This window comes from Ipomoea nil, unplaced genomic scaffold (genome assembly GCF_001879475.1).
Source record: "Ipomoea nil cultivar Tokyo-kokei standard unplaced genomic scaffold, Asagao_1.1 scaffold3056, whole genome shotgun sequence".
Classification (NCBI taxonomy): Eukaryota; Viridiplantae; Streptophyta; class Magnoliopsida; order Solanales; family Convolvulaceae; genus Ipomoea; species Ipomoea nil.
In genome coordinates, this window is record NW_017619484.1 from 2755462 (window position 1) to 2814902 (window position 59441).

Sequence of the window (59441 nt, forward strand, 5' to 3'; positions counted from 1 at the left end):
AAGCCACCAATATGAATAAAAAAATAAAATAAAAATTCTAAAAGTACTAATCCAAACTTAACAATCTCACCACTCATGGGATTGAACGAAATTCTTATTTTATTAGCATAGTAATTTTCTAGAAACTTGTCAACCAAACAATAACAATGACTTTGATTCCATTCCTAATAGCTAAACCATGAACCAACACACCCTAAATGTTAATCACCATAATTTTATTAGCATAGTAATTTTCTAGAAACTTGTCAACCAAACAATAACAATGACTTTGATTCCATTCCTAATAGCTAAACCATGAACCAACACACCCTAAATGTTAATCACCATAATATCTATTGAATGCATCCAATGTGTAAACAATCATTATATTTAAATTAACTAGAGAATAATATTCTTCAAAGTTGAAACAGATAGGTGAGGCTTACCCTTACTACATGTTGGATCATGATCTTCCCAAGCATCTTAGAGCATCCACATCAGTGGTTATTGTGGAGTTATTGTCAGATGAATTATCTTGGGTGGGGTTAATAACAAATGTGGGGTGGGATTATTTTAGAAGATATTTGCTCTGCAAATATGGAGATAATGTCAGTAAAAATAAAAAAGTAAAAAGAAGAAGTTAACATTGGCTGTGCGCGAAACGCGCACAGCCCATGCTACACGGGCGCGTGCAGTGCACGCGCCCGTGTGGCGCGTCAGGCGCGCTGACCAGCGTCCCTGACGCAACTGCTTTTTATTTATTTTTTTTTTTTTTAATTTTTTTTTTTTTTTCTTTTTTGTTTTTCTCCCTTTCCTTCTCTCTCCTAATCACTCTTACATTATCCCACAATTCTCCCCAACCATTGTGGATGCTCTTAGCTGTGCTTTCATCTCATTGTTTCAGACAAGACATCAAATACTTTAGATATTAGCAGAACTGCAAACTGTCAAGTCCTCTTCTGTCCAATATCAGAAGGGAAACAAAACACTATTGTTTAAGCTTTTCAAGAACAAACATTTTTCATTGAGAAAATTCCAAACCAAAAATGGAAGGACTTCCACAATAAGCTTATCCTCTTAGACACAACTATAATAAGAACAATGGTTAGCCTCCAAGTAACTGGAAATAAAAGATCAATCAGTAACTGCCAAATAGGTGTAGGGTAAGCCTCAGTGTATAAGCCGACTTTTGGCCATGAGGAAAATAGTTAATACGCCAACAGACATCAGGTGTTTAGCATATATACAATATATATAATTTGTGACAAAACATGATACAACACCAAGCTCACCACCACTCATAGGAAATAAGTAGCATTGAACGTGCAGTTAATCTGGCTTCAAAAATGGAAAAGACCGACCCTTATGGCATACGGTTAAAAAGCTAGATACTGCATGAAATATTAATACCATTCACTGGCATTTAGGCATAGTTCACCTAAGCATGCCTCAAAAAGAAATAGCGATATTGGGGGAGTTAGCAGTCCACTTTGGAGCAAAATCTGTCAAATGATGATGTTAATCTCCTTGCTCTTCAGAACCAATCTTGTGCCCACCGAAAGCAACGAAACTGTCCTGTGATGGAAAGTCCTGCAGAAATTTGAATTTCAAACATGAACAATCAAAAGTCAGAAAAAACAAAAACAAAAAACAAAAAAAAAAAAAAACAAAATAAATTTTAAAAAAATAGAATTACAAGTTGGCTAAGCCGAAAGTCAGGTGGAGTGTCTAGTATAATGTTGGCTTGATCAAGCTCATAATCTTGGCACTCTTCTAAATCTTTTTTCAAAACCTCCGCTCCCAGGCATGCATAATGATCAGAAAGACGGGCCTTGCACTTCTTTTCTTTATGGTTTTGCTGATCCTCCCTATTTGGAGATTGGCTCAAGATAAATTCATCACACAATGATATATATTCCGCAAGCTGCTGCGAATCCATTATGTTCTGCGATCCAATTTCATACCATTTCGGGTCATCACCAGCTTCATTTTCATTTTCATTTTTCACCTCCATTTCATCAATTTGATTCTCAGTGATTAGGTCATGATTACCAGACTTCTGAAATGGAGTTTCCATGTGGTCTTCAATGTAGTTCACCTCCTGATGCTGAAGTGTAAAGCAAATAAGTTGAATATATATTCTTGCATGAGAACAAACATTAAAGCAAAATATTTACAAAGCAGAAGAGTTTCAAGGAACTCATATTCAGGCCTGTTATAAATAATATTGGGCTAGGGTCACTCAATTGGGCTATAATGCACATGGATCAAACCACACTAAAAGAGTAAAAGATTGAATCCAACGAATTAGCTAGTCTAACCCATGGACTTATAAACCTATATATTCTCACTTATGTTATCAATGCGGACTCTTAACACTCCACTCAAGTGGACAACTGGGCCATTTTGAAGTGTGATTTTACATTCCTATTTCACGAATTATCATCCCTTGTAAATACCATTTGAATTAGTATACTACCTTGGTTCTTGAACCTACCTGAATATTGGAGCTACTGTAAGCTGCCGGGGTCGAGGATACTGCATCTGAGCTTGAAAATCTTCTTTCTGTAAGTGGGGGTTCTGGAGTCACGGATTTGGGAGTTACGGGATCTACCTTGACAGTCAAACATTCATGGCCCTTCGGGGATTGACATTCACTTTTCTCATTATGCTTAACCTGCTGCTGCTGCTGATAATACACCTTGGAGATGACATATTCTCCATCTCTTTCATCTTCGCTTGTTCCAAGGTGATACTGATGCATAACCCAATTCGTTTTCTCCGGTTTATCACCCTTGGCTGGGGTGACATATAGAACCATTATCTTCTTACAACCTTTTTGTACACCATCCAAGAGAACGGGTTTTGTGCGACCAGTCTTGTGCCAACGAACATCTCCAAAATTATCACCATGTATCTTTCGGCGCTTTCGGGTTCCTGTATTGTAGGCTTTTATTGCTCGGTGAAAGAAGTGTGAACAACTTCCATCCATCTTAATACCTAAAAGCACAGAGATTATGATAAGTAATGCTAATTACAGATAAGTAATGCTAATTATAGTTCATACCAGGTAAATTTTGAGGATGTGTATAGCAGATTCCTTCATCTTCGTCAACTGTTGGAATGAACTCATCAATAAAAGGATGAGGTTGCAAATCTTCGGCTCCAATTTTCGCAATTAAGTGCCAGACAATCTCTTGATCAGATGGATCAAACTTCACCCCTCTTGGTAATCCTGGCCATTCATGAGTTACCTGAAATTAACAGATTTTAATTTTATTTTTTAGCTCTAAAATGGAGAACAATAATGAAGTGATTCAGTGAAGTTGACTGTAATTAGTCTCCGACTTTATAAAAATGAACATAGTTACTGTACAAAGTTCCTTTCTCAATTGAATATTTCTTCAAAATCACAAAATCAACTTTTTACACGTGAAAGGAAATATTAAGAAAATTATAACTTATCAACAGAAATAAAGTTCCGGGATTTAGAATCTTACATCACTGTTGTCAATTCTATACTGGCAATTAGGACAAGCTTTTGTGGGATTACTCTTCCAGTTGGTTCTTTTTGGATCGCTTGATGCACTAAGAATCTTTGTTGCAAGCCTATTAGGATCAACCAACCACGCTTGTCTGCACAGGTCAATCAAACCATATATATATACTCGACTACAATACATAATACCAAATTTATAGAATCAGAACTCCAACTAGTCTATCATGGTGGTGCTATTATCAACTTGTAGAGCTCTACATTAACCTAAAATCTGCTACAAATTATTCTCAATGCTTAACATGCGGAAACATACCTCGAGAAACAAAAAGACGCAATACTAGAAATTGCAATTGCATAAACATATCAGAATTCAAACAATAGTGTAACAAACAAAAGAATGCTTATAATCTTAGATTGGGCTAGGATTACTCAATTAGGCTATAATACACATGGACCAAACCACACTAAAAGATTGAATCCAACCAATTAGCTAGTCTGACTCATGGTCTTATAAACACATATGTTCTGTCTTAGTTATCACTGTGGAACTCTTAACAATCCCATTATTTAATATGCATAGAATTTGGCACAATTACATGTGAAAGTTAAAACTAAACACATAGTCATGGAGCTCAATCAAACATATAGAACTCCTTTAAGGCTTAGACACCAGCTAATTGCAATGCTAATGCTAAATGAAACTAGAAACACCAAAACTAACAGTACAGAAACTGAATTTTAACAGTTTGAATGATAATTACAAGCATTAATATCTACTACTTCTATACACCCAAAAATGCAGCATAGGCAAAACATCAAAAACCATTCCAAAGAAAACAGCAGATGGGTCAAAATTTATACAAAGAAACTAAAACCCAACTCTTGATTAAACTCAACCTCTACTCTTACAAACTCAGCGGACAAACACAACTCCACGTTTTGATCAAAATCCGAACTTTAAGCCATTCTAATGACTAGCAGAGTCGCACAGACTCATAAAGTTGGGATATTTCCCCACTTTAATTAGATAAAATTTACATAAATCCTTTCTGATGGTAAGAATCATCATGCATTGGTAAATTTGGAATCGTTTTCACAATATAATCATCCGAAAACAAAAAAATAACAGCTTTATTCAGTGTGCGTGCGAACAAAACCGAAAGGTACAAAGGGGTTTTGGCGGAAGAAGATTTTTGGTACCTGGCCATTGGAAAGATTTATGATCAAAAGAAGCAAGAACCCTGATTCTTGTGTTTTGGGTATTTTAGAATGTGCCGAAACAGTGTGCCAGTGTGGGCGTAAAATAGTGTCGCCGTGTCGGTCTCTGTCCCGAGGATGGATTTCCCACTAAATTTAATACGGAGTATTATAATGGTTTTGAAATTCAAAGGCGTGGGTGGTCGTACTCTTACCGTGTTTGATGTGATGTGGTGATTAATGTGCTCTGGAGGCTCGGAACCCAATTGTAATATGAACGTTAATTCTAGGGAAATTACTTGCAAATTATTATGTAGATTTTTTTTGGTGGAAACCACACATTGTGATCCGGGTCTTTCTCTGTCCGTTTAACGGTCCAGGTCCACCCAGTTCGCTCCGAGAGGCACAGAAGCTGGCCCAAAGGGAATCGTCACTTGTGGGAATCAAACCCAGGTTATCCCGGAATTCTCCCCCACAAAGAGAGCTCATTTGCCACTTGAGCTACCCTGTTGGGTTAAATTATTATGTAGATTATAGTTCAAAATAATGTCATTTTGATATTAAAAAAAAGAAATTTTGTGTTTTATACATGGGTTAAAATAATAAATATTTTGAAATAAAATAATATATTTAATATATTAGAATAATGTAATTTATGTGTTAGAATAATAAAATTTTTTAATTAAGATAATGTATTTTATAAGTTAGAATCATATATAATATATTTTATGTGTTAAAATAATGAAATTTGTGGAATAAGATAATAGATTTTATGAGTTAGAATTATATACTTTATACTAGTTTTTTACGCGCATTGCGCGATTTGATAATGCCCAATGTTTTTTTTAAATAAGTACTTTAAAGTATATTAATGCAGGATTATATTGAAATTGTTCATGCATAGATAATTGAAGGTTGAATTTGCGTATTTAAATAGGTAATTCTTCTCCAAAAGGTTGAATCCCCAACCCCAAGGGCTCCCCACACTCCGACCCGACAGAGCATTGTGAGAAGTTGTAAATCACGGTGACTCAATGGTTCAGTAGACAGGGCCAAATGCTGATACGCACAAGGAATCTGCCCACTTTGGACATAATTCCCGCACTGCCGCCGCCGAAGTTTAAACCTTGGTCTCTTCTCCCAAATACTACCCACTAAACCATTGAGCTAAGCCCGTGCGGGTTAAATAGGTAATTCTAAGTTTACAAATGCAAGATAATATAGTCAAGATTGATTATAATTGTCAATAAAATAATTGTATAGGTATGGTTGAAACCAAATATGGGACATAAGAGAAAACAAATAAAAATTATGGCATAAAATATTTAATATATACTAATATTGTTTGAGGAGATTCCGACATTAGGATTTGTGGTTAAGTTCTATTAAGACTTTAATATTAGAATTAGATTAATGGTGTAGTTATAATTCTATATTAGACTTTAATATTAGAATTAGACTAACGGTGAATTAACGGAAAAGTTAAATGGATAATCATATAATTAAGGATAAATTAGAAAATCTTAAAAGAAAAAAATTAAAACCTGAACAATATGAACCATTCATTGATTTAATAATTTGGCGGTCATTTTTTCTACCCAATGTTAATAATTAAATAAATTCGCTGGTCAAATTCGTTAGTATAATCCGCTAACGCTAACCGCTAACTGCTGGTTGTCAAACAAGGACATTGCGAGATAGTTCTCACTTCAATTTGTTGTGTGATTTGAATACTCTCTTTGTCACAAAATCTCTCAAGTAGTTAATATGGTTGGCTTTATTAATTATATTTTTTTAATTTTTTCATGGTATTAATAAAATACTTGGTAAATAAATATATAACATTATTTTGTATTATAACTTTGATATTTAATTAGAAAAATAGTGCACAAAAAAGATAATAGATAATGTAGTGAATATAATCAATTGATAAAATTGAATGTAAAAATTTTTACATTTGAGAAAAATAAAGACAATATAACTAATGAAAATATTTCTTTTAATTAATTTATTGATATTCTTCCATCTATCTAGGGTTTTTCATCTTTCTCCCTGGTATCTAGGGTTTTTCATCTTTCTCCCTGGTATCTAGGGTTTTTCATCTTTCTCCCTGGTATCTAGGGTTTTTCGCGTTTTTTTGCATGTTGTTACCATACACGATCGGAAACTCTTCTAGGTTTCTCGTCTGAATTGCGGATTACTGTTCTTCGATTGGTTTGGCGGTCGTTTTTTTGTGTTGGTTATCGTGGTAAGTTGCGGAAGGTTCCACGGAGTGCGTACAGGTTTCTGGTTCGGCGATTATTCTAATCGAGTGTTCCTGGCCGAGAGCTGAGATCCAAGCAATTTGTCTAACACTGTCCGAAGGCGAAGCATGGATGTCCAGGACCTTGTACAAGGCTGTTCGGAAATCAGGCTGGAGGAGGAGGAAGTGGGAGTCCGTTTCGGGGAGGATGATGGATTGGCGATTGCAGAAGGGATGGCGGTTCAGTACTGGCAGATGGTCGGACGGTTCCTAACTGATAGAACTATTAAGTTCGATGTGATGAGGCAGGTGATGGCGTCCGTCTGGAGGCCATTAATGGGGATACAGGTTGCAGAGATTCAACCGAATCTTTATTTGTTCACTTTTTATCACAATACGGATCTTGCATATGTGTTGGACAATGGTCCATGGGCGTTCAAGAATGCTACGTTGATCTGTCAACCACTACGTCCAGGTGAACATCCCACCCAAGTGTTGTTGAATACTATTAATTTTTGGGTACAGGTGCACGACTTGCCGGTCGGGTATCGTACGGACAAAGTTCTGGAGAAAGTCGGGGACTTTCTTGGTTTGTTTGTGGAGCTGGATGAGAGGAATTTTGTGAGGCCCTGGACAACGTTTTATAGGGTCAAGGTAACGGTGGAGGTTACGGCGCCACTGAAGAGACGTATGAAGATGATTTTGCAGGACAATTCTTGGACATGGGTAAATTTCCGATATGAACGCTTACATATGTTCTGTTTCTTCTGTGGGAAGTTAGGGCATACAGATAAGTTTTGTTTAGATGCCCGTGTGTCCGGTTTGAAGCCAGCTCAATACCCGTTTGGATTAAGCATGAAGGCTGGGGGTAATTCTCCAGCTAAGGCGGTTGGAGAAAATTGGTTACAGAAAGGGGAGATGATGCATCGTGGCTTGGGCTTGGGAGGGGCAGGTGGCCGGGGGGCGGGTTTTCAACAGGTGCAGGTGGCCGGGGGGTTACCGCACCCGGGAGGTGTGCGGCTGAGTGGGTCGGGTGTGGCGGGTGTGGGGGTTGTTCGGTCAGGGGAGGATGAGGGTGTGTGGGTTGACCCAAAGCGGAGAAGGGGGGAGAATGGTGAGGTGGCAGGTGGTGAGAGGGTGAGCGAGGGAGTGATGATGGTTGATTCTTCTTGTTTGGCGGGACATGTGGATCAGGCCCGCCCTCCTCAATGAGTGTCCTGAGCTGGAACTGTCGTGGCTTGGGCAATCCACAGACAGTTCGAGAGATTGTGGACCTGGTGTCCAAGAAGAAGCCTGAATTTGTGTATCTCATGGAAACAATGGTGGATAGGAGTCATGTGGAGAGACTCCGTGTAAAACTTGGGTTTGAGGGTGGGTTTGGCGTGGATAGTGTGCGGCAGAAGGGTGGTATGGGTTTTCTCTGGGCAAAGAATAATAGAGTCCGTTTAACGAAGTACTCTCATAATCATATTGATCTTGTGGTGTCCCTCCCAAACCGGCATCATTGGAGATTGACTTGTTTCTATGGTTATGCTCAGAGTTCAAGAAGGAGGGAGGCATGGGATTTCCTGAGATCACTTAAGGACGCGTCTGGCCTTCCTTGGGTGGTTTTGGGGGATTTCAACGATCTGCTATCACAATCAGAGAAGAGGGGGAGACGCCCGCATCCTGTACGGTGGTTGGAGGGTTTTGGGGAAGCATTGGAGGACTGTGGTTTATCTACTTTACCTATGTTGGGATACCCTTACACTTGGGAGCAGGGTAAGGGGACTCCGGATTGGGTAGAGGAACGTCTGGATAGGGTGGTGGCGGATGCGGCCTGGAGGGGTTTACATGGAAACGCCCGACTATATAACATTCAAACAGTGAGGTCGGATCATACGGCTCTATTCCTGGATGTGTATAGTACGGATTCACCACGGCGGGCGCGTGGCTTCCGTTTTGAGAACGCTCGGCTAAGAGATGAGGGGTGTAGGGAAGTGGTGGTGGAGGAGTGGACGAATACGCAGGGGCTTGGTTTTCAGGAGAGGTTGTTGTTGTGTGGTCGGGGTCTCAAGAGGTGGGGGGGAGAACACTTCCACAAGTATGGTTCCAGGATTGAGGCAATAAAAAGAGAGATGAATAGTTTGAGAGGACAGATGGACCCACCTTCTTTAGGGCGCTTCAGGCAGCTAGATGGGCAGTTGAATGCCGTCTTGTTGCAGGAGGAGTCTTTTTGGAGGCAACGGGCCAAGCAGCACTGGCTGCAAGGGGCGGATCGAAACACGAAGTTCTTTCATCAGTATGCCACGAACCGGAAACGAAAGAACTCCATTCTGAGGCTTAATGATGGGAATGGGGTATGGAAAGAGGGTGATGGGCTCGTCTCTTTGGTGACGGAGTATTATAAGCAAATTTTCCAGACTAATGGAGATACGGGAACTTTCCAGGTGGATACCTTGTCCCCCTGTGTCACTCGTGCTCAGAATGATGACTTGCTGCGTCCTTTCGAACCTGTGGAAGTCAAGGATGCTCTGTTTGCAATGGGTAAAGACAAATCGCCAGGACCGGATGGAATGAATCCGGGGTTCTATCAGGCGTTCTGGGATCTTATTGGTAAGGATTTTACTGATTTTGTCCTTTCATGCTTATCTCAATCTTCTTTTCCCCCTGAATTGAATGATGCCAATATTGTCCTGATCCCGAAGAAGGCTTCCCCTGAGCTGGTTACTGATCTGAGGCCTATTGCTTTATGCAATGTTGTGTATAAGGTAATGGCTAAGATGATAGCTAACCGTATGAAACCGCTATTGGATCGTATTATCTCGGAATCACAAAGTGCGTTTCTCCCAGGTAGGCTTATTTCGGATAACATTCTTATTGCTTCTGAGGTAGGTCACTATCTGAGAAGGAAACAGTTGGGCCAAGTGGGATGGGCAGCCCTAAAATTAGATATGGCAAAAGCTTACGACCGAATGGAATGGAGGTTTGTGGAACGTATGTTGTTGGGGTTTGGTTTTGATGCTAGATGGGTTAATTTGATCATGTTATGTGTGCGGACAGTCAGGTACAGGGTTCTGGTCAATGAGAAGCCGAGTGAGGAGATCTTGCCCACGAGGGGTCTAAGGCAGGGTGATCCCCTGTCACCCTACCTTTTTATCATCTGTGCGGAGGGCTTGTCTTTATTATTGCAGGATGCCCAGGCTAAAGGACGAATACATGGCTGCAGAGTGGCTCGTGGGGCCCCTCCCATCTCCCATCTCTTCTTTGCGGATGACAGCCTACTGTTCTTCAAGGCAAATATGCAGGAAACTATGGTGGTGAAGCAGTGTTTGGAAACATACGAGCAGTTCTCGGGTCAATCGGTAAACTTCCATAAGTCTAATATCTCTTTCAGTCGTAATACCCTATTGTTGGACAGGGATGCTATTGCTATGAGTTTAGGGGTGGAGCAGGCGGAGGATTTTGGTAAATATTTGGGACTCCCCTCAGTTGTTGGTAGGAACAGGAAATTTGTTTTCTCCTATGTGGAGCAGAAATTGAGGCAAAGGTTCGGTTCGTGGAATAAGAGGTTGTTTTCTTTGGCAGGTAAAGAGATACTACTCAAGAGCGTGGCACAAGCTATGCCTACGTACACTATGAGTATTTTTCTGTTGCCTGTATCTTTGTGTGCTTCTTTGGAAAGATTGATGAATAGGTACTGGTGGGGAAAAAGTACTACAACGGATGGTATACATTGGATGAACTGGGATAGAATGTGTGTGCCCAAGAAGTATGGTGGTATGGGTTTTAAGAAGCTACATGAGTTTAACTTGGCACTTTTAGGGAAGCAGGGTTGGCGACTATTAACCAAGCCGGATTCCTTAATGGCCAGAATTTTTAAGGCAAGATACTATCGTGATACTACCTTTTATGAAGCTACCCTAGGTGGAAACCCGAGTTATGTATGGAGGAGCATTATGGCGAGTCAGAACCTGATTCGTAGTGGCTGCAGGCGCAGAATTGGGGACGGTAGAACTTCTAAGGTATGGTTTCACCCGTGGTTGCCTGACTCCCAGAATCCGTTTATACTAACGGTTCAGGTGGCCCAGCATTAAGATCTTATGGTCGCTGATCTGTTGGATCTTGAGCAGGGGAAATGGAACCAGGATTTAATTGCTCAGTTGTTTGTTCCCAGGGACGTGGAATTAATTTCACAAATCCCGGTGAGCACTAATTTCAAGGATGACTGGTTTTGGAAAGGGGACATTAGGGGACAATATTCAGTAAAAGATGGTTATAGGTGCCAAGGGGAGTTGACCAATCTCCCACAAGCAGTTTGGAACAACATTTGGAAGCTCAGGGTCCCCCCCAAGTGGAGGGTTTTTCTATGGAAAGCTCTGTCTAATATCTTGCCAACTACTACCAACTTGGTTAGAAGGAGGGTAGAAATTCCTAATATTTGCCCAGCTTGTGGAGACTATGAGGAGGATGTTATGCATATTTTATGCACTTGTATTTATGCTAGACGTGTGTGGAATGTTTCACGTCTTCTAATCCCTAATGTTGATAGTTGTGATTTTATGCAGTGGGTGGAGGCTTGGTTGGGATGCTCAGCAACGTCTGCTGGGTTTCTAAAAGAACAAATTTGTGGAATACTCTACGAAATTTGGAGAGCCTGGAATATGGCTGTTTGGGACTCTTTTCTACCGACCCCCTCGCATCTATGTCACGCTTTTCATGGTTATTGGTCTGCCTACTCCACGTTTCACCCGCCGGCTGCGCCTTCCAGATCACCTGCGCCCGTACCCCCGGCTGTCCCCCAAGAACCGGCTGTCCACCCACTGCCGGCTGCTCATCTGCCTGCTACTGTACTGCCGGCAGTCTCGGAGTCCACGCTGCTGCCGCCTGGAGGAGTATTCTGCTTCACGGACGCTGGTTTCCACGGAGCATCCCCGACTTATGGTTTTTATATATGCAACGCACACGGAGGGTTGGAGGCGGCTGCTAACGGACCACTAATATGTCCAAATGATCCCCTCCTAGCTGAAGCAATGGCAGTACGTGAGGCCCTTTCATGGCTACGGGACCACGATTTCCAGGATGTGGTGATTTTTACAGACTGCGCGGTCCTGGTTTCTTCCTTCCACGATGTGACTACCTATCGCTCGTATCTAGGAATTATTTTGGACTCATGTTTACAGTTGTTTCGTTCTTTTCATTCATGCTCCATTAAATTTGTACGCAGAGATGCCAATACGGTAGCTCATGCTTTAGCAAAGCATATTAGTGCGCCTGACTCTCATTCTGTCTGGAGGGACTTTCTTCCTTCCTTTGTTCTGGTTACAGTTTAATGCAATCTGATTTCCTTGTCTTTCAAAAAAAAAAAAAATTAATTTATTGATAATTAATAATTTTTTTTTTCACTGAATAAAGACATTGTAAGGATAATGTAGCGAATATAATCAATTAATAAATTTGAATATAAAGAATTTTTATATTGAAGAAAAATAAATACAATATAACTAATAAAATTATTTCTCTTATTTAATTTATTGATAATGAATAATTTTTTGTTTTGAATAAAGGCATTGTGGACACATAATTCTAAATTAAAGAAATGCATATGTATTATTTTTTGTTGTAACTACTAAATTATTATTTATATAATTTAATAAGAGTAAAATAGAGTACTAATTATGCCAACTTTGATTAGGATGAGGTTCGAACCTAAGACCTTTTTTTATTGAAATCAATGAGTAAGTTAACGGTGAACTAACGGCAATTCTTAAAATTTTAACGGAATTAGTAACGGTGTGTGGGTATTTTAGGAAATTTTAGTGTAAAATTTAAATCTGATCAATCTTTTAATCAATCTGAGCCATTCATTTAATTAAAATCTGTGACCGCCATTTTTTCTACCCATTATAGGCCTAACTCTCTTGGGCTCTTATTAGTATAGTAGATTTTAGTGTAAAATTTAAATCTGATCAATCTTTTAATCAATCTGAGCCATTCATTTGATTAAAATCTGTGACCGCCATTTTTTCTACCCATTATAGGCCTAACTCTCTTGGGCTCTTATTAGTATAGTGGATATTAGAATAATGTATTTTATAAGTTAAAATAACGTACTTTATGTATTTTTGGACCATAGTCTACACAGCTGTTCGAATCGTATGATTGAAAATTACCACAACAGGTAGGGGTGAGAAAAAAGGGACTGGACTAGAAATTCATAAAGTTCATTTATCTATTAGTTATCAAGTTTTTAGTTCAAACTAGTATTTGCGCCCGTGCAATGCACAAAATGAATTTGTTGTAATATATTAAGAATATTTGGATCGATATATAATTATTTAAATTAGAACATCAAATATTATATAGTGTAATTGAATGTATGATTTGGATTGTTTATGTGTATTTATGTTATTAATTGCTCAAATTAATAGCTAATATGTAGATGTACGCACGCGGTGCTGTAACTTTGGAGATTTTATTTATCATTGTTCAGTATTTTTATAAATTAGGCAAATGTGCTCGTTCTCTAGCAACTCAGTTATAAAAAATAAATTGATATCCTAATTTATTTGTATGAAAAATATATTTTTTGTCTAGATATATAGCAATTTTTCCATTTAAAAAAAAACATAATATCACAGATTGTATTGACACACTATTCAAACCTCTTTGTAGACAACATTGGTAGTAACAAAACAATTTTGTCCATCTTCGTCTAGAGCTAACACCTTTAGTCGAAAAGGATGGTGACTCGGGTGAAAATATATAATAGTAGAATTTCAGTCAATTAGTGATCCTTTTTATTTTTAGTCGATTAGTAATATCAGATTCATTTTCAGCCAATTATTCTTTTTTATTTTCAGTCAATTAGAATGTTAGATGCATTGATATTTTTACCTAATTTTCGTTTCATTTCCAATTGATGATGTAGAATATGTTTATTGAAATATTTTCGTTCTATTTTTAATTTACCTGTACTATAGTTTAAAATATGCATTTACTATTGATGATGTAGAATATTATTATTTGAAATATTTTCGTCCAATTTTTAATTTTCGTTCTATTTTTTTTTAATTAAAATGCAATGATCTGTCAATTTATTTTTTCATTTTAGTCAATTATGAATCATTTTTTATTTGCAGTCAATTATTATATTCATTTCCTTTTATAATTTCAGTCAATTAGTAATATCAGATTCATTTTTAGACAATTATTTTTTTTTTATTTCCAGTCAATTAGAATATCAGATGCAGTGATATTTTTACCTATCCGAACCATTTTTAATTTATGATGTAGAATATTATTATTGAAATATTGCCGTTCCATTTTTAATTTCTGTTCCATTGTTTAAAATTGTGAAAGATTTATGATATAATTGTGATTTGATTTATTCTACTGTGTAATATTATTGTGAAAAATTAATATGCAATAATCTGACAATTTTTTTTTTCCATTTTAGTCAATTATTAATCATTTTTTATTTTCAGTCAATTATTAATACTCATTTCCTTTTCCAATTAACCTAATTTCTGCTTCTTCTTTTTTATTTTTTAATTTTTAGTCAATTATTAATATTCATTTGTTTTTCAATTTACCTAATTTTTGTTCCATTTTTAATTGATGATGATGTAGAGAATTTTTGTGAAATATTTCTGTTCATTTTTTAATTTACCTTTACTATTTACTATTGTTTTGGCAGAAAATCAAGTAAATAGATTTTTTTTTTAATTATTGTATAAATTTTCCAGCAATCCAAACACTCCTTTAGTATCTCATCAAAAAATGGATAAAGAAAAGTCACTTCATTAAGGAAATTAAAACTATTTAAAGTAAATCTAATAATGCTATATTTATTTGTAACTGTATATTAATTTCATTTTGAAATAATTGGTTTACATATTTGAATTATTTATTTTTTCTTTAATTATTATAAACAGAAATGATATTGTACTAATTAATTTATGATATTTATCAAATTATATTTTTAAAAAATATAAGATTTACACATGTTATGAGGGGTTAAAAAAATTATTTTAAAATTATTTTAAATTTGTAAGTATTTTTATTTTAACAATATTTTCCAGCGGCACACACACTCCCTTAGTCTCTCATCAAAAACTGATAAAGCAAAGTCATTTCATTAAGAAAATTAAAATTAATTAAAGTAAATATGATCATGCTATATTTATTTGTAACTGTATATTAATTTCATTTTGAAATCATTGGTTTACATATTTGAATTATTTATTTTTTCTTTAATTATAATAAACAGAAATGATATTGTACTAATTAATTTATGATATTTATCAAATTTTATTTTTAAAAATATAGTGTTTTACCCGTGCGTTGCACGGAAATTTTTTTATATTATGAATTTAAAATTAAAAATAGAAAACAATGAAAAGATGTTATAATGTACAATATAATAATATAATTTGACTTTTATATATTTTGTCAAGTATCTATTTTCATAACATACAAAATTAAAATTAAAATTTTGTATGGTTAATATAATCTCTAATCATGTATATATTTAGATAAATTTATTTAAAAATTCACATAATTAAGTTAATTTATTCCTAATTGTATTTCATATATATTATAATTCTAAAAATATGAATACTAACTAAGAGAATTGTACTTAGAAATCAATAAAAAAATATGTAAATTCTAAATTTTGTATGAATAAATTTAAACTTTAATCGGACGCATTTTCCTTATATGATTGTATAATACATTGTATATACACATAATATTTATTAATATGTATATAGAAAAATTTTATAATATAATTTCATTAATTATAATTTATATTGATAGAATTATAACTAAAAAAATTACATTTAGAAATTTAAAAAATAGCATTTAAATATTGTATGATTATTATAGTGCATAAGTATATGTATATTTTTAAAAACAATTATAAATATTCATGTTTCTTTAATTTTATACTTTCATTTCTTTAATTATATTTCATATTTTATTAATTATAATTTAATGAAATTACCACAAATATTTCTAGGGAAGAAATCTTATATTTCTTAGTTTCAATAATTATATTAATTATAATTACCAAATATTGTGTCAATTACCATAATAATTTTATTAATTATATTAATTATAATATTTGTTCTCTTTTAATATTTAAATACATTACCATAATAATTACACGAAAGAAGAAAAGAAAAATTATTAGAATAATTACCACTAATAAAAATTTAAAAATTATATTAAAATTAATTAATCCGTATATCTTAAGGTAAGTATAATTTATTTTATGCTAATAATATTATACATTAAGTATAAAAATATATATGTATATAAATTACCATAATAATTACACCGAAAAGGTGACAATACATAATTTTTAGGCAATAATATTTATAATCAATTATTAAGGCAAGTATAATTTATTTTGTACTAATAATATTATACATTAAGTGTGTGTGTGTGTGTGTGTGTGTGTGTGTGTGTGTGTATATATATATATATATATATATATATATATATATATATATATATATATATATATATATACTTTTAATTCTATATTGATAAGCATAGTATGTGTATATACTTTAAGAAAATATTCATTATTGAAAAGAGGATATAATTTTACTGATTATTATTAGTATTAATTAATTAGTAGATTTCGTTTCCTTTTCTATTTTTCGTAAATTAAAGATTTTTTTATTTTTCAATTTGACTGATTATTATTAGTATTAATCAGTGAATTTCGTTTCTTTTTACATTTTTAGTGAATTAATGATCTTTTTTTTTTCATATTTTACTGCTAACCTTTTTACTGATTATTATTAGTATTAATTAATCAGTGAATTTCGTTTCTTTTTCTATTTCTCGTGAATTAAAAAAAAATTATTTTTCTAATTTTTGGTAGAAATTTTTTTTACTGTTATTCTTATTATGACCCCCTTTTTTCACAATCTTCCGTTTTTTTTTTTTCATTATCATTGAATTATGACTCCTTTTTTTATTTTCCTATTTTACAGATTATTATTAGTAATAATTAGTAAATTCCGTTTATATTTCCATTTTTAGTGAATTAAGGATCATTTTTTATTTTCCTATTTTACTACAATTTTTTTACTGATTATTGTTAGTATTAATTAATCATTGAATTTTGTTTCCTTTTCAATTTTTTGTGAATTAAGGATTTTTTTTCTATTTTACTACGGACTTTTTTACTAATTATTATTAATATTATTAATTGGTAATTTTTTCCCCTTTTTTATTGTTTGGGCGGGAAAATAAGAAATGGTGATTTTGTTTTTAGTAATAGTATAGACTATAAATTTTTAGTAAATTAATGATCTTTTTTATTTTCCTATTTTACTGCTAATCTTTTTACTGATTATTATTACTATTAATTAATTAGTGAATTCCGTTTCCTTTTCTATTTTTCATGAATTAAGAATCTTTTTTATTTTTCTAATTTTTGGTAGGATTTTTTTAAAAAAATTTTTACTGTTATCTTTATTATAACTTTTTTTTTTCACAATCTTTCATTTTTTTTTCATTTTTATTGAATTAAGACTCCTTTTTTATTTTCCTATTTTACTGATTATTATTATTAGTAATAATCGGTAAATTTTGTTTATATTTTCAATTATTAGTGAATTAAGGGTATTTTTTTTATTTTCATATTTACTACAAACCTTTTTTTACTGATTATTGTTAGTATTAATTAATCAGTGAATTCCATTTCCTTTTCTACTTTTCGTGAATTAATGATTTTTTTTCTATTTTACTTCTAATGTTTTTACTAATTATTATTAGTATTATTAATTGGTAATATAATTTTTTTCACTTTTTTTTATTGTTTGGGCGGGAAAGTAAGAAACGAGGATTTTGTTTTTAGTAATAGTATAGATTTATATTAATAGATTTATAATTTAAAAATTACATTTAGAAATTTAAAAAGTAGCATTTAAATTTTGTATGATTAGTATAGTGCATAAGTGTGTGTATGTATGTTTGTATGTATGTATGTATTTAAAATTTTTTTATAAATGTTTATATTTTGTTAATTTTATAATTTAATTTCCTTAATTATATTTCATATTTTATTAATTATAATTTAATGAAATTGTCACAAATATTTTCACGGAAGAAATCTTATATTTCTCAATTTCATTAATTATATTAATTATAATTACCAAATATTGTGGCAATTACAATAATAATTTTATTAATTATATTAATTATAATACTTATTCTCTTTCAATATTTAAATACATTACCATAGTAATTACACCAAAGAAGAAAGGAAAAATTATTAGAATAATTACCATTAATAAAAAATTATGAAATTATATTAAAAATTAGTTATATATTAAGGTAATAATAATTTATTTTATGCCAATAATATTAGCATAATTATAGATTACTATAATAATTACACCGAAAAAGGTAACAATACATAATTATTAGGCAATAATATTAATAATTAATTATTAAGGTAAGTATAATTTATTTTGTACTAATAATATTATACATTAAGTGTATATATATATATATATATATATATATATATATATATATATATATATATATATATATATATATATATATATATTCATTTTATGGCTGAAGGGTAGCCGGTTGGTGGGCCAACACTAATGTAAAATACTAAGGGCTCGTTTGGTTTGTAGAAAATATTTTAAGGGAAGTGGAATTGAAATTTATGAAAAAACAATTACTAGGAAGATGAATTTCATTGTTTGGTTGGAGGAAAAAGAATAACTGGGAATACTAATTCTATTGTTTGGTTAGATTTGAAATTGTAATAAATAACGAGTATAAAGACCTATATGCCCCTACAAATTAATGAGAGTAATATAATTAAGAAAGAAAACAAGGGTAAAATAGTCAAATCATATCACTTTTTCTTCCCATCTTCCATGGAAAACAAAATCCTTGGTCCAACCAAGGATGTTGTTTTCCTCACATTTGAGGAATTAATTTTCCAATGGAAAATGAATTCCATAAACCAAACATCAAAAAACAACATTTTCCTCCACTTTAAGGAAAATATTTTCCTTTGGAAAACATTTTCCATGAACCAAACATCCCCTAAGTAAAAGAAAGAAAATATGCGAGAGAATAATGAAGCAGAGTAACGTTAAGTGTATTAAAAATCAGAATCACTACAATGTGACACCGGGGGGGGGGGGGGGGGGGGGTATTTATACAAGGAATATGGCCTTGAAGAAGGCAATAAAGAAGAAATTAACTAAAATAGACATAGGAAAACTTCCTAAATTGCCGGAGTATGTTCCTAATTTGAGAAAACGAAGTTACGTGACGCATAAGGAAAGAATTCCGTTAAATCTGCCCTTAACCGCCTCTGGAGTGCGCACTCAGTCAAGGACGTGTCGACTGCCTAGCTTGGTTACCCACCCGAGCCAACTAGCTGACCCGGTCGGGGACACACTGACTACTTAGCCTAGTCGCCCAGCTGAGCCGACAAAAGGACCGCCTGGGTGCCATGCGATCATCAGGACAACAGAGTCCTTTTTCCTTCAAACTGCTAAGTGTCCTAGGCACCCATGCCCGATTGCTTGCTTCGTATCTGGCTGAGTGCCCGGTTAGTGGGTATCTATCACCAGTCTCTCACTTTTCTAAGGTCTAGCTGAGTGACGACTCAGAAAAGTAGAATAAAATCACCAACTGTAGAACTCGGGTCCTGACCAGTTTCTTGCCAATCCCTTCGTGAGGAGTTAAGTTGGGGTACGCATTCAGTCGGGCGTACGACGAAATCCCGATTAGTTCCGGAAATGGTACGATTACTGAGGCATATCCTCGAATTCTACCGGTTATAGTCTCGATGGCGTCCTTTCGTCGCCGTCCTTTCAGACATTACGTCTCTCCCCCCAGCCGTTCGATGGAGGACACATGTCACGATCTAGGCGGCCGTCCATACTTATAAATAACCTAGCCGTTCCATCCTTTTCCCTTTCACTCTTCTTCCTTCTCCTCTTTAATCCCCGGTGAATCTCATCCCCTCCTTCACTCTTTCCAGCGTCGCAGGAACTTTCTTTGGCCCCCCAACTTCCGTCGGAGACAATTCTGTTCACCTACGTCCGCCCTTTCTTTACTTCTTTCAAGGTTAGCCTTTCTACTTCTTGCTTTTTTTCTTGTTACTATGTCGTCTTCTCAAACACCTATCGCTTATTCCTCCATCGTTCGCCAAGGTGTAACTTCCAACCCTCCGGCCACTACATCCCGTTTGTCGACTGCCCCGGAAACCACCTCCATTGCCCCGGTCAATCCTCCAATCGATAGGGATCCGGGTTTCTTCAAAGACCTAGAGTGGTTGGTCGACCGTCGTTCCACCCTTACTACCGTTGACTATAACCACGCCTGTCGTCTACTGGGCACGGCGGTGATTACTCGTCATCCTGGTGATCGATTGGTCACCGACACGCCCGGTGGCGGTTTTGTGCGGATCCACTATCAGTCCATTCGTTGTGGATTCCGAGTGCCTGTCTTTCCTTTTCTTTCCCTTCTCCTTCAGTACTATGGCCTTATGCCCGGTCATCTAGTGCACAACTCCTACTGTCTTCTAGTCTCCTTTTTTACTTACTGTCACCGCCTTGAGGTGCAAGCTTCTTTGCCCCTCTTCCATCAACTGTTCCGGCTGACTGTCGTTGGCTCCGCCGCCCCGGGCTATGTGCAAATTCGTGCCCAGGACGGTCGTAAGTTCTTGGACAAGCTGGAATCCTCCCACAAGGGCTGGAAAGAGAAGTTCCTGTTTGTCCGGCCAACTGTTCCTATTCACATTGTCTTTAATTTCCCGACTACCTGGTAGTCATCATACTACCTCCTTAAGAAGAGGCCACCCTGCCCAGACAGCCTAGCTGGTCTTATCAAGTGGATCACCAAGGGTGAGCTTATCTCTGCCAGGCACTGGTCGCGATTGCGGGCCATGTAAAGGGCTAACATTCTTCCCGACGGCGTAGCCAACACAAGTTTGCTCTCGGACATTGCCTAACTTCTTGCTTGTTCTGATCTGACAATGTACTGACCTTCTTTGTCATTATAGGGTACAATGACACTGAATCGTCATCGGAGAAGTCGGGCGAAGACGATTAGGACAACGAAGGAACGTTGGTTGCCGACCACACCGTTCCCAAGCGGGAAGTTGAACTTAGCTCTAACGACAAACAACATGCCGATGAGTCCCCCGATGGGATCGATGGCAGACCGCTGTGCACTCCTCCGCGCTTCCGGTCGCGCCCACCTGACTGCTGCCGATAAAGGCAAGGGCGTGGACACTTCGTCCGACTCCCTCCAACCGCCAATTGTGCGCAGATCGGCCCCACTAGCCATCGGTGGGTCATCAACTGCCTTAGCCTGGTCTGTCGCAGATACTAGGTGGAAAGGGTCGGCTACCCCAATTGCGGCCGCTCCGTCGCCACGTCGGTCGGGGATAAAACATCCCGGAGAAACTCACGTAGAAGCCCCCCGGCTACCAAGCAGATACTGGTCGACCCAGAGGCCATTCGCAAGGGGAAGTACCCCATGAGTGAGTGGCTAGAGAAGGTGGTCTTCCCCAAGGTCCTGATGGATGTAGTTTAGTAGGATGGGAAAGTGTAAACTGAGATGGAATCTCCGAGTGTCGATCTCACAAGGATGACAAATTGGAGTAAGAGGAGTGCAAGACAATCATAGCTAATGTATTCACAAGAGTTTACTAGGTGAATGCAAGGTGTAAGAAAGCATGGATGCAAAGGTAGAGAGCAAGAATGTAAAGACAACAAGCAAATATGTAAAACGGGGAATTGGATGGAAAGCACTCGATCTAATGCATTTAATGGCCTAAGGTAGACAAGAGGTAGTGCAATGCATGACTAACTTTAGGGAGAAAAAAACACAATCACTAAGTCACGTAGGACTTAGACTCTTAGGTCCTATGTCGACTAAGGCATTTCGTCGAACACGTGGTCTACCTCTCCTCCCGGGCCTTGCCCTCTCAGATCGAAGGACGGGGAAAACAAATGAGTAAGACTACATGGAAGCACAATTTCTTGCTACTTCCACTCTCATAATCCTCCCTTATTGTGACCATCAATGAAGAGAGAAGCCACACGTACACAACTCATTCACAAAAAAAAGTATTCTAGGTCAAGAATTACACAACATCTCATCAATTCATCAATACAAATCAAGAATGCATAATCAAGGCAATCCAATCCAACTCCTAAGAGATCTAGCCACATATCATCATCAATTGAAGCAAGTTTGCAATGTAGAATATGGAAATTGAAAGTAAAAGATGAAAGATTACCAACTTGAATCAATAGAGTGAAATCAATCTACAAATTGGAGAGAAGATCACCACAATCTAAGAGAGTTGTCAATTCTTCATGCTTCTAGATCTCTTCTTCCTTCAAGAATTGAAGATCAAAGATGTAGCTAGTTGAATCTAACCTAATCTAGAGAGAGAAATACTAATCTAAGCTAAGTCCTCTTGGAAAATACAAAGTGGAAAGATGGAATAAAAAGATGATAGTCAATCCCACCACAAGCCTCTATTTAAAATGCTGATTTTCCGCCCAGATCTCAATCCACGAGTGGCCCATTTTCGTGGTACTTTCTGTTCCAGATCCACACGCGTTCCAAGATCGTGGACGCGGCACAGTCCAAATTAGCCTTTATGGTCTTCATGCGGTGGGCTGCAGTACTTTTGGAGTGTGGTACTGCAGTACCTTTGTCATGCGGTGGGTTGTAGTACTTTTGGAGTGTGGTGCTACAGTACCTTTGATATATTATAGGCTGCAGTACTTTTGGAGTGTAGTGCTGCAGTACCTTTGGAGTGTTATTGTGCCTTGGATTGGCGGAACAGATTGGCGGATGGAGTTTGAGTCTTGTTGTTGTCTTGTCTTGTGGTCTTAGGTTACATGATAGTATCTTTATGTGTTTTATAGTGTCGAGTCTGTTGGTATGTCTCGAGTATTGATCTTAGTTTTAAAGTTAGAGTTGTTTAGGACTATATATGTATTTCCGAGTCTCAAAATGGTTTTCTTATATCTACCTATACTGTACTCAACGCGTGAGAGTGGGTTACTTAGCATTATTCTCTAACAGTTGCTACACTGCATGTTTTTAAGGTGCAGATTAGTTGGCGCGTGAGCGCGCTAGTCAGAGTTGCGGTTCCTAGTTTAGATAGTAGTTAGCTTTAGTTGATGGCATGTGAGCCGCTTTTGTATTCGGATATTGTTTATGGATTATGATTAGTTAGTTAGTGGCAATTTATATCGTGCACCAGGGCGCGCATTGCATTGTGCGCCTTGATGCAAAACGACGTCGTTTTACATAATTGTATAAAGAAATACACATAATTGTATAAACAAATACACATAATTGTATAAACAAACACACATAACTGTATAAAAAAAATACACATAATTGTATAAACAAATACACATAATGATATAAACAAATACACATAATCACGTCAACTCCCTTCCGTACCTCCCAAAATGACATCGTTTTGGGAGGCGTGGGGCGCACAGTGTTGTGCGCGCCGTGGTGCAGGGTATAACGATTGTTAGTTAGTAGCCTGTGCATCTAGGTTCTCAAGCTTAGATGTGGCATAGCACCCCTACACCATTATGTTTGGCTTCCGCTTATTTGGGTATTAATGATAGACTTGTTCTTATTTCGTAAGCTTTAATGGTTTTAAAATATGTCGAAAATCGGGGGGTGTTACAGTATGACTCTTCGTTGTTGTCATAGTCTCTTGAACATGATATATCTTTGTAGCTTTTAGCTCTTTCTTCACTGGCTTCTAGCTTTTCACTTGTATGCGTTTGCACTTTGTATAACTTGTTCTAAAAAATTGTCAACCCTCATTTAGATTTGAATGTTGGTATTTGTAGACAGGTTTTAAAACTTGTCCATTGAAGAAAACAAATTTCAAACGTGTATTAACCACTGTGCAATGACTAGTGGGTAGAACGATAGGTTGCCTTTGTTAGATTGCTAGCCGTTGAACTATAGTTTTGCATTTGCTTTTAGGTTTATGAACTGCACAAAATGTCTTGGCCTTTTTTGAAACTCTTTCTTGGGATATGTATCTAGGACACCTTTTGCCTGGGTAACATTCTCCTTGCAACACCACATTAAAATTTGCATCCAAAATTGTTTACAAAAAAAATTTGCATTCGAATTCAAAATTTTAAATACTAAATATACCAACAATTAATATAATTACAAATTTTAAAAATAAAATTAAAAATAGAATAACAAAGATTTTTTTTAAAAAAAAATTAATGGCTTGTTTCTTTAGTGTTTTTTTTTTTTTTTTTCTGTCCCCACCCTCTACACGTGTTCTAGGTGCGTGGCCTTCACGTATACACGCGCCTCGCGCAACATGCTTCGGAGAGAATAGTATATCCGGAGCATGTATCTCACCTCTCCTCCATCCCTTCCCTGATCCATTCCTTTCTTCCTCTTTCTCCTCCCATTGGAGATGCCCTTATAGCTCACGTAGTAGCTAACATATTAACAATGTTAACGTAACGATGACAAAATCTTTGAATCATAATGTATTTGTAAGGCAAATTATACCATTGACCAGGATCCACCTTTCATTGTAGATCCTGGTCCAAAAACGACATTCAAATTATGACCTACAATTAACATATTATGTACCTTTTGCTAATAGATTATGCACTTACAAATAAATTAATTGTGCATAATATGTTAATTCTAATAAGTACATAAGTTATAAACTGAACGCACATAATATGTTAAAAATAAATACATAATACGTTAATTTTAATAGATGCATAATTTATTAATTACAACTTTACAAATACATAATATGTTAATTGCAAGTATATAACATGTTAATTGTAATATGTACATAATTTATTAACTAAAAGTATATAATATATTAATTGCAGGATTTGCAGGTACATAATTTGAATGCGTTTTGGACCAACATTCACAATGCAAAATGCACCTAGTTCATGATATAACAATGGTATTTATAAATTGTCAAATGAAGTACACATGACCCGATCTAATTTAGAGCACTGGGAGCTTGATTCTCGTAACAAGCCTATTTTGTCAAAACCCAATTTGTTATTTTCACCTTAAACATTATTTTAACCCTAAGCAAGAGGCAACAATGTTTGCACCTGATCACCAGCCAATTTTGTTCATATCTTGTATCGATCTAGTTTGCGAGAGTGGTTGGCTCACACCCATCATGGACGCAGGCCAATACATCTCTATAATCCCTTGAGATGGTGAAAGAATCATACACTTTGCCATCTCTACTCTTCTTGTATTCGAAGAGCAGAGACGATTGATTAAACGCGGTGAGCTTGACGAATCCCCAATCATAATCCTTGTACAGGCTCCAAGTGGTGTTGATGGAGGTGAATTGTGAGAGATGGCTCCCTCCGCCCCCGACCACGACGTGGATGGTCCCGTTGACGGTGCCGGAGTAGTTGGAGGTTTCGTCGTTGACGCACTGGTTCTGGTAGATGGGGCAGGTGCGCTCATAGTTGTGGACGTGGCCGTAGAAAGCCATGTCAACTTTGTACTTTTGCCACAACCCCTGCAAATGCTCCCTCCCCATGGGCTCCTCGAACGACCCTTCTTTGGCGTACCAGTCGTTAGAGGAGTAGCCAAGCACGCGGTGGGCAGCGAAGATGAGCCATGGAGTCTTGTGGCGGTTGGCCGAGGCCAGGCACTTCTCAATGAATTTGTACTGCTCTGACCCAATTCTCCAGTCGTGTTCCGTGTCCGCTATGCAGAAGTGGAACAGCCCATACTCCGTTTGATACCAAAATTTGGCTCTATTCTCCGCAGGAACATAGTACGTGGTTTCAGCCGGCACTCCACACTCTCCGCCAGAGTCTTGGCCGTTGTAGATTCCTCCTGAATTGGTAAAGGTCCGTTCATGGTTGCCACTGTAATATAATTAATTAATTAATAGTCTTACATAAAGTTGATGCTTGCTTTAGAGTTTCAAAATAAATTATGAACAAAAAAAAAAAACTAAACCTTGCGATCATGAATGGCACAGTGGCGGTTATGGGTGCAACCTGTGCAGTGAACTGGTCCCATTGGGAGACATAGCCATTCGCATAAGGTAAATCTCCAATGAGGAAGACAATGTCGAAATTATCAAGGTCATCCACGAGTTGATCAGTTGTCAAGAGCGACCCTGGCTGATAATCCGCGTATTCATTTGAACCATCACGCTCTTGCTGCTCACATAAAAGTATGTACATACAATTCAATTGAAGAAATTAAGGTAAGCATGGACTCATGGAGTAAAAAATAAAATTAAGATAAGCGTTAGTTTGTATCATATAAAGAATATAAGGAATATGAGTTTGGAATGTGAGCTTGTCTCATATAAAGAATAAAAGTAGAGCAATTAGGTCCACTTTTACTTTATGCCATTATTATTGTTTCATGTTCTTATTAATCTCAACAAATTAGTATTAGAGCACTATTAAGACGGCCAGCTCAAGTGCAAAATTCGAGGTATCAAAGATTGATGGTATAAGGAATTCTAGGTTATGACAATCTAGGGTTAAGGATTTGTTGGCACAACAGGTCTTCTGTAAACCTTGAATGCATAAAAGCCAACTAATCTAGCCTAAACTAATTAGGGGATTTGAAAGAACGCGCGTTAAGCACGGTTCGGTTATGCCTTGAAGATGAAATTGCTTATCACCATTATGGCCTTGTAAACTCCAAAAGAAATTTGGAATAAATTTGATACTTAGTTCATGGAAAAATCTCTGGCAAACAAATTGTATCTAAAGCAAAGACTTTATGGGCTTAAGATGCAAGAGGGTCCAGACTTGGTGCATCATATTATTGCCTTTAGCCAAATAATCTCATATCTAACTAGGCTTGATGTCAAGATTGAGATGAAGATAATCCGATGATTTTGCTATGTTCATTAGCTCTTTCTTTGAACATCTGGTGGCTACTCTTATATACAGGAAAGCCACGATTAAATTCAATGAGATTTCTGCACTCTTCCTAGTTCATAATCAACGCATGCAGAATGCAGGAGAAGGCTATGTTGGTGACAATTTGGATGCTAAGGAGAGTAGAAGGAAGCAAGAGAAAGATAATTATGGGAATAGAGACTATAGGTCTAAGTCCAAAAACAACAAGAAAATTAGGTGCTACAAGTGTAAGGAGTTTGGGCACATGAGAAGAGACTGTCCAAAGTTGAAGAAGCAGTAAGAGACTACAAACGTAGCACATGCTGATGACTTAGATTATAATAAAGGTGATATTCTAACAGTTTCATCAAGATAGTTGTCAGATGCTTAGATCCTAGACTCGGGATGCTCATATTATATTACGCCTAACATGGAGTGGTTCACAACGTGTTTTTGGGTGATGATAAATGTCATAATATTGTGGGTATTGATGATGTTAACATCCAAATGTATGATGGTATTGTAAAAACTTTGCATGATGTCAAACATATTCCAAGATTAACTAATAATTTGATTTCTCTTGGAAGTTTGCATGCTAATGATTTTATTAATAAATTTGAAAGTGATAGGAAAACCATTAAAATTAATAAGGGGGATCTAACTTTGATGAAAGGGAAAAAGACTACGGAGAACATTTATAGGTTGTTGGGCAGTACTGTTATAGGTCGAGCACATTCTGTTGACTCTAGTGATGATGCTACTGTAGGTTGTGGAATTTAGGTTTGGGTCACCTTGGTGAACGTGATTTATCTGAATTGCACAAAAGGAATATGTTAAAAGGAGTTAAATGTTGTAAGCTAGATTTCAGTGAGTTCTGTCTGTGTCTTTGGGAAATAGTCTAGAGTCAGTTTTTTAACTAGGAAGCATAAAATTGGAGGGATTCAAGAATATATGCATTCTTATGTTTGGGGACCTAACAGGGAACATTCAATGGATGACTCTCGATAGTATGTTACGTTTACTAACGATTTTTCTAGTAAAATTTAGGTGTATTTCTTAAAACATAAATATGAAGTTTTTGAGAAATTCAAGCTGTGGAAAGTTGAGGTTGAGAACCAAACTAGCAGAAAAATCAAGTACTTGAGGTCTGACAATGGGACAATATACTGAGAAAGAATTCCAATAATTCTGTGCAGAATATGGAATTCATAGGCGTTATACAATGCGTAAGACACCACAACAGAATAGTGTTGTTGAGTGGCTTAATATGAACATTACTCAGAGAACAAGGTGTCTTAGATTGAATGTTGGGCTCTCTAAGTGTTTTTTGGGCAAAAGCAATGAACATGGCATGTTATTTGATCAATAGATCACCATGGACACTACTTGGTGTCAAGGTTCTTGAGGAGGTTTGGTTAGGTATTCTTGTGAGTTTTGATCACTTACGAGTTTTTTATTGTCCTGGCTATGTTCTTATTCTAGGCGATGAGAGATCGAAATTAGATCCAAAGTCAAAGAAGTGCATCTTTCTAAGCTTCAAGAAAGGCGTAAAAGGATGCAGGTTTTGAGATCTTACAACAAAAAAGGTGGTGATTAGTAGAGATGCATTGTTTGATGAGCATTATATGCTTCAGCCGAAGAAATGAGATGCACCGCTTGATGGTTCTAGCATAGTAAAAGTGGATATAGATCCGGTTCCATTGAATGAGAAAGTAGATAATCCACATGCAGTCGAGACTCAAGAAGTTGCAGATGTCACATCTGCAACAGGTTCGAGTTTAGAGAATTCACATGATTATTGTTTGGCCAAAGATAGGCCAAAAAACACCAATTTCAAACCACCTAACACGTATGGGTTTGAGGATATGGTCTTTTTTGCACTTCTTTTTACTAATAATGATCCAGTTACCTTTTAAGAGGTTGTTTCTAACCAAGAAAAAGATAAATGGATGGTAGGTATGATTAAGGAGATGGAATCTTTACATCAGAATCATACATGGGAGTTAGTTCAGCTTCTTCAATGCAAGAAGGCTATAGGGTGCAAGTGGGTATATAGGAAGAAGCCAACAATACCATAAAAGAAGGGCAAAGATTCAAGGCTCGGTTAGTTGCGAAGAGATTTTCTCAACAAAGTGTGGATAAATTATGATGAGGTTTTCTCTCTTGTTGTTAGACATACATCTATCAGGTTAGTACTTGCTTTGGTAGCTATTTGGGATTTGCATTTGGAGCAAATGGATGTGAAGACTGTTTTTCTGCATGGTGATCTAGATGAACAAATCTTAATGAAGCAACCTTAAGGGTTTGTTTAAACTCGGAGGTAAGCATCTGGTTTGTAGGCTTAAGAGATCATTGTATGGGCTAAAACAGACTCCACAGCAATGGTATAAGCTGTTCGATTCTTACATAACTCAAATTGGCTACACACGGTGTGAGTATGATTTTTGTATCTATTTTAAGAGCCCTGATAATTGTTCTTTTATTTTTCTATTATTGTATGTGGATGATATATGTTGATTGTTGCTAAAAGTATGAATGATATTACTGCATTGAAAGCTTTGTTGAGTCAGGAATTTGATATGAAAGATTTAGGAGTTACACAGAAAATTCTTGGCATGGAAATTCACAAGAATAGAGGTGCAAGGAAGTTATGGCTAACTAAACAGAGTTATATTGAGAAAGTCCTTGACAGGTTTGGGATGAGTAAGCCTAAACCGGTTAACACCTTTTTGATTAATCATTTTAAAGTCTCATCTGGTCAGTGTCCTCAAATAGTTAGTGAGATTCAAAATATGGCAATGGTTTCTTATGCTAGTGTAATTGACTGCTTAATGTATTCAATGGTTTGTACTCAACTTGATTTGGGCCAAGTTAGTAAGTACATGTCTAAACCTGGGAAGCAGCATTAGGAGGTAGTTAAATGGATTCTCCGGTCCTTAAGAAACACTATGGGACATGGTATTGTATTTGGGAATCAACAAAGTGAGCATGTACTCATGGGATATGTGGATTGTAATTATGTTGGTGATTTGGGTAATAGGCGTTCTACAATGGGGTATGTCTTTACTCTTCTTGGTGGTCTTGTTCGTTAGAGATTGTCAGTTCAATCTATTGTAGCTTTGTCTACAACTAAAATACAATAAATGGTTGTGGCTGAGGCAACTAAAGAGGATTTGTAGCTTTCGGGTTTGATTAAGGAATTGGGTATTGAGCAAGGTGGAGTTCAATTACATTATGACAGTCAAAGTGTCATCTTTTTTGCTAAAAATCTAGCATATCATGTCAGGACCAAGCATAGTGATGTAAGGTTTCATAAGGGTAGAGAGTTGATTGTTTCTAGTGAGATTTTGTTTAAGAAAAGTCATTCAAGTGAGAATGTAGTAGACGTGTTGACAAAGGCAATTACTAGTGACAAGTTCAAACATTGTTTAGACTTGTTGGGTGTTTCTAGATGTTAGATGGACATGGTTGTCCCGACTCATGGGCATATGTGAGATTTCCTCCTAAAGGGCATATTCGCTAATAAGGAGATTTGTTAAGTTTGTCTCATATAAGGAATAAGAATTTGTCTCATATAAGGATATGAGTTTGTTTCATATAAGGAATAGGGGTGGAGCAGATCGGGCACATGGTACAAGGCTACTTGCCTATAAATATATTGGTTGTATCTCTAGGTGTGGTATCACCATCAAAATTAATAAAAGAATAGTTTCACCGTCATAGACATAGACGTAGGTACATTGCCGAAACACGTAAATCTTGTCTTCTTTACTTTATGTCATTATTATTATTTATTGTTTTTGTTAACCTCAACAGTAAGAGCATAGAGTAAAAAAATATATGTGATAATTAAAGTAAGCATAGAGTAAACAATCTGATAATTTTAAGGTAAATTCACCTTTCCCATATCTCCAAATATTATAATGCGTTGCAGTGATTCTTGTCCTGGAGATGGCGGTGCTCGAAATGAATATTTCTTGCCCCAAACGTATGTTCCATTCAATAGTAAATGACCAACCTTGTAAGTGTAGCTGTGAAAATATGAAAATTTTAAAAAATAAAAATAAAAATAAAAATGATTCATTTATATTTATTATATTTGTCACATTTCCTAGCTTATACCTAATCAAGTACATAATTTTCTTTATTTAAGTGTTAATAATACATGATAAATGAATTAGATATAGTGAAATCACATGGAAAGTACTACTTGGTACAAATCAAACATATCTTTCTTAGTTGTATATGATGGATATCGTTGATATCACAGAAAATCAATGAATATTTAAATTTTAACTAATATAAAATAAATGAGTTCATCAAAGCTTAAAATTTGATAATAAGAAATTTGTGGTAATAATCTAATATGTGAAAAGTAGGATTGGTTTGAAGGGAACTGACATAACATTTGGCCACAATTCCTTCAAAAAGCTAGTGTGGATGAAACCAGGATCACGCCAACCAACTGTTCGTGCAGGTGGACCTGTAACCCAGGCCAGTTTACTACAATCTTATATTATTGGTTTGTATATAGATTATAACAAATGCCAAAAACATTTTGAATGAAATATAATTGAAAAAACTAGCTTGAATTGTGTTAAAAAATTTCACATTATATTTATAATAATGAACCATACACACATACATACCGCACATGCTGGTCCTGTGGTACGTTGTAGTTCCCGCAGGTGTACGTTTTTGAGCTTGCCCCTTCCAACCCCATTGGACCAACGGATAAGCTTCATCTATGTTATAACCACTTGTCCATGTTACTGTCATCTGAACAAATTTATTTAATTAATTAAATAAATTCTTTTCCAATGTTAATTTCCACATACTGTGCTATTATCTCAATCCAATCAACATTATCTTAAAATTAAAATTAGAAGAAATAAAAAGGTGTACATATATAATGAACTTACTTGGTCCCAGGACTTTCCAAGAGCAAGGCGTGGCCAAAGAGGAGCTTTGGGATTCACAAATGACAAGAAATTTGATACTGATATCAATTTGGGCTGCACTCCACATCCGTAAATATATAATACCCATAATATATTAGCTTGCTAAAAACAATCTACTATGTCAATATTTCATATTCATTAACATTTATCAATGTGTGTACAAAGACTGATAAGATGAAACAACCTCAAATAATGTACATATTTTAGCATAAAATTTGTTGTTTATCCAAGTACAAATATATGATACAATAAAATTTTAAAAGGAAAACTAGTGCTTCATTATTTCTAAGTGAAAACATGTTTTAAAAAATAATTCTTATTTTCTAGTGTTTAGTTGAAAGACATGAAACAATCATTTTCTATTTGGATGAAGTCATAAAATTTTGTTTTTTCTGTTTCGTTCATTTTAAAAGCATGTACACATATCTATTACACAGTTATTTATTATATAATATTAATTATTTTAATGATCATACTTTATTATTTTTATTGAAAATAAAATGATAAATTAAAATTTATAATATTTGTAAAGATTAATAATAATGATTATAATAAAAAAATGTAAATAAATAATTTTAACATATAATTTATTATAATAAAAACAAAACACACATATTATTAAATATAATAATTCTAGACTAAAGAAATTAAATTTTTTTAAAAAAATTGTCTTTTTTTTGGAATGTAGGCAGAGCCAATATTTTTATTATTTGGCTTGGCCCAACCCAACTCATATTTATTTAGACATTAATAATGTAATAATTTTGAACTAAAAATATTGAAGAAAAAACTTATTTTTTTATTTTTTTTGGATTGAGGGTTAGGACAAGATTTTAATTGTTTGGTGTAACTTAGTCCAATTTATATTTTAATTAATGATTGATAAATGTAATAAGTCTATACTAAAAAATTGAAGAAAACAAATTAAATGTTTTTAATCTTTTGGGCTATGGACCAAGCCACGCTAGGCCAAAATTTTTATTGTTTGGCCCACTCCGACTTGACCAATATTTTAACCAAACTAGTCCAATCATGTTCAAATAATAATTAGACAGATGATTGGTCAACCGCCCATTTGACATCACTCAAAGGGGGGGAGAGAGAGAGAGAGAGTAGAGAACTCAGATGAATATGGAAAATATCTTCTGAGTATAAATCTAGGAAGACATTTTTTGTCAAAATTGGTGATTCTTCCTTTGACCAGAATAAGTATTTTCTATTGACTTCATTTTAGTTAAACACTGAAAAATCTAAAAAATGACTTCAGGAAGTTATTTTTCAGGTTTTCAAACTGACCTTTATTTTACTTATTTTATTTTTAAAATTAGTATGGACAGAAATTCTATTTTAATAGCACATACATTCTCTAAACCACCAGAAAAGAGTGCGAAGGAGAAATCCGCCCGTTGATTGATTAGTTGAAATTTGAGTGTAGTTTTTCCTGTCTCAATGTAATTATCATTGGAATAATTTGCAAACTTGTACTGCATAAAAGGAAAAAAAAGGTATAGTTAGTTTTAATTAAAAAGTTGGGAAAATGGCACTTTTCCCCCTAAGTTATATACTTATAACACTTTTTCTCCCTAAATTGTTCATGTAAGCACATTAGCCCCCTCAATTATTTTAAAAGTGACAGATTTTCCCCCTGATATATTAAATTGACATTTTTACCCTTAAAACAAACATTTTATTTATTTTTCTTCTCCAATAAACTGGATCCTGAACCGTGAACCACGGTTCCGAATTCGGTTCGCGATTTTGAACCCTATTTATTTTAAAATTTTATTTTTAATTAAAAATAGTATAAATTCAGCAATAAATGTATTTTATTTTTTTTTTCAGTTCAGAACATGAAGCGGCCGTCCCGGTTCGCGATTTTAATAAACTCTAAATATCGGGTCTCGATTCTAAATTGTAATTAGAATATTTTAGTTTGGTTGCTATAGTGTCTGTTTGGTTTGAACCAAATTGTGGTCATAATTTGTTGGAGAAGAAAAATAAATGAAATATTTATTTAAAGATAAATATATCCATTTAATATTTCAGGGGAAAAAATAGCCACTTGAATAATTCAGGGAGGAAAAGTGCTATAAGTATATAACTTAGGGGGAAAAAGTGTCATTTTCCCTAAAAAAGTTTTTAACATTTTATGCGATCGACATCATGCCATAAAGACACTTGGGAAAATTTAGATTTTCCATTTTCTTTTCTTTTGATGTAATATCCATGCCTAATCACATTGGCAAAAACAAAAAGTAAAAAGTCATACATGAAATTAATATGTATTTTTAATAGCATACCTAGCTAAATTTTAAATTATATCAAAACATATTAATGTCAAATAACCTAAAATAAGATTCACAAATTTTTTATAATTTACATCCACATAAATAAATAATTATAATTTATAAAAAAGAATTATAAATAAATTTCACAAATCAAAATTGTAATCAAAGGTATCAATCATTGACCTTTAAAACAACAAGCATTTAGCCTACCAACTAACCAACTTTATCTTTAATTAAATTGTATGTATATTACTTACATATACATATATACCACTAGTTATAATGCACGTACACATTCCGCAATTAAATTAATCTCCTACACAAAAATTAAAATAAGTAAATAATTAATATAATTCTTAATATAATAATATTTTCTTCTTTGCCTAATATTTTAAGCCTTACGACAAAGAAGAAAAAGAGTTGAAAAAATAGAAGAAAAAAAAAATTGACACATGTTTCATTTTATGTACACTAATTTAATTGTTATAATAACAACATAAAACAGGATTGAACCCCAGAAGTGAAGGTAATGATTCTTTGGGCTAAAAAAGATTAAGAAAGTATAGAACTAATATTACTTTGTAAAGAGTCATGAGTATTTAAAAAAAATATTAGAAAATATTTTGTAATGAGTAATTTAAGAGTAATAAATAGTTAACAGAATATTCCGTTACTAAAGTTTGTACATAAATGGAAAAGTAAAAAGTGAAATATGGCATGATGTTGCAAGTTTTATTAGAATATCCTATGTGCTATTCAAATAGTCTAAATTAGGGGTAATCCCAACCAAGATGACAAGAAATCCACACTTGTAACTACAAGGTCACGAGACTTGCTCCATTGGTTTGAGCCAATTAGCTACGGGTAACCTAGTTTCTTTGTGATCCTTTGTCGGCTAGGGTCACAAGGCAAGGTTTACCTACACCCAAAAGGGTTGTGGGGTTTCCCTCGTCATCCAAAATAGTCTAAAGTAGCGTCAAAACGAACATGGATAGATGCAAATTCTTACGAGCCATAAATATCTATTATGGGAACCTTATATCTAGGGATGGCAATGGGACGGGAGCGTGCAGAGGATGGGATTCCCATCCCAGCTCCCGAATTCACCCACCCCTCCCCGACCCACTCCGTTCCCCGGTGGGGATGGGAAATTACCTCTCGTCCTCGTCCCCGTCCCCGTGGGAATTTTTCAAGGACGGTGATTCGCTGTCCCAAATTAAAAAAAAAATTATACACTTTCAAATCTTTAGTACACTATAAAATAATATTCTATTTAAATTATACAGTTAATTTGTAAATTTATATATTTAAATGTCCAATTAGCCTAACATCCCATCATCCCAAAATACAACTAGTACAAATTATTTAAAATATTAAACCATACTTAATAATTCAAATTGTTCAAATCTTAAGTCCTTAACCAAAATATCAAACATCCATACATAATAACTTTTAAAAAAAAAAAAGTCCAAATTAAATATTAGTACATATAAATATTATTATATTACATATAATAATATAATGCATGCACTGTTGTAAAAATCGGCCTAGGCGCCCCTAGGATGTTCCGCTTTCACTAGGCGGCGAAATCGGTCAAAATCGGCCAACTCGGCCGCGTCGGTCGATTTCGTCCGATGTCGTCTGGTCCAGCCGTCCGTAAACTACTTTGATACTTTGAGTCTTTGGATGATTGAAATATTTGAGTATTTGTATTTTTATTTTTTAATATTGTTTTGATATTCTGACTTATGAATTATCATTATTTCATTTATTTGGATGTGTTATTTGATTGAATGTTGAAAACAGCCTCATTAAAATTGTCAAACTTCAAATCTGTCACTATTTTTTTGGCGTCCGCCTAGCGCCGCTTAGATTCCGCCTAGGCGCTAGGCATTGCCCGAACGCCCGACTAGCACCTAGCGCTTATTGCAACCATGAATGCCGGTAATATATTTTGGGGATTCGGGGTCGGGGTTCGGGATCGGGGCCGAGGCGGGGTACAATCCCAGTCCCCATCCCCGGGGGATGGGGAAACTCTCATCCTCCCCCTTTCTCGTTCCCCAAAAAAATCCGTCGGAGAGAAGACCAGATTTCCTCATCGGGATCTAGTTGAATTGACATCACTTCTTATATCCACTACCTAATTCATCATATCTCAAATGAAACTTTTTACTTTTGTCACAATTTATTTCAAGTAGTAAATATCTATGGCAAATTTTACGGTGGATCTCGGTTCAAAACAGTGTTATTTATTTTAATGAAAAGAAACATTCCACCATTCCATCCAACAAATTCTATTTTTGTGACGTATTCAATTTCATTTTATATGTACTATACTATAACTTAATTACAGAACAACTAAAGTATTGCTTTGAATCAACTAGAATTTCATGTGACAATATACACTCAATACGTAAGACCTGTTATTGAATTTCATTTTATACATACTGTAATTTTATTACACTATCACTAAAGTATAATTCTAATTCAACTACGATTTCATTGGACAGTATACACTCAAATATGTGAAACCTGTTATTCAGTTTCATTTTATATAAACACTATTGTTCCATTACAACACAACTAGAGTACATTTTGATTCAACTAAAGTTTCATTTGACAATATATAATAAATATATGAGACTTGTTATTCAGTTTCATTTTTTACATACTGTAGTTTCATTAAATCACAACTAAAATATCATTTTAATTCAACTACAATTTCATTTGACAATATACACTCAATATATGAGACATGCTATTCAGTTTCATTTTAGATACACTATAGTTTCATTATAGCACAACTGAAATATATTTCTAATTCAACTACAGTTTCATTTGACAATATTATATACTCAATACGCAAGACACGTTATTCAGTTTCATTTTAAACACATTTTAGTTTCATTTTATTTTGAGCATATCATAAATACGAGATTAGTTCAACATAATGGCCACCATTTCTTTTTTACTTAAACAACTTCGACGTTTTTATACCATGGTCCACTGTATAACAATTGAATATCTATTGAACAAATATACATTGTCATTCTTATTAGGGATTTTCATACCTTTATGGGAGCGGTACAAATGAATGGGGTCCGGTAACCCTTTTCTTCCATAGCATCTTCCGGATAACAAATAGACTCACTGTATTTACAAATTTAAAAAATAATAATAATAAAATGAATAAGCATGTATTAAAAAAAAAATCTAAACAAGTATATCTACTAAATCTACAAACCTAATAGGGGCCAATAAAGTTAGGTTCCTAAAGGGAACTAAAAATTGTTGGTGTAATTTTTGTGTTGAAATAAATGGTTCTTATTATTTTGATTTTAGTATTTTTTTTATTATTTTTCATACTTTATTCTCTATTATATCATTACTTTTCTTAAATACTCATGCATTCCATCAATGTAAACTTTAGTAACGAAATATTCCGTTAACTATTTATTATTATTCTTTAACTCTTATTCATTGATTTTTATAAGGAAGGTCTTAGGTTTAAACCTCATCCCAATCAAAATTGACATAATTGTTAAACATATACTATGAATATGTATAGTATGTGTTTGCGTGTATTAAAAAAATATAATATAATATTTAACATTAACTTTGGTCAATTAATTCGAATCACGCATTGTCCATTCATGAAACAGTACACCTAATTTATAGTATATATTCAACACAGATGAGAAATTATGCATATTATTATTGCCTTTTTTTGGAAAGGAGAATTTGTTTCTGTTTTTGAAGGTGCACTGTGCCAAGGCACTAAAATTGCACTGAAGCATACCAGAGAACTAAATTAAATCAAGAATTCATTTCTGGTGGGAGTGGCAACCAGAGGAAGCATAGATCATACCAATTAATAGGATTTTGTATATGTTGCAAAAAATAATGCTTGGGTATTATCCAGTGAAAGTGTTTCCCTCTAAAACTGCTATTGCACCAGTTAATTTTATGAAAAATTATGTCACAGATTATAGTTATGCATTCTTGAAATATTTACTTTTATGAAAAATTTGATAATCTTGCATTGATATACACCAAGATACCGGATAAAACTTTGATAAATTCTAAAACACTCATTTAAAAATACACATTAAACATTGGACTATTTGCGCAATGCGTGTATGGTAACTATTAATATAAATTATATAAGAGTCAATGTTGTTAAATTCTAATTGGAATATAAAATATGTTGGGGTAATCACATGCATTGATAACTTGTACATTTTGATTGCTTCCCTGTATAATGATAAGATATTTTTATATTTATTATTTTACTTTTAGCTTTTCCTTTTATGTACAAATTTTAGGAACAAATATTCCTTTTAACTTATTATTATTATTTTTGACTTCTATCACAAAATACTTTTCAATTTTTTAATAATAAAAAAAATAATGATAATGGGCATTCTATTATTATTATTATTATTATTATTATTATTATTATTATTATTATTATTATTATTATTATTATTATTAGTGTACAAATTTACTCTTTGAATTTCCATATATTACCAATTAAATAAAAAGATTACACATCAAAATTCATTATAATTGTATTTTTTTAAAATATTTAATTTCAATTACCTTTATTTTTCTAACGTTTGAAGTGGCACCTTTTACCTAGTGCACCAAGTAATCAATGAAGTTTCACGTGAACAGTTTGTGTGAATCATTTGAGAGCGAGACATCATATAGTGCACTACGCCACTACTGATTGTTCAAAATTTTTAAGTGGAAAATGATTACTGCATTTGGATAGAATAATGTTGTCCCTATATGTTTTTATTTAACCTTATTAGGAAAATGAATAAAATATGTCTTGTGTTTTTCTTTCATAAATCAATTAAAATATACCATATCAATCGAGTGTAAAAAGTAAATCCTTTATATAATAAAGCTATATGGTTTGGAAAATAATTAATGTTACAATTAATACCACAATATCCTTTATTATAAAAAAAAAAAAAACACAACATTTAAAAAATAAAATAGCTATATATTATATAATCATATAAAAAATATACTTTTGAAAAATAAAATAGCTATATATTATATAATCATATAAAAAATGTATTCAATTAGAGTTTAAATTTACACATACAAAATTTGAAATTTGCTTTCCAAATGTAATTATCTTAGTTATTATTCGTATTGTGAAAATTATAGTATAGATGAAATACAATTAAGAATAAATCAATGTAATTATGTAAATTCTCTCTATAAGTTTATTTGAATATGCACATAATTGGAGATTATATTAACCATACAAAATTATACTTTTAATTTTAATTTTAATTTTAATTGTAATTTTGTATCCTATAAAAATAATAAATACTTGACCAATGGAAGCTCAAAAATATTATTATATTAAATAATTTAAAATATTTTAGTTTTTCTATTTTTTTTATATTTATAATAACATAATTTTTTCCCGTGCATCGCGCGGGTGAATTACTAGTAAATAAATAAAAGTACAATATAACTTTTTTTTAAGTACATTTATAGCATTTTTTATTTGCAAAATTGATTTTGTAGGATCATGTGAAATCATACCCTCCACACATGGACATACAGTTATAGGTAGGATTATGTGAAATCAAGTTCTCTAAAAAGTATGCATTAATCTCATCTATCAATTTGGATTGATCAACAACAAAAAAATAATGAAAAAGGTGCATCTCTTTTAAAAATGCACTTTTCACATATGTTTACTTTATACAATATGTGCTAAAAATTATTTTATTATTTAAAAATTACAAGAATGTCACCGTCCCGTACGTGTTTTAGCATCTCTCTTTCAAACAAAATATGTCAATAATATATTTTTTTTGTCAAATATTTACTAGTGAATGCATTTGGAAACAGTTGATAGTGTATCACGAATAACTACTTGCACACACTTGAGTGCATTATTATAGATCCTGAATGAACAGTCAATTATTTATGTATACATTATCAAGTAGTTTCAAATGCACCAAAATAATTTCAAAAATACCACAATATTTTTATTTAATTTTAAGTCATTATTCATCCTAAATAAATAAACGAAATTGATCCAACTCTCACTTGAGTGTGTGTGTGTGTGTGTGTATATATATATATATATATATATATATATATATATATATATATATATATATATATATGCACTCAGGTGCGAATAAGTTTCCAGGAAGGAATATGCGAATGAATCAGCGCGTGACACGTGTCCAGATCTAATAGCTTAAAAAAAACGCAGTGACATTTTCGTAAATAATTGAATATCGAAGTGCAAGTAAAATCACTTACAAGTGCACCTACTTTCACCTATAAGTGCATGTAATTTTATCTTGTTAGCATTCACTTCCCGCAAACATTCATGCACCTGGGTGTGCTTATAACTATAGATGCAACTATTTATAACTATAGGTGCAACTACTTATAACTATAGGTGCACCTACTTTCACTTATAAGTGCATGTAATTTTGCCTTGTTAACATTCATTGATCTGAGTTTAGCAGGTAGTAATACGCCTGAATACCACCCGCAAACATTCATGCACTTAGGTGCAACTACTTATAACTATATGTGCAACTACTTAGAACTATATGTGCAACTACTTATAACTATACGTGCACTTAGTATTGATGCTCAGTGTAAATTTTTACTTGCACCTATAATATATTTTACATGCACTTGTAATACATTTTATTTGCACTTCGATGTTCAATTATTTACGAAAATGCCACCGCGCTTTTTTAAAAAATCAGTGTTTTTCATCCATTAGATCTGGACACGTGGACGGACAGAATCCATTCCTATTTCGCGCCTGGGCGAAGCATTCGCACCTGAGTACGATTCTATATATATATATATATATATATATATATATATATATATATATATATATATATATATATATATATATATATATATATATATATATATATGTGTGTGTGTGTGTGTGTGTGTGTGTGTGTGTGTGTGTATAATTTATGTATACAAATAATAATAATAATAATAATTATTATTATTATTATTATTATTATTATACATTTATAATAAATAAAAAAATAAGTAATGATAAATTAGGTATTACTAAAAAAAAATATATTATTCATAAGAACTTGGTAATAACCTAAGTAAAATATCTCAATGTCGAGAATAAAATGATTTACTAAATAATATAATAGATCTATTAATGGAAATATTATTTCATTCCAAACCTTTTTTGTGAATCTAAGTAATAATTTAGAGATCCGAACAAAAATGGGGCCTTTTATAAGTCAATGCTATTAATTCAACTAAAAGATCGTTGACAGCTACACCACAGTTGAATTATGATTATGGTTCTCTCTTCTTTTTTGTTTTAAGCACTTTTACTTTTTTTCAAAATGCATAAAAAAGTGTTTTTTCTTTAAATTTAAAAATAAAGGAAAAAAAAAAAAAACGTTTGAGTTGAGACATTACTTGAATTTGGCAGGAGAAAATACTGCAACCCAGTCATCGTTGGAGGGTTGTGAATTCTGAAGATTCACAGCCACCCATTCTGTATCTTCTCCCTGCAAAATAATCAAATCACCAAATTAAAATTTTAATACTAAAAATCTGGAAATGAAGACTAAAACCAAAACTTGCAAGCAACAATTATAAAACATGTCATTCATGGCACTCCACACGGACCACTAACCACTAGGAATCACCCCATCCTTTAATGGCTACATTTGATGTCAAAGAGTTTTGTTATGGCCCTGATTGGTAAAATAGTTAATTTATCAGTCAATTTTGGTTTATTTAAGTACTATTAACTATTTGACTTGGTTAAACAATCAATATGAATGTTTGATTAATTAGCTTTTTATAACAACTTATTATTTCAAAATACTAAAATTTAAAAGCTGCTCAAATTAACTTTTTCGATCAGCTTTTTGAGGAAGTCATTTTGTATGTAATCAACTAACAACTAACAGTTAATTTACCCAACATTTTTCTACAATCAACTAATGTTATCAATTAGTCAAACTAACTAACCCAGTCAGCTAACAGCCATTTACCAAACACCCCTATATGTAATTTCAAATTCTTCACTTTTTTCCTCCATGATGTGAAAATCTATTGCCATATGTTTACTACCACAATAAATTAAACTTAAAATCTTGTGATAACTAAACCAACAATCTAACTAACTTAGTTGGAGTTGCTAGGCTCTCTTCACTTTCCAACTTCCAAGTTACAATATGTGTGTGTCAAATCTGGCTACATTCTCGAACTTTTTAAACAACAAGAAGTTTTATTGCATTTTTTCAAATTTAAACAACAATTTGTTTAAATCAAATGATAGAAGATATTGCGATATCAACTATCCTGCATTTGAGTATTGAAAGGACCCATTATACTAGGCTGTCAATTACTAACATTAAGTACGATGCAACATTTTAGATGTTAACCGGCCTAATCAATCAAACTGAAGACTTAGGAAACTACACCCAACCGGCCAGCCAACCTTGACCATTCATTTTTTTAGATAAACACTTCACCATTTATGAAAGAAGTAAAAACCTTGATCACCAATCAAAAACAGCAACTTTTGATTTTGGTGGGGACACCTCCAAATCAACAAATATAATTCCAAAATTGAATATTCTGATGATACTATACGAGGACTTGAATATGCAGGCAATTCAATTACCTAACAAATTAGGTGAGATATGTTGTCGGAAACTGAGCAGATCAGAGCAGCAATATAATTCAAAATCTAAGAGTAGAGTTTACATACCTTGAGGCCAAGAAGATCGGGTTTGGCTTGAATGGAGGCTGAATCTCGGAGAGCCAAGACAGCCTTGTGAATGGCGATCTTAGACAAAGGCTGCTCCCCTAAGATATGCCCATTTTCCCCCACTGAAATATGGCTATGGAGGGCTGAACCAAAACCTATGAAACACCACAAGAAGAAGAAGAAGAAGAAGAGTTTCTTCATAATTTTTTTATTTCACTCCTCACATACACGCATCAGATGCCTAGTAGTCAAATAAGAGAGTAGAAGGGAGATGTGCATCTTGGTTTGATATTTTGGTATTTATAAAGGGACGCAGGGTGTATTATATAGAGCTACAGCAGCAATGCGCGTGATTAATTAATTTATTTATTTATTTTTTTAACTTTTAATCATTAACTTTTGTGACATTGTCATATATCGTCAATTTGTTTTTTATTTTATCACATTACATCATTAGTTTTTGTGACATTCTACTCCATGATAGGTCAAGGAGATCGAAAGGGCATTGGCAATAGCAAACATCTCCCTTGAATCCATATTAGCACATTATGTATTTCCTATCTAGAACACGTGGCACCAATGCAAAGACTAATCCAAATCTCATTCCATCTTTCTGATTTCTTTTAAGTGGCTGTGATTTAGCTTATTACTTGCTCTCTTGCGCACTTTTTACTTTTATACACAATGTTGCTTGCACACACTCGGATCTAGCTTCTTGTAAGTTTACACTCACTTGTGTTCGCCCATACATCATTCACTTCAAATTTATCATCCGTTGAGAATGATCGCCAGCTCTGGTCGTTCTACTTCATTCTCCTCCTTCTTAGTGTAACCGGATATGGTGTGGATTCGCATGTCTTCTATCCTGATCTTTCGACACGCTTTCAAGTAATAGTCGCGGGCCGCTCGCTAGTCACATCGCACGACTTCGATTCCATTTGGGGTTCTAAACTTCATGCATAAATGTTGCAGCGAGATCAGGGCTTCAGGGTCTTCCAACCCGGCCTTCTAAGGATCATGTTGTGGGAACATGAAAGGTTGACTACTATAAACTCCATTTCCATCTTCCTGGTATTGGGTGGGTGCCTAACTCCACCGGTAGTTTCATAGACCCTTCAGACTCGATGGAGTAACCTGTAAACCCATCCAGCGAGGTCCTGACTGGCTTGAGGATGTCCCGTGACAATCCTAACTTGTTGAAGGCCTCCAGGTATTGTATGTTCACGCTGCTTCCTCTATCCACTAGCACTCGTCGGACGACTGTGCCGTTCACGTCCATAGCTACTACGAGTGCATCTCGGTGGGAGCCGGCTCTCATTGGCAAGTCTTCATCTATGAATGTAATGGGCTCTCGGCGCACCTTCTTCAGGCTGCTTTCCCTTCCATAAATTGCTCCAACATATAACTGTCGGGCTCATGCTTTCATGGAATTGGCTGAGTCCCCAGCTTCCGCCCCACCCACGATCATGTTAATAATTGGTTTATGCTTCCAATTGATCTCCTCTTCTTTCTCAAGAGCGAGACACTTCCCCTTATCTCGACCATTGTCACTTGGTCGGCCTACATCTCCTCTCTGCCACGACAGGTGTTTACGCCACTGATTGGAGGTGGTTGGTGTGTTCCTTTAGATTATTGCCTTGATCTCTTGCTTTAAGAACACACACTCCTCAGTCAAGTGAGTGTTTGATCGGTGCAACCGATAATACTCGTTTGTCTCGCCCCCTTGAACTAATATCTCGGGTTGCTCACCTGGCCGAAAGGCAGGCGGCAGAGGCAAGGCCTCCTTCACTTCTCTAATCTCTTGAGGTGCAACTAGCCGAAAAACAGGAGGTGCACCCATTCTTTTAGGGTTCTGTCCTGATTCGAGCCAATCGAGTCGAGTCTGGTCAAATCTCTCACTGTTCTACTCTTCTACTCGTGGTTTTTTGGATCTAGACGACTGCTTTTGCAGTTGCTTCATCACCTTAGCGATGGTGGGGACAACTAGCGCTAGTGGGGTGCCGGTAACGCGTCGGCAACTTGCTCCCCATTGGTCAACGGTGCATTTGGACGCGTGTTGACGGTTTGTTCGTGCTCATGAAAATTTGGGCGGCTGAGTTGTTCTCACAAACCCCATCCTTGCGACGCCTGATTCTGGCTACTGGTGGCTGACCGACATTGTATTCTCCTTATTCTTGCCATTGTTTTGCTTGGATTTTCTCTTGGTTTGGTAGAACGACACGACATTTTGTATCGTCCCCCACAGACGACGCCAATGTTGGTTTTATTGACCACCGAAGTAGTCAAACGGCGGGCTAACACAATCAGAAAATGAAGACAATGACTGCCTGAAAAACAATTCTCTATTACTCTGTGTTGCATGTAAAAACTTAACATTTTTCAAGGTGTTCAAGGTCTATTTATACAAGAATTAAGGGGCCTAAACTATGCAACTCTATCTTTCCATAAATACAACTGATCTTCTTTCCTAAATACAATTGATCTCCTTCCCTAAATACAATAGATCTTCTTTCCTAATAGCTTATGGGTTTCGCGCTGCCTTCCACAAGATCCATTCCCAAATCTCCTCTGGGTTCGGTCGTATTTTCTATGTTTGTACGAGTCCTCTTTCTAGTCGATAAATCCTCCCTTTAGCCGACTGAATCGCCTACTCGTCGTTGTTCCTCCACATTCCCGAGTATAACTTCATGGACCACTCGTGCAACAACCCAAAATTTCATTTTATAAATCCAGAATTAAGAAATCCCAAAATAGCCTTTTTCACTCCATTAAAATTTTTTGCGATCAATCGGTGTTTGAATAAAATATTTTCTTCACATTTTAAATTAATTCTACACCAAAAATGGATTCTATTCGAAAATTCCTAAGTTTTCGGGTGCTTCGCGTACCAAGATTTAAATCGAGAAATTTATCTGAGTGAGACCGGGAGAATTCAAAAGGGTTTTAAACAAGTGTTCATCCAAATAGCTTTTTAAGGAAATTCATTTTCCACCCCAAAGTATTTTAAATAGCATTTCTAGCCTATGGTTCATGTTGCATGGTGGACCACTAGACATCCAAAATCCCTTTCCCTGATTCATCTTCTAGCTTGTGAAATTACTTATTTGCCCTCAACCAATCATTGATGATCCACCTATGATTTTGAACCCTATATATATCACATTATTCCATCTTGATTCCCTGATCTCTTTCTTTGCCTCTCCACACCATTTGTCTGCTAAGAAAAGAGGAGAAAACAACATCACAGTAAGCTTATCTCATCCTTCAATCCTAGCCTTCATTTCTCTTCTAGTTTCTTTAATCTTTGAGGTTCTAGGCTAAGGGTGTATGGTGTGTTTGGGAAGTATAGGTGGTGAAGGAGGCTCAAGCTAGATAGAGAGGAAGAAGAGATCCAAGCTAGAAGAAAGACTACAAGAGGTATAACCCCATGGATTCCTCTTTAAATTTGGCTCTATGAAGCCTTAGTTTTGAGTAGAAATGAGTAGAAACTATGAGTTTTTGATATGTTCATGCTTAGAAGTGTTGTAGTATTTGTTTGTGAGTTGTTGAGATTTTTTTGGACTTTTTTGGATTGGATTTTGCAGATAAAAAACCATCTGGTGCACAACACAGTGTGCACCAGATAAGATGGACGGCCCTAGCCACGGCCCATCAGGCGGGCCGCCGGCTAGAGCCATAGTGGCACGGGACTAGGGCACGGCCCTAGAGGAGGGCCGTTGCCTAGTCCCGGTGAAGTAACGGGGTGTGAGGGGCGGACCATGAGGAGTCCCGCCCCAGGCCCCTGACTTTGATTCTGAGAAGAATCTGTGCAGTGGCCGAGCCCTTGTGGCTCAGCTACGTTTCGTTTCGGACCGAGTGTTATGGGCCCTTGTGGCTCGGCTCTTCGAGATCGTCTCGACGCACGTTTTGGCTTTGAGTTCGTTGAATTTGGATTAAAAACGAGTGTGATATGAAGATTTTATTGAAGAATTTCTACACAGAGTGTATATTTGCTTAGTTCACTGTGTATGAGAAATATTTGGTTATGTGATCTAATGATGTTTTTATTGAGTAAAGAAGCATGATCATTTGAGAATATGATTTATTATGAAAGCACGATTAGGTTGTGATATTTGATCAATGAGAAATGAAGCATATTTTGTTGATAGAATGTATAGAATTTGCTATGTTGCAAACCAAACATGATATTATATTCTTGAGTACTCCATGTTATTTTATACATGATTTAGAAGAATGTTATAGAGCTTTTGGCATTTCGCAAGTGTCATATTTCAAAAATGCATAAGGGACCAACGTGAGCCCAAGAATACTTTCAAAAACCATAAGCATGTGGTACATCATTCTTTGATGCATTGAGAAGTAGTAGAGTTGTTTGCATGCATGAGAGATATATTTATGTATTATCTATATTGGTGAGGTTTTGGAGGATACCGTTTGGACTATGTCCTCTCGGGAGATATTTATGGACATTGTGGTCCCAGTATATGTAACGCGGCGTATTCCCACGTTAAGAGGTTGAAAACTGCCCGCCAGGCTTGGAATAGTGGTTAGGGGGTGTGCACACTAATAGTTCGATACCTAATTCCACAGAGTTTGAACCACGAGATCGGTTCCGTAGACGGTAGGAGATATTTGGTCGGATTTATGCCGTTCCCGATGGGGTAATTCACGCTTAGGTGAAACCCTAAGCCGTCTACGAGTAAAGAGAAAGAAGAGAGTCAATAGAGACTCAAGAAATAGAGTCAAAAGAGACTCAAGATAAAGAAAGAGAGTCAACAGAGACTCAAGAGAAATAAAGAGACTCAAGAGAAAGAAAGAGAGTCAAGAGAGACTCAAGAAAGTAAGAAAGAGACATCCACACGAAGTACTCTATTTTATAAAAGAGTGTATGAGTATTTATATATCTACAATTGCACTAGATTGCATATGAGTACAAGTATTGTTGCACGAGATTGCATATGAGCATGAGTATATAATTGCACGAGATTGCATATGAGTATGAGAATATAATTGCATTAGATTGCATAAGAGTATGATTATATTGTTGCACGAGATTGCATATGAGTATATTATTGCACTAGATTGCATAAGAGTATGATTATATAATTGCACTAGATTGCATAAGAGTATGATTATATTGTTGCACGAGATTGCATATGAGTATGAGTATATTATTGCACTAGATTGCATATGAGTATGAGTATTGTTGCACGAGATTGCATATGAGTATGAGTATATAATTGCACGAGATTGCATATGAGTATGAGAATATAATTGCACTAGATTGCATAAGAGTATGATTATATTGTTGCACGAGATTGCATATGAGTATGAGTATATTATTGCACTAGATTGCATAAGAGTATGATTATATTGTGGCACGAGATTGCATATGAGTATGAGTATATTATTGCACTAGATTGCATAAGAGTATGATTTTATAATTGCACTAGATTGCTTAAGAGTATGATTATATTATTGCACGAGATTACATATGAGTATGATTATGTTGTTGCACTAGATTGCATAAGAGTATGATTATATAATTGCACTAGATTGCATAAGAAGTATGATTATAGTGTTATACGTGATCGCATGCGAATAGAGCATCGTATGAGATTTTATAACGAGAAGTTTGACTTAAGATTTTCCTTTGAGCATGATTATCTTGTTATACTAGAATCTCTACTTATCAAGTTATGTGATAAGAATGTGAAAGCATGTGAACACCTGTTATATGGTCTTTTAGCATGATCCTATCCGTAAGCATGAATTGATTGTTAAGTTATTTGAGAAGTTTATATGCTGATGGATCTATGTGAACAATCTTATACATATATGAGCATGCCAGCTGATATTATAGGGTGCAAGCATCTAGAAAGAATGTGATAAATCTAAAGATGATTTGAGATGAGCTTATTGCTATATGAAATCAAATGTTTTCAAAGTAAATGCTTGAATGCTTTACAGGTTTGAGTGTGGTTATACTTAGCTTCGTGTTAACGGGTGTTTTCCTATTTGTCTATTTGTTTGCTTTCAAAACCCCTTTCAGGTGGGTCCATCAGTGTGAATAAGTCGAGTTAGATTAGTCTCGTAGATAGAGATATCTAAACTCTAGTTTGACTGATGTTTATGTATGAATTTTAGACTTATTGACTTTATGTTGAGGATGATGTAGACTATATGGGGTGACGTATTTCCCCCTTATGTTTTTAGCTTTTATGATGGATGCCAGACTTTTACGTTATTTCTAGTTTTACCCCTTTAGCCTGTGCAATCACCACGGAGTGGTGGTTGTGGCGGTGACACTCCCACTATTTATTTATTAGATATTTCCGCTGCTTAGTTTATGTTAATGATTGTTTAGAGTTATAATTAAGAGTTAGAAAAGTGGGGTGTTACAACTCGGCCTCCCACCCTTCATCCAGTGCTATCTACTTACCTGGCTCTCCACCCAAGTATTCGCCCCTCAGCCTTGTCACTCGGTCATTCCTCCGACTATTGGCACTTCTCACCCGATTACAGACTAGTTACCCACCGTCCTATCGACAATCGTGAGATCCATTCGGCCACCTAACAGGCTAATCCAATTTCTCGTCCGGTTATATGACTGGTTGTTTGAAGCCCTCAATCGTTTACCTGAATAACTACCCGCAACTCCTGTCCGGCTCCTCACTGACTGTCTCTAGGGCTCATTCGGTTCCTCGGCTGATTAGGTTGACTATTCTCCTTCCCGTCTGTCCACATCAGGCATCCTGCGGTCGGGCTGAGTGGCTTCGTCACTCTGTCTCTACCGACCGCCTGCCTCTCACCCCTGCTGACGCTCCTACCCGGCACCTCTGATTGACTAGGTAGCATTCCGACTGGAATTTCACCTTCCGTGCTCAACCTGTAGTCTTTTATCCGTTGACTAATCCAACCGGGTGTATGTCCTGCCTATTGTCCATTCCATCATAGTTATTCCCTTTGCAAGAAAAATAGTCATTCCTAGAGGACCCCGTGTATTAGTTATTCCCAAGAATCGTATAGACATGGAATGAATAGTGATCAATTACAAATTTAGTTATATGACATACATTTTGAAAATGAGATAAGCTTTTATAGAACGTAAGTGAGGATAAAAAATGACAAAAGCTTTAGATCATACTTTATTTAAAATTTGCCAAAAGAAGTACACATGACCCCGATCTAATTTAGAGCACGGGGAGCTTGGTTCTCGGAACAATCCCTATTTATTCACGCCCAATTTATTATTTTTAGCTCATCCAATTTGATTCATTTCTTTTATCGATCTAGTCTGCAAGAGTGGTTGGCTCACACCCATCATGGACGCAAGCTAATACATCTCTGTAATCTCTTGAGATGGTGAAAGAATCATAAACTTTGCCATCTCTACTCTTCTTGTATTCGAAGAGCAGAGACGATTGATTAAACGCGGTGAGCTTGACGAACCCCCAGTCGTAATCCTTGTACAGGCTCCAAGTGGTGTTGATGGAGGTGAACTTTGAGAGATGGCTCCCTCCGCCCCCAACCACGACGTGGATGGTCCCGTTGACGGTGCCGGAGTAGTTAGAGGTTTCGTCGTTGACGCATTGGTTCTGGTAGATGGGGCAAGTGCGCTCGTAGTTGTGGACGTGGCCAAAGAAAGCCATGTCAACTTTGTACTTCTGCCATAACCCCTGCAAATGCTCCCTCCCCATGGGCTCCTCGAACGACCCCTCCTTGGCGTACCAGTCGTTAGAGGAGTAGCCAAGCACGCGGTGGGCGGCGAAGATGAGCCATGGAGTCTTGTGGCGGTTGGCCGACGCTAGGCATTTCTCGATGAATTTGTACTGCTCTGACCCAATTCTCCAGTCGTGTTCCGTGTCCGCTATGCAGAAGTGGAACAACCCATACTTTGTTTGGTACCAAAATTTGGCTCTATTCTCCGCCGGAACGTAGTACGTAGTTTCAGCCGGCACTCCACACTCCCCGCCGGAATCTTGGCCGTCGTAGATTGATCCTGAATTGGTAAAGGTCCGTTCATGGTTGCCGCTGTATGTCAAGAATTTCATATTATAAGTATAGCTTTTAGCATAGTTGTATGTAGTAAGCTTTTGATCTAACAATTAGTATTAGAGGCGGGATTCAAGTCCAGTAACTGGATTGGACGAAAGCGGGTAAAGGAGGGTGAAATTCCCTTCTCTACTAGCTATGATTTTTGACGTAGGGTAAGCGTTTGATCCTAATACAAACCTTGCGATCATGAATGGCACAGTGGTGGTGATGGGTGCAACCTGGGCAGTGAACTGGTCCCATTGGGAGACATAGCCATTCGCGTAAGGTAAATCTCCAATGAGGAAGACAATGTCGAAATTATCAAGGTCATTCACGAGCTGGTCAGTTGTCAAGAGTGACCCTGGCTGATAATCCGCGTATTCATTTGAACCATCACGCTCTTGCTGGTCACATAAAAGTATGTACGCACAATTCAAATGAAGAAATTAAGGTAAGTATGGAGTAAAAACATCTGATAATTTTAAGGTAAATTCACCTTCCCCATGTCTCCAAATATTATAACGCGTTGCAGTGATTCTTGACCTGGAGATGGCGGTGCTCGAAATGAATACTTCTTGCCCCAAACGTATGTTCCATTCAATAGTAAATGGCCGACTTTGTAAGTATAGCTGTGAAAATATGACAAGTAAAAAAATGACTTATTTAAATTTATTTGTCCCTCTTTATAATTAGTCAAGTACATTATTTGGTTTCTTAGTTGTAAATACTACATATTGTTAATTAGTATGTATCTATGAATTGAATATATAAATGACTTTTGGTAGCTTAAAATTTGATAAGTGATAAAGACATTTGTGGTAATATGTGAAAATTAAAGTTGGATTGGTTTTGAGGAAACTAACATAACATTTGGCCACAATTCCTTCAAAAAGCCAGTGTGGATGAAACCAGGATCACGCCAACCAACTGTTCGTGCAGGTGGACCTGTAACCCAAGACAATTTACAACAATTTTTTATTAGTGTCTAATATTTTGACTAATAAAGATAATTACCATCCCAAATGCCAAAAACATTTTGAATGAAATATAATTTAAAAAACTAGCTTGAATTGTGTTAAACATTTTCACATTATATATCTAAGAGTTAATGAACGATTTGGTCCCTCGATTATTAGCGAATTGTCAAATGTAGTCCCTCAATCGCTTATTCATCGATTTGGTCCCTGAAAATAATTATTTTTAGTCGATTTAGTCCTTCCGACCGTCGATTTGGTCCCAAAAAAATAATTATTTTTAGTCGATTTAGTCCATCCGGCCATCGACGGAAGACGACCTGAGGGACTAAATCGACTAAAAATAATTATTTTTGAGGACCAAATCGATGAATAAGCAATTGAGGGGCTACATGACAGTTCACTAATAATTGAGGGACCAAATTGTTCATTAACTCTATATCTAATAATGAACCATACATACATACCGCACATGCTGGTCCTGTGGTACGTTGTAGTTTCGGCAGGTGTACGTTTTTGAGCTTGTCCCTTCCAACCCCATTGGACCAAAGGATAAGCTTCATCTATGTTATAACCACTTGTCCATGTTACTGTCATCTGAACAAATTTATTTAATTAATTAAATAAATTCTTTTCCAATGTTAATTTTCACATACTGTGCTATTATCTCAATCCAATCAACATTATCTTAAAATTAAAATTAGAAGAAATAAAAAGGTGTACATATATAATGAACTTACTTGGTCCCAGGACTTTCCAAGAGCAAGGCGTGGCCAAAGAGGAGCTTTGGGATTCACAAATGACAAGAAATTTGATACTGATATCAATTTGGGCTGCTCAAATGTACAAAATTTAGCATAATTTTTTTTTCCAAATAAATATGATAAAAAAAAAATTTAATTCTGCATTATAAAACCTGTTTAGAATGAAATAGGAACACTTATTTTATTTTTAAGTAGTAGGTAAAAATTAAATATTTGTAGAACATACGTTATCAAAACCACCAGAAAAGAGTGCGAAGGAGAAATCTGCTCGTTGATTGATTAGCTGAAATTTGAGTGTAGTTTTTCCTTTCTCAATGTAATTGTCATTGGAATAATTTGCAAACTTGAACTGCATAAATAAAAATTAAAAAAAAAATAGTTAGTTTTAATTAAAAAAAAAATTTAGCATAACATCATGCCAAAAAGACACTTAGGTAATCTAAAATTACTCTTCATGAATTACCATTTTTTTTCTTTTTGATGTTATATAATGAAATCTAAAATTACTTTTCATGTGGTGCATGTGGCGTTGCAAGTAAATATCTATTGAATAAATGTACGTTGTAGTTTTTAATAGGGATTTTCCTACCTTTATGGGAGCGGTACAAATGAATGGGGTCTGGTAACCATATTCTTCCATAGCGCCTTCCGGGTAACAAATAGATTCACTGTAATTACACATTAAAAAAAATTAATAAAATGAATAAGCATGTCATTTTCTATAAGTCTAAACATAGAGAAATGAGAAAGAATCTAGTTAGTAGTGAAAGCAAACGTTAATATCAATGAAATATTTGTGATAGATGATGGTGAAGAGTGAAGATCGATGAGTACAATGAGTATGCATGTTAGTATTGAATTATATAGGTAAGGGATAGGGTAAGGGTACATAACCCACTAATAATAAAGTTAAGATTTATTTTCAGAATTAGAATTGGGGTTTAACCTTTTGGAAAGATTTTTTCGCAGAAAAATTCAAATCTTTATGTTTCCAATTATTATAACTTGATTTAAAAACCTAACATTTATATTTTGTGTGAATTGTGCCCAATAATAATGAAATATTTATAAATAATAAATAGTACTCCCTCCATCTCATATTATGAATTTCATTTTGTTATCTAGATTTGATAAAGTGGTTTATAATTTAATAATTTCATAATATTAAATTTAGTATTTTTTATACAAATATTTTAATTAGTAGAGTTATAAATATTAAAATACTTGTAAAACAAGATACATATTTTAAAATGATACTATAATCTTCTCGAAAATTTACTTCCTAGAATCAATTTTATAAATATTGCAAACTTGAAAATTTTAATAATTATAAAATTGACTCAATATTTGTTTATTTATTTATTTATTATTATTATTATTATTATTATTATTATTATTATTATTATTATTATTATTATTATTATTATTATTATTATTATTATTATTATTATTATTATTATTATTATTATTATTATTATTATACTGAAACTCTTAATTGTTGATGAATTCTAATGAGCAGTTGAGATTAGTTCTTACAAGAAGGATAGGGGTAGGGTTGTTTGATCTCATTTTAAATCATCCCTATGTATTATTTATTTATTTATTTATTGAAGATATTTATTCATTATTTTTAATAATTTATTTCTTTATTATTTACTTTAATTTCAATTCCATTTTATTACTCCGTACTTAAATAAAGGAATTACATTTATTAGAATTCATTACAATTGCTAAGTCAATTACCATTTTTATTTTTTTTTGATGTTTGGACCAAACGCAACTTGAGAAAAAAAATCACAAATGGTCTTGCACTTACCTAGTGCATCAAGTAATCAGGAAGTATCACGTGAACAGTTTGTGTGAATCATTTGAGAGCGACACCTTATTGCATGTGCACTATTGATTGTTCAGAATATTTTAAGTGGATAATAATAATAATAATAATAATAATAATAATAATAATAATAATAATAATAATAATAATAATAATAATAATAATAATAATAATAATAATAATAATAATAATAATAATAATAATAATAATAATTGAGCGACAGCACAGTTGAATTATATATGAATATGGTTCTTTTTTCTTTTTTTTTTTAATCACTTTTATTTTACTCCATATTTTCAAAATTCATAAATTTAAAAGAACGTTTGAGTTGAGATATTACTTGAATTTGGCAGGAGAAAACACTCCGACCCAGTCATCGTTGGAGGGTTGTGGATTCTGAAGATTCACAGTCACCCATTCTGTATCTTCCCCCTGCAAACAAATTAAATTTTTAATACTAACACCCGGTTTGGTAGGAGAAAATTTGAATTCTAATCTCACCTAATTCTGAAGGCAAGTAAAAATTTCTTCGTTTGGTTAGAAAGAATTGTAATTTTAAATTTTCACGGAATTAGAATCTCATGCATCCACTTTAAATAGGGCCCACTTTTGATAGTACATTAGAATTGTAGGAATGTAAAAAAAAAATAGTGAATGAATTGCAAATTTGATAATGTAGATCGAAGTAGTAACCGCTTTTGAAAGTGAGACAGTATTGCATGGATAAATTTGACCTAAGTATGTAACATGATTTAAAGAAATTAAAATACTACACGGACTCCTATTCATAACTCTCAACTCTATTCTTTCTCACAAATCCTTGATGCATGTAGACAATTTTCTTAGAACTCACACGATGAAAATATCATATCCTCATTTGTCAAATCATAGAGTAAAAGTGAAGGAGAATAATTTAGGAGTAAATATAGTAAAACTCATGACTTAAATAAGAGTTTTTACTATACGGAATCTCAATCTCTACTTCTTCACTTTTACTCACTGAATGTAACAACCATAGATAAATTATCTTTATTTTGTGATCCTAGAAAAAATATTTACAAAATAAAAAATAAAAAATTGAGAGTAAAATTAAGAATCTAGGTAGCATTTTCTTTTTTAAATAAACACTTGACACCATTTTTTAAAGGAATAAGGTTCAAATTGCCCACTGAACGTAACCTAAAAATGCAATTAAGCCACTAAACGAAAAAAAAAAAAGTGCAATTAGGTCACTGCACACTTCAAATGTATGCAATTTCACCTCATATCAGGTTACCATCAATTTTAGCAGGTTACCTGCTTACGTGACAGCTCAGTTGACATTTTTAATAATTTTTAAATAATTTTTAATAATTTAAAAAAAAAAAAAATGATGGGATGGTTGCCGGCCACCCCCCTCTTCCTTCGTCTCGGCGGAGCCGAAGGAGGGGGGAAGGGGATGGCCGGCGGCCACCTCGTCATTTTATTATTATTTTTATTTAATTTTTTTTCTTTTTTTAAAAAATTTATTATTAACATTTATTAAAAATGTCAATTCAGCTGCCACGTAAGCAAGTAACTTGTTAAAATTGACGGTAACCTGCTATCCGGTGAAATTGTATGCATTTGGAGTGTTCAGTGACCTAATTGTATATTTTTAGAGTATTCAATGACTTAATTATACTAATTTTTTTTATTTAATAACCTAATTGCATTTTCAAGTTATATTCACTAGTCTAAACATTATTCCTTTTTTAAATTAAAGAAGTAAAAGGTAAAAACCTTGATCACCAACCAAAAGAGGCAACTTTTGATTTTTGTGGGGACACCTCCACATCCACATATATAATTCTAAAATTGAATATTCTGATACTATACGAGGACGTGAATATGCAGACAATTACCTAACAAATTAGGTGAGATTTGTTGTCGGAAACTGAACTGAGCAGATCAGAGCAGCAATATAATTCAAAATCTAAGAGTAGAGTTTACATATATACCTTGAGGCCAAGAAGATCGGGATTGGCTTGAATGGAGACTGAGTCTCGGAGAGCCAAAACAGCCTTGTGAATGGCGATCTTCGATAAAGGCTGCTCCCCTAAGATATGCCCATTTTTCCCCACTGAAATATGGCTATGGAGGGCTGAACCAAAACCTATGAAACACCACAAGAAGAAGAAGAAGAAGAAGAGTTTCTTCATATTTTTTTTCCTCACTCCTCAGATACACGCATCAGATGCCTACTAGTCAAATAAGAGAGTAGAAGGGAGATGCGCATTATCTTGGTTTGATATTTTGGTATTTATAAAGGGACGCAGGTCGATATATGGTATATTATAGAGAGCTACAACACGTGATTAGTTTCTTTAATTTTATTTTTTTAAACCTTAGATTACACCTTATACTAGAGACTTTTGTCTAAGAGTCATTGGAGGTGTTTCAATAAAGTGATATACTATTATTTGAGTTAGTTTCATGGGCATTTTATTTTATTTTATTTTATAATTTATAAGCAAATTTTATTTTTAATCATATTTAGTTTTATTTTTAATTTTTTTTTTGTTACATTATATCATTAGTTTTCATTTATCCGCAACAATTAGTCTTTTAGAGCATCTACATCAGTGGTTTTTATAGAGTTATTGTCAGATGAATTATCTTGGATGAGGTTAATAACAAATGTGGGGTGGGGTTATTTTAGAAAATATTTGTTCTGTAAATACAAAGATAATGTCTGAAAAAAAAGAAAAAAGAAAAATAAAAAGCAACACTGGCTGTGCGCATCAATGGCTACACGGGCGCGTGCAATGCATGCGCCTGTGTAGCGCGTCAGGCGCGCTGACAGCACGCCTGACACGTCAGTTTATTATTATTATTATTATTATTATTTTTCTTCAATTTCTGTTTTGTTATTTTTTTTTTCTTTCTCCTCCCACATTCTCTTTCCTAATCACTCTTACATTATCTCCCAAATCTCCTCAACTGATGTGGATGCTCTTATGTTTTTTTTTTTTTTTTTTTTTTTTTTTTTTTTTTTTTTTTTTTTTTTTAAGTGTTATTCTACCATTTAATAATGAATAAATCTTGTGTGAAACCGCATCACCATAAGATGTGAAATAATTTTTAGTTAAAATGTAATTTTTTATGTATCCATAAAAAGTACTCCGTAATACATTTTAGCTAAAAAGAAAAAATTATTACATGTTTCACAGTGAGGCTATTTCATACACGACGTATTTTTTAATAAATATGATGAACATGTAATTTCATCATTTAATTAAAAAAAATTAATTTCGTCATTAAATTAAAAAGTTTATAAGAAATAGAGAAACTACATGTTGAGACAAGAGGCTTGAATAATAAAATTATACGTTAGGTCTCATTATTAAACAGTGAAATGATAAACAAATTTAAATAAATAACAAATTGTTGCAAACAAATAAAAGTTAAAAATGTAATTTCACAAAGTCAAAAAATCAGAACTAAATGTGACAATGTCACAATAGTCAATGACTAAAAGTAGAATTTATTATTTTACTTATTAAATCAAGTAAAGTACCCTTGCGCCTGCATAGGTTTAGCTCAATGGTTCAATGGATAGTATTTTAGAGAAGAGACCAAGGTTTGAACCTCGGTGGTCATAGTGTGAGAATTATGTCCAAAGTGGATAGATTTCTTGTGCGATTCTTTTTGACAGCTGAACCATTCGGGAGGGAAGTAAAGTTCCTCTGCATGCCACATTAAACGGAGTACCCATCCCCCCAAAAAAAAAAATACAATATATACCTTTTTAGGTAGGTATGTCATGCAATCGTTATGCCATGGAATCGAAGGTGAACACGATTTCAACAGTGTTAGTACATCGTTATCTTTTTTTTTTTTTTTTTTTTTTTTAATTAATCGCGTGACTTTTTTTCTTCATTTTCACATTTCGCGGTTTCACTTTAATTTGAGGTGAGCAATGATTTCGGACATTCATAAATTATGAATCCATGCATGCACATTCACTTTGGAATCATGCCTACACATTCCCGTCCGAAACCATGACTGCTCCTGTGTAGCACAAGCTTCTTCAACATTCATAAATTATGAATTTTTTGTTATGAGATTATGAATTTACAGTAAATTCATAATCTCATAACAGAAAATTCATAATTTAATAAATGTTTTTCTTTTATGCGATTATGAATTTTCTGTTATGAGATTATGAATTTACAGTACATTCATAATCTCATAACAGAAAATTCATAATCTGACCAAACGCGCGCCGTTAACACTACATTAGCGAATTTTTATTTTTTTTAACGTAAAAACGACGCCGTTTAGACCCGTGTTCACCATTCATGGTGAACACGTTTCCAGGGTATAATTTGCCTACGTCATGAGGAATTAGGATTCAAACACGAATAAGTGTTTGAGCTTATTGGGAATTTGATTTATGATCAGTGCAAGAGAACCTTTAAACTATAAAATTTAATTATTTTTTTAAAAAAATTAAATTGTATTTATATACTAGTCCAAATTTATATGTCTATTCAATATGTGACAAATGGTATTTAAAAGTTTTCTCAAACTTCATTTTTTCCAATTCAATAGGTACACTTTAATTTGAAAATCAATTTCTCATTCACACATTGTTCATTTTAAGCATATAATATATGAAATTCATCATCTTAACTAGGAGAATCTAAATTCACTTTGACCGACCTAAATTGAAAATTGATCTTATCGTCCAGGAGGAATTTCACTAATACACTTGTATCTCCATACAATTTACAAGAGAAAGAATTAAATGAGTGTTTTTATCACAAAGTTTGGCAAGGTTTTCATAGGACAACCCCTATTAATAAGCTCTATCTAACACAAGGTAGAGATCCAAAAATATTCAATACAAATGTTTAAATTAAGATTGCAACACCCCACTTTTTTTAAATTTAAATCACAAATACTTAATTTCAAAAGAATACTAAACAAGATCAAAATAAG

At 34.4% G+C, this 59441-nt stretch overlaps 3 protein-coding genes across 6 annotated transcripts; all 3 read right to left on the reverse strand.

The window, feature by feature from the left end:
• Window positions 1-973: 973 nt before the first annotated feature.
• On the reverse strand, window positions 974-4833 carry LOC109164114 (NAC domain-containing protein 8-like). 2 transcript variants are annotated; one of them, XM_019312879.1, is made up of 6 exons: window positions 4679-4833; window positions 3480-3615; window positions 3047-3233; window positions 2477-2979; window positions 1676-2080; window positions 974-1569 (listed from the first exon to the last, which is right to left on the reverse strand). In XM_019312879.1, exons 1-6 carry the CDS (start codon window positions 4684-4686, stop codon window positions 1498-1500), a joined length of 1311 nt encoding a protein of 436 aa, XP_019168424.1. In that variant the 5' UTR covers window positions 4687-4833; the 3' UTR covers window positions 974-1497. The 2 variants fall into 2 exon arrangements, with proteins under 2 accessions (XP_019168424.1, XP_019168422.1); XM_019312877.1 differs by having other exon boundaries at window positions 1676-2086; window positions 4679-4829.
• A 19999-nt stretch (window positions 4834-24832) lies between these two features.
• On the reverse strand, window positions 24833-43164 carry LOC109164119 (nucleotide pyrophosphatase/phosphodiesterase-like). 3 transcript variants are annotated; one of them, XM_019312893.1, is made up of 11 exons: window positions 42868-43163; window positions 41562-41653; window positions 37166-37244; window positions 33168-33290; window positions 31768-31860; window positions 31495-31624; window positions 31247-31328; window positions 30744-30876; window positions 25941-26146; window positions 25067-25846; window positions 24833-24987 (listed from the first exon to the last, which is right to left on the reverse strand). In XM_019312893.1, the coding sequence occupies exons 1-10, from the start codon at window positions 43066-43068 to the stop codon at window positions 25105-25107; spliced, it is 1881 nt and encodes a 626-aa protein (XP_019168438.1). In that variant the 5' UTR covers window positions 43069-43163; the 3' UTR covers window positions 24833-24987; window positions 25067-25104. The 3 variants fall into 3 exon arrangements, with proteins under 3 accessions (XP_019168438.1, XP_019168436.1, XP_019168439.1); XM_019312891.1 differs by having other exon boundaries at window positions 24870-25846; XM_019312894.1 differs by lacking the exon at window positions 33168-33290 and having other exon boundaries at window positions 24870-25846; window positions 42868-43164.
• Window positions 43165-49979: 6815 nt separating this feature from the next.
• On the reverse strand, window positions 49980-56746 carry LOC109164120 (nucleotide pyrophosphatase/phosphodiesterase-like). The gene is made up of 10 exons (XM_019312895.1): window positions 56456-56746; window positions 54817-54908; window positions 53232-53310; window positions 52869-52991; window positions 52619-52711; window positions 52346-52475; window positions 51768-51849; window positions 51401-51533; window positions 51103-51308; window positions 49980-50901 (listed from the first exon to the last, which is right to left on the reverse strand). Exons 1-10 carry the CDS (start codon window positions 56654-56656, stop codon window positions 50160-50162), a joined length of 1881 nt encoding a protein of 626 aa, XP_019168440.1. The 5' UTR covers window positions 56657-56746; the 3' UTR covers window positions 49980-50159.
• Between the last annotated feature and the right edge of the window lie 2695 nt (window positions 56747-59441).

Bases quoted from the DNA above. Each gene is read 5' to 3' on its own strand.
- LOC109164120 (XM_019312895.1), bottom strand. From the start codon at position 56,656: ATGAAGAAACTCTTCTTCTTCTTCTTCTTCTTGTGGTGTTTCATAGGT. The intron at 54,909-56,455 runs GTATATATGTAA...ATTTGTTTGCAG, and splicing joins CCGATCTTCTTGGCCTCAAG to GGGGAAGATACAGAATGGGT. The intron at 52,712-52,868 runs GTATGTTCTACA...ACATTTGAGCAG, and splicing joins TTTCTGGTGGTTTTGATAAC to CCCAAATTGATATCAGTATC.
- LOC109164119 (XM_019312893.1), bottom strand. From the start codon at position 43,068: ATGAAGAAACTCTTCTTCTTCTTCTTCTTCTTGTGGTGTTTCATAGGT. The intron at 30,877-31,246 runs GTCAGTTCCCTT...ATATTTTCACAG, and splicing joins GAATTGTGGCCAAATGTTAT to CTACACTTACAAGGTTGGTC. The intron at 25,847-25,940 runs GTTTAGTTTTTT...ATTATATTACAG, and splicing joins GTGCCATTCATGATCGCAAG to TGGCAACCATGAACGGACCT.
- LOC109164114 (XM_019312877.1), bottom strand. The intron at 3,234-3,479 runs GTAAGATTCTAA...TGTTAATTTCAG, and splicing joins ATAGAATTGACAACAGTGAT to GTAACTCATGAATGGCCAGG. The intron at 2,087-2,476 runs GTAGGTTCAAGA...TTTACACTTCAG, and splicing joins ACAGTAGCTCCAATATTCAG to CATCAGGAGGTGAACTACAT.